General features: G+C 31.3%; 3 protein-coding genes and 1 pseudogene across 4 annotated transcripts; all 4 read left to right on the top strand.

The window, feature by feature from the left end:
• Positions 1-25,223: 25,223 nt before the first annotated feature.
• Positions 25,224-26,834, top strand: LOC124830651 (isoflavone 7-O-methyltransferase-like). Its single transcript, XM_047304425.2, has 2 exons — positions 25,224-26,197; positions 26,322-26,834. The coding sequence occupies exons 1-2, from the start codon at positions 25,424-25,426 to the stop codon at positions 26,622-26,624; spliced, it is 1,077 nt and encodes a 358-aa protein (XP_047160381.1). The 5' UTR covers positions 25,224-25,423; the 3' UTR covers positions 26,625-26,834.
• An 8,726-nt stretch (positions 26,835-35,560) lies between these two features.
• LOC124830650 (glycosyltransferase BC10-like) lies at positions 35,561-36,373 on the top strand (annotated as a pseudogene).
• Positions 36,374-40,173: 3,800 nt separating this feature from the next.
• Positions 40,174-41,373, top strand: LOC124830652 (isoflavone 7-O-methyltransferase-like). The gene is made up of 2 exons (XM_047304426.2): positions 40,174-40,947; positions 41,071-41,373. The coding sequence occupies exons 1-2, from the start codon at positions 40,174-40,176 to the stop codon at positions 41,371-41,373; spliced, it is 1,077 nt and encodes a 358-aa protein (XP_047160382.2).
• Positions 41,374-48,306: 6,933 nt separating this feature from the next.
• Positions 48,307-55,348, top strand: LOC124830642 (nuclear transport factor 2-like). 2 transcript variants are annotated; one of them, XM_047304415.1, is made up of 9 exons: positions 48,310-48,527; positions 49,974-50,159; positions 50,559-50,853; positions 50,935-51,167; positions 51,241-51,418; positions 51,594-51,715; positions 51,810-51,875; positions 54,583-54,646; positions 54,763-55,348. In XM_047304415.1, exons 2-9 carry the CDS (start codon positions 49,974-49,976, stop codon positions 55,005-55,007), a joined length of 1,389 nt encoding a protein of 462 aa, XP_047160371.1. In that variant the 5' UTR covers positions 48,310-48,527; the 3' UTR covers positions 55,008-55,348. The 2 variants fall into 2 exon arrangements, with proteins under 2 accessions (XP_087967463.1, XP_047160371.1); XM_088111337.1 differs by having other exon boundaries at positions 48,307-48,527; positions 50,559-51,167.
• The last annotated feature ends 312 nt before the right edge of the window (positions 55,349-55,660 follow it).

The raw sequence follows: 55,660 nt of genomic DNA, 5'->3' as shown, positions 1-55,660 counted from the left end.
GGATGCTTAACTGAGGAAGGGAGAAATTCACTTATGATTATTGGGGTTATCTCGTTCAGTGTAATATTCCTTAAGTATAAGCTTGTCTGTAGAGATTGCTAGCAAGAAAGTTCATTCAAACAACATGATGTATATGATTAATGATGTATGTGTTGAAATATATGAGTAATGAATTTTATCTATGTTATCTTTATCGTGTGTGTCGTATTTAAGTGACTCTTAGTTTATAATCATTTGTGGACATGTGAGAGGTAGATGAGGTGAGTTATATATAGGGTCAACTTAAGGCCTAAAACCCTTGTTTTAGACCTCTTAGAAAAAAAATCTTCAATTTTTTTAGGCTTAATCATTCAGATGATTTTTCTCAGATAGGTTTCTAACTTTTTTTTCTCAATTAGATTTTTATTTTTGAAAAATTAAAGTAATTAGATCATTACTTTTAATTTCATATTGACAACACTAAAGATGTCAATGTCAATTCGTGTTTTATTTAAAAAAAATTTAAATATTTTTTTTAATTATTATTTTTTATTTTTTAATTTTTTTAAATATTTTTTAAAAAAATTAAAAAAAATTGTCACGTGTTAAGCTAATTTTGTGCCACGTGGCAATGATAGTGTGACGTGATACTATGAGGCCACGTGTCATTGCATTTGTTTCAATTTAATTCCTGTATTTTTATTTTGTTTCAATTTGGTCCCTATATTTTTATTTTTTCTGAATTTGTTATGTGAAAATCCTAATTAATGTAGAATTTGTAAAGAAATAACTGATACTATTGTGTTTTATGATAAAATGGTCATAAATGTGATGCAACGATAATTTACTTTATTAAGTGTTATTTAAATGTTAACTTTTATAATTTGCTCATTAATATTAGGGTTAAATATGTTTTTAGTCCCTAAACTATTGGCCGTTTCTGGTTTTCGTCCCTCTTTTAAAGTAAGGTACAATTTGGTCCTCATTCTTTTCGAAACGTTCGTTTTAGTCCTCGGAATTTTGGTTTTAGTCCTCATTTGTTGCTAAAACGAACGTTTCGAAAAGAATGAGAACCAAATTGTACCTTACTTTGAAACAGGGACGAAAACCAGAAACGGCCAATAGTTTAGGGACTAAAAACATATTTAACCCTTCATATTATTTAGGTCAAATGACTTTATTTGTTCTTTAATTTTGTAGAAAATTTTTAAATGAGCTTCTTTACTTTTATTTGACTCAATTTAGTTTTTGTTTTGAAAACTTTAATGCAATTAAGTTATTTTCGAATTTTTTTTATTTTTTTAATAAAATCATATCAAATTGTATAAAATAATTTATAAAGATTTATATACAAAATAAATTTTGTTTGAATTTGGAGAGAAACAAAATTGTTTAATTTAAAAAAATAACTAAATTGAGACAAAATAAAAATACAAGGACTAAATTAAGATAAAATAAAAATATAGAGTCCAAATTGAGACAAATGAAATGACATGTTGCTTGACAGTGACATGTGGCACTGTCAGTGCCACTTCACACTGTCAGTGTCACTTCACATTGTCACTACCACATGGTACAATGTCACCTTAACATGTGAGATTTTTTTTTATTTTTCAAAAATAATAATAATTAAAAAATATTTAAAAAATTAAAAAAACCACAAGCTCACATGTGACACCCTCTTTAACGGTGTTATTACAAAATTAACGAAAAAGAACTAATTGCTTTAATTTTTAAAAAATAAGGATCCAATTGAGACAAACAAAAAGTGAGGGACTTATTTGAGAAAAGTCACCAAAATTAGGAACTATATGAATGCTTAAACTTTTTTTTAATATTAATATATCTTTATTAAATTAATTGTAAAATTATATTTGAAAATAAAATTTAATTAAAATTATTATGAGTAATTATTACTTTTTACAATGAATTATTGTTATTGGTAAAATGATTTATTCTTAAGTTTATTTTAGACCTCCAAAAATTATAATATATTTTAACAAAAATAGTTTAATTAGTAGATAAAAAAAATCCTTCTTAAGTTTGCTTAGGCCTCTAAAATTATTTACTTCCGCTTATTATATTCAATGTAATATCTTTACAATATGTGAGTCTTTATAAATGACCCATTGTGGTTGTTATCATTCTTTTAGGTGTATGTTGTATATAGGATACATATAATGACATCGGGCCTTATTTGATGAATTAAACATGATAGATAATTAGGTAAAAGAGATATTCTAACTTTACTAAATTTGATCTCATAGATTAATACATCAAATTATGAGAATTTGAAAGAGATTTGTGCATCAAGTTAGGTTAATAGGCACACAAAATACCCTTGCCAAAAACAAATGTTAGTCTCAGGTACGACATGCTTAATATGTGTAGATCTTCCATAAGTGTCAAGCGATGATTACATTGAACATTATTTATGTGATTGAGGGCTCTAACATCTTGTTGATAATGTTTCAACATTTTTTTTCGTTGAGGATGTTGTTGAGGAATCTCCATCTTAAAGACAATATGTATTAGTGTAACTTACATGTTGATTGTATGGTTAAATTATACACTAGTATAGGAAAAGAATTTGACTTCAATTATTTTTGGGTTCTACTTCAAATCTACAATATAAGCATACAAAGGTGAGGTAAAAAGGGAGACTTTAGGTTTTGGTTCTTAACCTAAGCATATTCTTCAAAGATAAGCTTCAATTCTTTCAGAAAAGAATCGAAACCTATGTGACCTAAAAAAAGATAAAATTATTTAAATGCAGAAATGAGAGCATGCATCAAATAATGGAATGCATAATGAGCAATGCTTAAAGCGAAAAGGCTTTTTTGCCCTCATAACATTTGATAATACCAAGTGCTAAAAACAATTATATTCGATATGTTAAGTCGATATTTGATTCCAGTGCAGTGATGGGTAATATATAGTAATGCATAAACACTGTGAGCATAAGGAGTATATACTGTGGCTGATCGGCTTTGGTGGGTTTTCCATTCACGAGTGCACATAGGCCTTCACTTGGACAACCCAAGTTTGTAAGTTTGGCAGCCTTCACTTTGACAGCCCAAGTGTGGCAGCCTAGCAATGCAGAGATTTGGTTCTCTGCTTCTTCTGTGCTTTGACACAACTAGACACAAAAGCATTCACATGAAACACAGGAAAGATTCCTGGCCATACAGTGTTTGGTTTGAATTTGAAACAGGATTCAAGAAGACCGTAGACCATTTAAATGCGTTGGTTGGTGCATGTTTGGTTTGTGTATTAAGTGCGAGTTCGATGGTTTGTTATCAAGGAGTGTGAAGTATATCTCTTTGTCCTTCATCCTTTATCCTTATTGAGGTTGTTTGTGCTTGAGATATGTCCCTTGTGTTGAGTGCATTGAAGAGCATAGCTTCATCAGATTCATGAGGTTAGTTGTCCTTCAAGTATCGGTTGGCAAGGTTTGTTTAATATTTGCAGGTTGGAGGCATGGTTGTGCAGAAGACATGATGAATGGAGAATGGTGTGTGCTGATGTTGGAACGTGGGTGCTTTCATTGTTGATAATGAAGATGCATTGAAGATGGGGAAGGAAAGGTTGAATGAGGAAGAGGCGTTGAAGATGGAGAAGTTCGGCGTGTGTGCTTGGTGCAGAAGTTGGGATGGCAAAGCTGTATTCGGTTACTGAGTTTGGCGTATTCGGTTACGCACAACAGTGAGAGGAAAGCATAATGGTGTATTCGGTTACCCACAAATGTAATCGGTTACTGGGATGATTTTTGCATTGTGTTTTCGTTTGCAATCGCGGTGCCAGCAACCTTCGTCGTTCTTCCATGGTTGCTCTCGTTGGTTGTGTGATTGCTTAAGTGGTTGATAGTGCATGTTGTGGGCATGAAAAAGGATGAGGACATGCAAAGGTTCATGGAGCAGCGGATGGATGATGGCGAGATGAGAAGGTCCACGAAGGAGTGGAGGGTGGAGACTGTAGAAGTAGTGTGTGAGGGAGTGTTTGATGTAGCAGTCGTTGAAGCAACAAGAGTATGGAACAACACCGTAACCGTTTCTTTTGTTTTTGTTGCAGGTGAAGGAGTTCTGAACTTTGTGGAAAGGCAGTGAAGGTGGTCGAGTTTGGTGAAGCCGCGAGGAGATAGTTGAAGCTGTTGTAGGAATCTGCTGCTGTTACTAGAGCTTTGTGCTACACTTGTGAAGGTACTGAAAGGTTGTGCAAGGGTGATAGTGTTTAGGTACCTCAGTTTCAGAGTGGTTGGAAGCTTGTTAACAATTTTGTATATTGTTACAGGCCTAAATAAAGAGCAGGGTGGGTGGTGCGTCGTGAAAGTGGTGAAAGTGTGTTCCAATAGGAGTTTATTTCTTTGCATTGTGATAATTTGGGGTTCATTTGCCATGTATGATTGAAAGGCATCCAAGTTAATTGATGACCCAGTTAGAAAAACGATTTACGATTTTTGAAGCTTTGTGTTCATTTGGTTGAAGTTGGTTGAAGGTATATGATGTTTAAAAAAGTAATGAATTGCCCTTCTTTACAATATATTTACTATAATCCTAAATTTGTTGGCATGTTTGGCATGTTAGGCTCACGGTTTGGAATTTGATATTTGAATTTGACAAAGATTGAACAAAATTTGAGTGGCATTGCATTAGAGGATCGGTATTGAAATTGTGTTTAGTGAAGCTTCAATAAAATTTGATTAGTCTTCAAGAGGTAATTCTTAAACCATCTTTGAACTAATTATAGTTTATGAATAAATGAATGTGTGTTTACTTTTTTTTTATAACTGATATTGTCAATGTAATTTTGTATTATGTTTATTTAATGTATAGTATATATTTAATGTATTAATGTATAATATTTATTTAATATATGAATATATGATATATGATTGTGTTAATATATGATTGATTTATGTTTAATTATTATATCAATGATTTTAATTACAGTATGTATATTTGGTTAAGTAAATATAGATGGAAGAATATATAGATTTATCATATTTGGACCGTGAAGATATAGATGACGATGTGGTTGGTGTAGACTTCAATATTATCGCAATGATACGTCAACAATTACAAATTACCACTTCATTGGGTGCACTAACAATTTTATGCATTGTTGCACACGTGTTGAATATCTTGAATATGTACTCGAGTGATTCGAGTAGTGTAAGCAATTACCTACCAGACAGAGACCGTCGTAGGGAGCAATTAATGTCATATCTTGTGCATACTAATCGGTGCCCCGACATTATTAGGATGGATCCAGAGGCATTTATTAATCTTTGTGAGAGAGTAAGATCAACTTGGTTAGTTAAGGACGCCATTCGGTCCATAGTGGAGCAACAAGTTGCTCAATTTCTTCATATAATTGGGCATAATGTTAAGAATTGAAGTGTCGCATTTTTTTTCATCGATCTGGTTCGACAGTTAGCAGACACTTTCACAATGTGTTGGATGCTATCTTAACTTTGGAATCTGAATTTCTAATTCAACCCTCAAGAAATGAGGTTCATCCATATGTCTTAAAACAATTATAACAATTATAACATTTATATAAAAGTTAAATTTGGTTTCAATTTAGAGAGGGATGAAATTTCTCCAATTTAAAAAAAAATTAAAATTGAATTGAACCAATAGCAAAATTGAGATTTTTCACCTAACATTTGACACGGTGACTGTCACATCATATTGGTAACGGATTGGGTTAGGCACAGATAGTGCCTACCCACATGCAAAAAATCGTACCGACAACTTGACCTGCTACCTGCTAGATACCCGCATAAAAAAAACTTACGGATATTAAATTGTTTTTCAATTGTATACCTATTTTCAACCCGCAAATATTTAAAAAATATACTTTATGAATTTTTAAATAAGGTCTAAATTAAATTGTAAATTAAGAAGAACAATTTAATATATTTGCTTCATATTAAAGAGAACAAATATTGAACAATTTTTGAAATATAGAGAGCATGGAGGAAACCAATCAATGTATGAAACAGAGAGATAAAGAACGTCCATGAGAACGCAAACAGGAACCATAAACCAAAATTCTAAAAACAGAATGCAATCACAGAAATCTCCAAACGGCGACAACCACCAGGGTCTTATGTGCAAAAATCCAATCTACATCAACGAACTAAAATCCAAAAAAACTCAAAACACACATTCGAATCCTAACTCCAAAATCTCGTGGGGGCACTACTGTTGAAGCACCTGTTGTCGCGAGGAGAGTACCGCACCTAAGCCATCGAAGCTCGCCCTTTCTCCTAGGGAAACCCAAATCAGAACTAAGAGAGTGGAAGAGGGAATGAATCCTACTCCCTACAATGTGAGCTGAACTAAAAGGAAGAAGAAAAGAGCCCTCCCTTAAGCGAGAAACTCGCTCGCGATAAAAGGGAAAATGACACTCCAAGCAGGTCCATCTACGAGAAAGGAAACATCGTGAGGAAAATTTTCTAATTGGATTCCATGTATGTGATTCAGCATCTTATACCTCTATTAAGGTTAGGTCAAAATTAATGTAACCCCTTTTTTTTCTTTTTTTTTATAAAAGGTAATTGAAAGGAATTCTAAACTACTGTTATTAAAATTTTCCTTTTTTTAAGAGTAAAAAAATTTGATTTTAAAAAATATAAATTAAATTATTATTATTATTTTTTACAAGTAACAGATATCTGTGAGTCGGATAGTATAATACACATACTCAACCCGTTTAGAAGTGGGTACTAAAATACCTGTTATCCGTGGGTAATAAATATACACGTATCCGTACGGATTTTATTCGTAGATATCTACGGGTGCATAACAATTTAAATAAAAAGAATAAATAAATAATTGAAAATAAATAAAACACATATTAACACGTGTCATATAAGTTAACATCATTAGTATACTAATGGAAAAAATCAAATTACATCACAATTAAAAAAATTAGAATTCAATTAAGATCAACATCATTAGTGTACTAATAGAAAAAATCAAATTACATCACAATTAAAAAATTAGAATTCAATTAAGATCAATTAGAATGTGAGGACTTAATTAGGATTTTTCAATAAACATCACCAACCGAAAATTTAAACATTTAATATATTATTATTAAATAAAATATTATAGTAATGAGACTTTACTTGCCAACGAAATTATATATTGTTTTCATATAAAAATAATCTATCGAATATTTTCTCCTCAATAATCACATGTTTTATACCTTAATTATTTTTACTATTTTATAATTTTAATTTTGTAGACATTTTTTCTGTAAAATATTAAAATTTTAGATAATGTATATAAGTCCTTAAAACTTCTGGAAATTAATTTAAGAATGGCCAATGGCAAGGAGGATATAGCGTCCAATCTAAGGCTTACGGAACCTAGAGCCAAGTCTTATAGAATTCACTATCAAGTGGACATCCAAAGGTTCAAGAGTGACATCCAACGTCTTAACCAATAAGCTCATGAACTTTATTATTATGACCAATGGTTTCAATAATTTCATGGAATTATTGGAGACGGCCAAGGTTGCGTCGACCATAATAAAAAACAAGTTTATCAAAGCATTGGAGAGGGCAAACAACACGGCTAATATAAAAAATGGAAGATGCAAAATGGCAGAGGTGTAGATCACTCTTTTGTCTTAGAGTTCACTTTATACAAGCCAATCAGATATCTAGATAACACTCCATAAGGTATAACTCTAACATTTAAATGCAAAGAAAAAGAGTAATAGAAATACTTGGACTAGCTTTTGCTGACCATTTTTAATGGTTTTGGATACCGTTTGGTGCGTTTAGGTAATTTTTAATTATTGAAGCTTGATGTTTTCTCTGCAACTCTTTATGCAGGAAAACAAATGATATAATATCACTCTCCACCTAAAGATCCAAAAACATTGGAATAGGAAAATGAAATACCACAACTCTAGTCAAAAGTAGTTCAGAACCACCGTATGGCAACGTCTGAATTACCGTATGACAAATATATAAACACAAAAAAGAATGAGTATAAAGGAAAGCGACAACACCAAAAACTCAATCTTTCTCAGTCCCTAGCACCTGCTCCCTCCCTCTCCAATTTCCGTGACAAGAACTTGGTCATAATCATGTTGTCTCCAAAATACTATGTTAGGATGGTTCTTTTGAAGAAGCCTCTCCTGCCGCTTCCTCCATTCTCTTTAGCAAAGCTTTCTCGTCTTCCTCCGGTTAGGATAAACTTAAATGGAATAGCCTTATATGGGCAGATAATAGGTAGTTAGTTTATGTAGGAGTTTTATGAGTTTTAAGAGTATAAGGGTTAGGAGTTCATTATGTTGTTAATAGGTAATAACTCTGTTTTGATAGCAGAGTTTAAGGCTTGGAAATAAAAAGTCAAATCTATAAATTGTAGTGTTTGATTGCATGAAATACATAAAATACTGTGAATCAGATTATTCACAAAATCTTAATTTGTTAATAAAATGATATCAAGAGCCAATTAACTTAAGCATATATGAGTTAAAAGAGAGAAAGAGTGATGACCAGTCTTATAATCAACGTGATTCTGTCCAAGTTGACAAAGATGATCAACTATGACAATTGGGAGGTGGTGAAAAATGATCATGTAGAACAAAAAAAGAAAACTACGAATTGGTCGAATGCCCATATAAATGTGTTGCGTACAAAGGACAAGACAACTTTGGATATCCTGTATCAAGTTGTGGACAAGTCTGACTTTAAAAAGATTACAAGTTCAAAATATTTAAAAGAAGTGTGATACATTATGGAGAAAGCTTATAAGAGGGATGTTCAATTGAAGTAGATGAGACTTGAAACACTTAGGGAAGAGGTGGAGAGCATGAAGATGAAGGAGACAAAAGGTAGCAGAGTACATAACTCGAGTACAAACCGTGGTGAACTATAACTTAGCAGAAATGGAGAAACGATGTCTGCTAGTCAAGTTGTGGAGAAATCTTGAGATTGTTAATTGAGGACTTTGACTAGAGCTGTCAAAATAATTGTATTTATGCGGGTCGGATTTCAACCCGACTCATTTAAATCCAGCTCATGCGGGTTGAACCCGTGGTGGGCCGGGTTGGCCCACCAACACACCTACCTAATTTTATTTTATTAAAATTTAATTTTAATTTTATACAAAAATATTTATTATTTTGTTTTTGCTTGAAAAAATTATTTAAGTTTCTTATTTTCAAAATTAATTAAACACCATGTTGGGAGTGAAATTTGAGACTGAAATTTGTTTAGATTTAAATTATAGAAAGTTAGTAATTTTTTTATTTAAAAAAGTTGTAATTAAGTAAGCCAGTGAGCCAACCCGTTTACCCACCAACCCGTGGTGGGTCGGACTGGATTCGAATTTTTTTGGCTCGCTAATAAATGAGTCAGGTTGGGTTGGTTCACTAAGTGACCAACCCGTGGTGGACCGGACCGGATTGGGCCGGGTGGCCCGTTTTGACAGCTCTAACTTTGAAAACGTGGTGTACATGATTAAGAAGTCCAACGACTTTTAGCACTCATAAAAGAAGGTGAAGAAGAAGTGATGTTGTTGATGGTGGCACGTAGTTCAAGAGCTAAGCATGAGTAACTGAAGAGCTCGACAAGACAACCAATTAATGTGAGAAAATCGACATTACAACAAAGTACCATCGATAGGTCCAAGATAACTTAGTAGATTAGAGAGGCTAGTAAGATATGTAGATAGCCTGGAAAGGGGGTATAAGAGCTCAAATAGTTTGAAGAGAGGGATTGAGAGCTTGGATAGCCTGGGAGGTGCTTAGACAGCTCATATAGCTTGGTAAAACATGTAGATAATTTGATGGGGAGCTTGAGTAGCACGATGGAGTAAGTCAACAACTTAGATAACTTAATGGAAAGTCATGATAGGGTAAGAAATCCAAATAGTCTGGATAGCTCAATAGATCAAGTGGACAACTCAAAAGGAGTTCAGTTTATTAATGTGATATGAGAGTGGTTTGATCTCTCAAGAACTCAACCTATTGACAATAACCCAATTAAGAACAAGTTTACCGTCGATAATGAAAAGAACAAATTGGCCACAAAGAAAGCAAAATACAAGTTAGCAAAAGGGAGGTACAAGTCAACCACATGCAAAGAGAGGAGTAAGTCGACTACAAAGATTGTAAAGAACTTGAATACTAATGAAAGGAGTGTACAATGGACATGGCAAAGTCAGGATGAAGGATAGAAGAACCGCGATGAAGGTGAACTTAAAATTTAGGTAGTTTTGTTAGGATAAATTTAAATGAATAATTAATAGATAATTAATTTGTTTAGAAGTTTTCTTTGTTTTAAGAATGCAAGAGTTAGGAGTTTATTATGTCATTAAATAAGTGTGTCATGATAACAAACTTAGAGATGAAAAACTAAAATAGAGTCTATTACAATGTGATATTTGATGGTATGGAATGAAAAAAAAAAATGAGTGAGATTATTTACAAAAATTTTGATTTGGTAACTCCTCCTTACGATGTCAACGGGGATATGGCATATTACTTCAAGAAGAGGGAAAATCTCACCTTGAAAATTACCTGAGCATTCTATCCTAGAAGAGAACACAGACAAGAGGCACAAGCACAAACAGGTTTGAAGGATATTCAAATTCTAGTAGAATCGAAATGAGAGTTTGGAATGTGAGTGAAATCGTTGGAAGGAATTTGATTGAAGCGAGAGACATCTAAAGTAGTTGAATCAGAGCAAAGAAAAGTGTCGGAAGGAAGAAGATTCATATGGAGAATAGCAGTTAAAAAAAGAAAGTAATATATAACTGTAACAAAACGTTAAAACAACAAAGACAATATACTAGTGCAAAAAACAGTGAAACTATCAAAGAAAATATACTAGTACAGAATATACTTTTTATAACATTTTTTATATTGATTATAATTGATTCCATGTAAAAAGTGATATAGTGACATAATCATTAATATTGTAAGTCTTTCTATATCATTTGAAACTAAAATTGATATAAAAAGTCTTGGCCATGGCAAAATAGTAATTAAATTTAATATTTTATATATTAGTTAGACCTAGAAATGACATAGAAAGTGATGTGACATTTTTATAACATTGAAGAAGTTTTTCCATGCCAATTAGTCATTATAATCAATACAGAATGTTTAATATTCTTCTTCTCAGTCCTTTCACGTCTCAGTTTCACTCTTTCCTAACCCTCTATTATGCACTTTGACTTTCCACTCCATGCTCACTACAGTACACTAGAGATCGTTAACCCTTCAATTTCACCTCACGATTGCATTCGTCACTAACACTACTCTCGTCATCGTTGCTCACATTCGTCAAAGGTTCTGTTGTGGCTTGCGTTCGTCATTGACCCTGCTTACGTTGTTGGTGGCGTTGGTCATGCTTTGGTCGTTGTTGGTGTTGTACTCCCTCCTTCCTCTTGCTCTTATTGTTGCAAATAGTGACTGCATTTTTTAGGCAAGCTTTATTCCAGGTAAGCTTTGTGGTTTTTTTTTTCATTGCTTGTGTTTTTATTTTGAATTTTTGGTGATTGTGTAATACTGATGGCTATATTTTTTTGGTGCAAATAGTCATTATAAATTGTAGTGATGTTAGAGAGATTAGCATTAAGCTTCTAATATTCACGTGAGTTTTCAAGAGAGGTTAAGTTGAAAGGTGGAAAAGTAATGAGCTTGTGACTCTAGTCCAATTGGATAATTCGAAACATGGAGAAAAGAATCACGAGTAATTTTTTATGTTATGGTTTGAACTAAATGTTTGTCACCTTCATTGTACTTGTGATATGCGAAACCTTTAACCTGGAAACAATGATTTAAAAAAACTTCATTTTGTCAATGTAACCAATGTAATATTTTGACATTGATTTTTTTTAATATTTTGATATAGAGTATATGACATTTTTTCAGTGGTTTATTGTATTGTTTATTTGTTATTGTGCTAATATATTCTAAATTTAATGAAAAAATGAAACATATAATGGATTAAAATATTGTCAAAATCTATGATATAATATATCATTACCCGTTATGTTTTTTTTTTCTTTTTACTTGTAGAAGTAAGATGGCATGACTGAAACATGATTAGTTTCAGAAATGAAAGTGAAGAAAATCAATTGACCAATAATTGATTCTTTAGGCAAAAATAAACTCTATATAGGCAAGAATCGATTCTCCAAGGGCGAGAATAAATTATTTGCTTTCACTTTACAATAGAATGTCATGCTTGGGTTTGCCACTGTTAGATTTCTTAGGATAATTGAAGATATAAGAAATATGTTGTACAGAGGAATGTGTTTTTTTTTAAACTAGGGGCTAAGTCAACATAACACCTTGACTTGAGAATTGATATCACAATTGAGTCATATAATAAAACTAGAATTAAAGCTTAAGAAAAATTAGATGGAAGATACAACCACACATATTAATTACACCACGACTGGGTCCTTCCCTATTTACAAATATAATGAAAAGCTCAACATCAAGTAGTATAAATAAGTAAATACACAAGATAAAAATATTATCCTTTTCTATATTGTATCTATTTTCCGAGAATAAACTTTAGATTAAAAAAACACATTAAAATGTCTTTATGGGTATCCAATCGACAAGATCAAATAAATATCAAGACTAGCTTGAAAGAAATAAATATCAAGATAGTATTTAATAAAATGTATTAGACCCTATAATAACATAAAACACAATTTTATTTTTTGAAATCAAATAACTTATATATCTCACGTTTTTTTACTTCTTCACTTTATTTCTTTCTCTCCATTTCTTCTTTTCCTCCGCTTAAGTTTTCCCAAGCATATTAATGACAGACCTAACCTTATTTATACTTCGCCAAAATATTATTAAAAAGGATGGAATTTAATATGTGAAAAATCAAATTTCCAAACATATTGATGAGGAACCTAACTTTATTTACTTTAAGAACACTTCGCCAAAAGTTTTCAAAGGGTTTAAAATTTAATATATGAAAATTCAAATTTCCAAACATATTATCGTAATCCAATTCATATAACTGAATATGATGATTCGAAATATATGATTTTTAGATTTAATACAATTCATATATCATTTTAATAAATTAATATTGTCTTTTTAAAATATTGTCATCAATTTAAAAATAGACTTAGTCAACATTCATGAAAACTAGGAATGAGAATGAAATGGGATAATGATGGATTTTATTATCTCGTCTCCGTTTCAAAAAAAAGTTTATATATATACATATATATTCATTTTCATTTTCATAATTAACGTGTATCAATTTTTATCTCATTCTCATCCTTTATGAGTAACGATTGTATTTGTACCTATATTGTTTGTACCTATATTCATTTTCTTACTATTTCAATATTAATTAACTATTTTTATGAAAATTCACGAAAAAAGAAATATAATATTGTCAAATAGTTATTAAAAGAATATATTTAATATTGAATATTTATAAATAAATCATAATTGTATAAATTTTAAGTCAAAATATCAAAATGTATATAACAACAAAATGTATATAATTTTTAGTTTTTGCTAGTTACCCCTTACTTGGCTTTTCAGCCTTTTTAACACTAGTCTAATTTGCCTTGAGAAACTGGTTGGAGCAGATGAAATAGCCAACATAATATTCTTTTTAAGTGTAATAATTATTTGTTTCTTCGGGTGTATCGATTGTGTGCTTAAAAATTCTAATTACAAAACTATTTACAATTCTAATTATAAATCTACAAAATCTTAATATTATGCATTTGCATATTCCCCTGCAATTCGAATTACAAAATTCAAACTTTTTTAAATGAAGCCATGCTGTGAGTATAATAAGGACTCAAAAACTGTAACATTGGGTGAGTGGATATTAAGTTGTTCACAATATCCTGATATGCGAGCAAATGTTTCTTGTTTATTTGGGTATCCAGATATTGTGATGCTTCATTAAATGTATCCACTTGTTTTCCTTCCAGATAGAACATCCAGTAGAGTAGTCTTGCCAGCACCACTTACACCCATCTGTTAGCACCCCTGGCCTAAAAGCACCATTAATACCTTTCAGAAGTTCAAGACGATTCTACATGATTTATTGCAAAACTTGAACTATTATCTATTGAGGAAGTTTCATTTTGAATTTTTTTTTGCAGATAAATTGACTTATAAAAGTGATGTATATGCTTTTGGAGTTGTTCTGCTGAGGCTTCTCTTGGAAAAGAAGCTTGTGGAAAAGCTAGCACCAATTCAATGCCATGTAGCTATTTATGAAATTTAACTGGGTTGGTTAGAAATAACATGTAGTTGTTTACTTGTAGGGATATAGATTCATGCATAATGTATTTATGTTCTGTAATGTTTTTTTGGTTGTGATCATTGTAAGGCCGTCATTTTTTGGCCTTTGTTTACGTTTGCTTCTTGATATTTTCTGGTTGTGATCATTGTAAGGTTGTGTCACTTGTAGGAATATAGCTTTACTCTTTTTTGTCATTGTCATTAATTTTCTACATTTTTGTGATTGTGTTTGTTAGTGATAAAACACCCCTCAAGTTAGGATTTTAACGATTTGATGTAAATTTACTATTAAAGGAAGATAGTTGATTCTCGTATTACTCTAATATTATTAAAAAACTTGATGACTTCAATATATAATTTCAGGCTGTTAATATGGCTGTAAGGAAGCTTACTATCAACCAGCAATGTGTAAGAAAACTTGAACCCAGCATTAAACAATTTTTTCTATCATTAATGTTTGGAGATAGCAAACTGTTGAACAATCAAGTGGAATACCTATATGATCTATATTATTGTGCTCCATAGATCTTGTCTAGAGTATTATCCTATGTGACTATGTGATTGGAGAGCTACTAGTAAATAGTAATTTAGTTTTCTTTCTTGGTTGAGGTTAAAGTGATAGAAACTGGTTCAAAGAATTGGGATTAACAAAAGACAATTAGATTTTTATTCAACAGACTTCTTCAACAAAAACCCAAAATACAAAGTAAACTTTTAGTTGAAAGTTATGTGGATTTTAGAGCCTAGTTTCTTCCCACAACAAGATAACCAACTAGCTCTCTTCCTCTTCTTTGTTATTTATCATAATCTCATTTTATTACAATAAAAAACAAAAAAAATTGTACACATCTCCGGCGATTTTAGCAAACCCCGGTTAGTTTCGACAGTTTCAGCAAAACCCCTGCTAATACCGGCGGTTTTCACAAAACCACCGCCAGTACCGGCGGTTTTCGCAAAACCCCCGCTAGTATCGACGGTTTTCGCAAAACCCCCGCTAGTATCGACGGTTTTCACAAAACCCCCACTAATACCGACGATTTTCTCAAAACCGCCGGTAATTACTTAGCGACGCAGGTTTTCCTGGCGGTTTTCCTATTCGCGGGTAACCTATTTTCCGGGGGTTAAAAATAACCCCCGATAAAAATGTAAATTTTTGTAGTGTGAGCAGCACAGAAATGGCGCTCAAGCGCCAATTTTGCAAACTGATGGTGCTCGGTGACACCGACATGTCAAAATGGGTTATTTAAGCATGTTTCTTGTGAGTTTTTGGGGATTCTTCTCCTCTTACATTTAATTCTTCAGGTACAGCGACTAAGAGAGGTCCTTGAAGTGGGATGCTAGGAAGCTCTCACACTCCTCCTTGGGTCTTCAAGCTTTCATCAATGGTGATTTTTCCTTTTTGAGTTGAGGAAGAAGATGGGTCACGAATTAGAGATGGAAATGCGAAGAGGAAGTGCAATTGGAGCATGAAGCACCTGTAAATAACCTTGAAGAAGGTTGTGCATCCCTCTATGGTTTAAATATCTTTCTTATCTATCTAATTTTGTAGAACCTTAAGTTTTCCATCATGGAGAACTTTTCCTATTTGTTGAGATTGGTTGTAAAACATGGAATTCTTATGTATTTTTTTATGTTAATGATATATGTTTTTCCAATTCATGTTAGTATTCAATTTCTATGCTTAATGCTTGTTTTTGTTTTGTCACTCATGCATGATTTTGTAGTTTTTTATGTATTGGGAAATATGATTTGAACCTAGAACTGAAATTGAACACTTAATGGATGGAATTAAGATGTTTGTGAATGCATAAGAATGAAATGGATGAATTTTAGTCTTAAATTGTAAATACTCTACGTTAAATTTTTTTTGTCCACTGTTTGATAAAAATACCAAAAAAAGTATAAGAGAAAGAATTTTCATGTATTGCTCAAGTCCCTTGAGAGAACGATATTTATCACTTGCTACACTGCAATCGGTAATTTGTAATTGTTTTTGCATCTATCAATAGCTAAAGGCAATATGTGAAACATTTGATGGTAATGTTAAATAAAATACCTTTAAATAGAAGGAGAAGTATATTATGATGAAAAAAAATCCTTTAATAAAAACTTGTTCATTTAGAAAAAAAACTTACAAAAACTAATATACTTTCTGAAAAAACTTGCAATGACTAATATACCATACTATTAAGAAATTTATATATAAATTAATTAAAATTGTGTTTCTTATATCTCTAGTATTGTTTTGTTTTTTAGTGATAATACTATTTGCTTTTAGTTATGACATTTATTATGTAATTTTTTTTTTAGATTATTGAAAGTTATATGGTTACAAATTGGATTTTTTATTCTAATGATACAATGTTTATTATTGGTTACATTTTTACTTTAGATGAAGGTGTAATATAAGGAAAATCTACTAAACAAACTTTTATTTTACTATCTACCATGAAAGCCAAGATTTTTGTTTTCGATATTGCCACTGCAGAGAGAAAATTTCTTAAAATTCTTGTATATGATTCACCTCTTATTTGATTGTTTTGTGACAATTAAATTGTTATTTCAATATATATATATATATATATATATATATATATATATATATATATATATATAATTTGCTTACATCAAATTAAACTTTAATTAAATTATATATTCAATATTTTTTTATAGACTGCAAATTTAATAGATCAAATATTTATTTTTTTATTTTTCATTAATAGATCGTGTATAAATAATTTCAAACTTATTTAGATGTTTAGTGTAACATCCCAAAATACAGTAATTACCATAAATCAGAATTAATTACAATTAACAGTAAAACCATGCAGTCTTTGTATTCAAAAAAAAAAAATTGAAGTTCAAGAGCCGAACGGCTTAAGTACAAAAGAACGCACATGAAGCGTATACAGGGAAAGTCTAGAACGAACGGTTTTACAAAATATTTAACCGAACGTCAAAATGGAAACTAACATTTACACTCCTAACATAAACGAGCGTTCTAAGGCTCGGCTTTGACTTCCACCTCGACCAGATTTTCTTCTACAATCACGTCCTCCAGTGTGGCCTCGCCTTCTGCTCACATCCACACGGATGATCATTGCAAGACATGACGAACGTACATAGACAAATGGACAACACAAGGAAAAACGAAAGGGTAAGCTTAAGTAATTTAATTTATACATCAACATATACTCTAACATTTCAATTCACATAAGCACATAACTTAACATATAACATCATCCAAAATATATATATATATATATATATATATATATATATATATATATACACTAGACCGACCGTCCAGACTGTATGAATCTATGTAGTTACAAGCGTCCTTGCACCCGAGTGATGTAGTAACTGAAACACACTCAACAGCTGCCACTCGAGGTTAGTCCGTTCTTACGTCGCCCATGTTAACTTATGGACTAAGGACCTCCTGCCGTTCCCACACATGACATACTCCCTCTACATGAGGATGAGCACTCACGGAACATCAGGATGGACAGCAAGTCTTAGCTTATCCACAGTCATACTTTACCAAATTTAATATTCAATATATGTAAGAGTCGTTCCTCCCTGGAACGCTCGTTCAAATTCCACAATCATAAATTCAATTCTTATAGTGTTCGCACATCATAATACTTCCTCTTAAATACATTTTCATTCTTTGTTCCACTTTCATAAAAAGACGAGCGTTCAACCCTCTGAAGGACGAGGACGAACGTGAACAGTGAGATCGAGTAGACTCGTTACTAATTAGAATAGAACGACACATGATTATTTGACGAACGACACAGCTACTCAATTCATTAGAATGCAATGACTCTAGAGTGATACAACCAATATCCAAAATATTCTAAGTACCAAGGTGTTAAGTCGAATCCAATAGGATGAAGATACAACAGACAAGAAATTGACTATACTGAGAATAATTAGTTTAAAGGAATTGATTGTCAGTCAATGACCGAACGCAACCATATACATTTACTAAGTAATTGGACGAACGCTAGTTACGTCCGTTAAGAATTCAAAGATAAGGACGAGCGTTCGGTATAAGACCGAACACTACATTAAGACGAACGCTGGGTAGATGACCGAGCACCAATCATGACGAACGCTTGGTACAAGACCGAGCGCTATTTAGGACGAACGCTTGGTATAAGACTGAGCGCTATTTATTTTAATATTATTTAATTTAATGTATACGACATCTCTATGCTGAGCCGAACGCTCAAACATAGTAATTCGAATGGGGACGCTCGTTCTAGATCAGAATTCTTTCCGAATGAAAGAATTCCATTCTAAGTCAAATTTCAGGGAAACCGAACGGTATAAGACCGTACGGTGACGAGCGTAATTTATCATAGAGAGAATTATTATATCCAGATTTTTCAACTATCTTAACTCACATTTCGCATACGATTCATAATCTTATGCTTTCATATACATCATTAATTCACATACTTTATAGAACTCATTATATTAACAAATCAACTATACAGAAAATCATCCAACGTTCAAACCATACGTATCAAAATCATAATGCAGTTCAACCAACAGATATCATATTCATCTCATGCATAACAACGATCGTTCACAACCAATCAATCAGCATACAGCTCAGGCATCCAGTTCATCTCATATTTTCATATAACATACAAGTATAAACTAAATTAATAAGCTTCCCTTACCCGGATTCGTACGCAACTTGTCCTAATGCAAAGGATTGGTTTGTTCTCTTACAGCGTTCTACTCCAAGGTTCACTTAACAACTTCCACTAAATCTAAACACCAAAAATCAAATATCTCAGATATAATCCATGCATGAACCCAAAACCTGGTTTCGCATGAACCCTAATGGGCGAGCGAATCAGAGATGAGAACTTACCAGCTTAGATTCTAATTCTGTTCGGTCCAAAATAACGCCCACGTCTCAGGGAACGTCCTCACGGTTCTGAAACGTGATCGGAGAAGAAAGTGATGAGTTTACAGTAGAGAGAAGGTGGACTGGTTCTAGAGAGAAGGTAGAGAAAATGAAGGTTTGAGTTCTGAGGAAGAAGATGAGTGCGTGCAGGTGAGAGAGAGATTTTCAAAAACTCAGTTTTGTTAAATCCACGTTCGTTTGGACGAACGTCTCCTCTGCCGACACCTGCACACCCACTCTGACTTTGGAAGCTTCTCTCGTGACACGTGGCACTCGTGCATGCAGTGCAAAGTGCGTTTTTAATGTTTCTGAACCGTGAACGTGGGTGCATTAACTTGATGTGACAGAGATTATCATTGCTAATTATCTAGGGTCTCACATTTATTATATCATTTTATATTGTTGTCTAATATGATATTTAAAAACATTTCAAAATTTATTATTATATAAAATTTCTATTAAAATTTAAATGATGTAAAATATCTTTTTATATAATTTGCATAAAAATTTAGGTACATAAAAATTACGTAAATATACTTTTAAAATACACAAAATACAATTTTTTAATTATATACAAAAATTTAATTTTAAAACATTCGATACGACCAATTAATTTATGTTTAATTATTTAATTAATAATTAAATAAAGTTAACATTTTATTAAATTTATTTGACAAGATATATAAAGAAAAACCTCTGTACAAAAATTTCTCTCTGTGGTCAGTTAAAAAAGAAAGTTCATCTCTATTTACAAAACAAAGTCAAAATAATATTAATGTCATTTGTTATAAACAAGACTTATTATACTTGAATTCATACTTTATTTAATTTCTTATTATATTCGTTATTCGAATTTTCTATTTTAGAGTAATCATGTTAGTCACAATAGAAATGTCAGTGAACTTAGTTAATAAACTATAATAAACTTAAGTCCCTCGTCAATATGTTTCGAAAATTTACTTTTTCATATATTAATTTTTATCCTTTTTGAAAACTTTTGGTGAAGTTTCCTTTAAGTAAATAAAGTTAGGTTTCTCGTCAATATGTTTGGAAATTTGAATTTTCATATATTAAATTGTAAACCGTTTGAAAACTTTGTGTGAAAAGTTCTTAAAGTAAATAAAGTTAGGTCCATCATTAATATGTCTAGAAATTTGACTTTTCACATTTGATAGGGTATCGTAACTATTCTCTCACGTTTTTGTTCTGCTTAATTTCATTAGTTTCTTTAGTTAGTTTTCTTTTTTTCAACCTTTATATATAGACTTTTTCTATTTCATTAGTTTCTTTAGTTAGTTTTCTTTTTTTCAATCTTTATATATATACTTTTTCTATGTACTTGTTAAAGGTGAATGATTTTTTTTATCACTTTTGTTGGAATTTCAGAGTATTAGAGACGGTTTTCAAATTCATGAAGAGTTACAATTATTCATGAAGAGTTACAACCATTCATGAAAACTTACAATCATTAATGAAGAAATGTAACTAATCAGAATATGGTATCTCTTTGATTTGAAAGATGCTTGATCAACATGTATATAAGGGGATCCTATGCTCTATTGATATACAAAAAAAAGTTTTTTCCTCTACATTTTGTTATTCACTTAACACACAAATTAATTCGTCAGAATTTTATTCTTGTTTGACGTTAATACTAAGAGTGAGTATTATCGTTGTATTTCTTCTTTGTATCTCAAAAGTGGATTTTGTGATCCCGTTTACTCTTATAAGGGACGAAATATTGTTTTTAGGAAAGTGTGTATTCACGCCTAGAAGATTATATCAAGTCTACATTGTTGTTCATCTTGTTTCCCTAAGTTCTTGGAAAATTGTTCCAACGGTCTAAAAGCAATATATTCTCTAAGACGACAACAATTCGTGAGATGTCTACAAACTTTCACAAATTAGATAAGTTTAAAGGCGTTGGTTTCCGACGATGGCAAAAGAAGATGCATTTCCTTCTCTCGGCTCTAAACGTGGCATATGTTCTAAGTTCTCCCCAACCCAGAGAAAGACAAACTGAGATATTGAAGGACAACAAAAAAGGAACAAATGGGAGAATGATGATTGTGTCTGTCGTGGTCATATTCTGAACGGTATGTCTGATCCTTTATTTGACATATATTAGTATGTGGATTCTGCAAAAGAAATTTGGGATTAACTTGAAAGCAAATACATTTCTAAGATGCATCAACCAAGAAATTATTGGTTAGTAATTTTAATAATTACAAAATGATTAATGCTAAACCAATAATGGAACAATTTCATGAAATCCAAAGAATCCTAGAAAGTTTCAAGCAACATAATATTGCAATGGATGAGACATTCATTGCTTTTTCTATAATTGACAAACTACCACCAAATTAAAAAGATGTTAGAAATTCTCTAAAACATAATAAAGAGGATATGAATGTTGAACAATTGGCTGCTCATCTTCGGGTAGAAGAAGGGATCCATCTGTAAGATGGTCAAAAGGATTCCAATAATCCTAATTCTTCTACTGTTAATATGGTGGAAGATGAAAAAAAAACAATATCAAATAACAAGAAAAGGCCTCGTAATTTCTATAAAGAAAGATGAACAAAAAGCAAAAATTTGGTAAAGAAAGTCAACAAGCCAAGAATGTGGCAAGCCTGGTCATTTAAAGAGGGATTGCACAATCTAGAAAAGGAAGATGGCCAAGAATGGCGGTAAACAAGGTCAAGGCGAGTCTAGCCAAGGCCAATCGAAAAAAGGTAACTGTACATAAATTGCACATGATTCTGTTTTGAATTTTATGGAGATGGTTTCTGAAATCTTCTATGTGCAGACTGATGATTCATGGTGGATTGATTCAGGGGTTTCAAGATATGTTTGTAAAGATTGTTGTCTATTCAAAACTTTTAAAGAAGATGACAATGGAGAAGTTCTTTACATGGGAAATGATTCTATGGTTAAAGTCATCAGTGTTGGACAAGTAGAATTATTACTTAATTCTGGAAAATCACTTGTTTTAAGATATGTACTATATGCTCTCAAATTAAGAAGAAATTTAGTGTCTAGAGTAATCTTGAATCGATTGGGATTTAAATTGGTATTTGAATCCGATAAATTCATACTATCTAAAGGTGGTGTATTTGTTGGACTAGGATATCTTTGTAATAATATGTTCACACTAAGTGTAATAAATGATGTGAAAGACTTTGTTTATATTATCAATCATGATTCTTCTTTATAATATTTTCGTCTTGAGCATGTTAATTATAGAAAATTATATTCAATGTCTAAATTTGATTTAATTCCTCATTTTGATTTGAACATAGAAAAATGCAGAACATGTATGTTGAAAAACTCATTATATACATGCAAAATTGATTGTCGGTGTATACTTTTCTTCATCAAACCAATGACTTTGAATTGTAATACATATGAAACCAAGTGGATGTTTTTATTCCGTGTACTTCTCCATTATTGTACATAAAATAATTGCTTATTTGATTTATGTTTTTCTTTTTCCATCTACAGATAGATCTTTGTAACTTATTATAACTATATTTACTAAGTTCATTGACATTTTCATTGTGACTAACGTGATTATTGTAAAATGGACCATTAAAAAAGCGAATGAAATAAGACATAAATAGTATAAATTCAAGTATATAATAAGTTTTCTTATTAACGAAAGACATTAAATATTATTTTTACTTTGTTTTTTCTTAAAGAGTTTTGTTGTATAACTTTCAAGAGTTATTCTTTTAAAACAATTGAAAAAGACTGAATTACCGGCTTTCTAATTATTTTAACAAAACAAAGTGGACGCGGAGAGGTACGTAACTCTAGAAAACTGTGTATATTTTATTTCTGAAAATGCATATATAGATATGTTACACCATTTAATGAAATAAACAATTACTTCGTAACTTCTAAAAATAATCATTCTTGATTCAAATCCAAATAGACTCTAAAAGCGAATATACAAATTTAGCATTTTGAATCTTTATATAAAGGACAACAAATAAAATACGAATTCCTGACATGTGTATTCTACTAAGTGAAAGTTCAAGTCTATGTACACTTTTATTTATGTGTAAGATTGCAATATGTTTGTGTTAAGTAATTATACAGTACTCTCAAATGGTGGAGGATTGTTGGAATTTAAGAGTACTAAAGACAGTTTTCAGATTCATGTAAAGTTACAATTATTCATTAAGAGTTACAACCATTCATGAAAAGTTACAATCATTTAAGAAGAAATATAACTAATCAAAATCAGGTATCTCTTGGATTTGAAAGCTAATCAACATCTATATAAAGGAATCCTATGCTCTATTGATGTACAAAAAAAAAAGACTTTTCCTCTACATTCTCTCATTCACTTAACACACAAATCACTTCACTCTTATAAGGGACAAAATATTGTTTTTAGAAAAATGTATATTCACGTCTAAAATATTATATCAAGTCTACATTGTTATTCATCTTGTTTTCCTATTTCCAACAACTTTTCTGCAAAGTTTTTCTATCATTAAAGCAAAAACAGACTCCTTTCCTTCCTTTTCTCTGCTACTATATTTCATATATTACATTTTGGAAAATAAAGTTAGGACCCTCATTTTTGGAAAACATTTGGTGAAATTTCCTCGTATTAAATAAAGTTGAGTCTTATGCGGAGGAGAAGAATTTTGATTGTATACATATATAATGTATACTTAACCATGAATATTTAAAACTAAGATTAAAAAGCACAAAGATATCTCACTCAAGAAAAATAATTATAAAATAAATAAATAAATGAGATTATGGGATACTTATTAAATAAATATAATTATAAAATAAATAAATAAGAAAGTGTGAGAGATAAATTGAAAATAATAGTTTTCCGTAAGATTAACAGTTATGATTATTACTATAAATATATTAAAATCAACAAAATCATTTTAAATATATTTAAATTAATTTCCTCGTCAATTCATTAAGCACATAATAATATTTTAATGAATAATTCAAAAGTTTAATTATTTAGATTAAATATGGTGAGAAAGTTATAAGAAATTAATAATAAAAAATAGTTTTTGGTATGATTTCTAGAAGAAAGGGTTAAGTTCTCATGAAAAAACAAAACAGGAAAAGAAGGGATAAAAGGAAATTACATATGGGAGATAAATTCAATTATTGAAAATCATTTACTTTTATTTATATTTTCTTGCTCTATTCTTTTTTTTGATTATTCACCTAACTTATATATCTCATCAGCACCCTTTTTCTTTCTTTCCGTTTCTTCTCTTCCTCACATAAGGCTCAACTTTATTTACTTTGAATATGCTTCACAAAAAGTTTTCAAATGCTACAAATTAATATATGAAAAGTGAAATCTCCAAAAACTTTACAATAAATATCACTTGACATAACTATTTTATTTAATAAAATAACAACTTATATGATTGTAAGTTAATTGTAGAGAAAGAAGATATCATTGAATAACAACTTATATGATTCCCACTTTATTTTATATCAAAATGACACTTTGGCCAAAAGTTTTCAAAGATAACGATATTTGAAAGTCAAACATATTATATATGAAAAGTCAAATTTGGAAGCACATTAATGGCTTTTGTTTGAACGATAGCTATAAAACATTGAAAATCTGACATCTCATAAACAGCATTATTAATTATTCAACTACGCAAAATGGTACGATACACAGATGCAATATTTTAAATCAGATTCCTAATATGTTGACGAAGTTATACATAGAGAAATCAGAAGTTGACGTAAACCAGCTACATTAGCTCATATCTTCCCTAATTTTGTTTTTATTGAGTTTCATAGTTATTTAAGCACTAAACTTTTTACACCCAATCAATCAATCAGAAAGTATCGAATATTATCAAATGAGACGTTCTTTTTTATATGCACAACAAACGAATATGATTAGTAGAATAATTTCTTGAATTTATAAAGATAAATTTTTTGAACAATAAAATTTTCTATTGTCCCTGTGTTAATTGTTTGAATGAGCGAAAACTACCAACTGAGTTACTCAAAGGTAGGTTCTATGTGATGGATTTCTAAAGAGGTGGTCTGAAGTAGAAATCTTCTAATGTTATTGTGTTAATTGTTTAAACGAGGGAAAACTACCAACTGAGTTACCAAATAGACTGAAAGGGCAAATACAAATTTAGGTTTTTGAATCTTTATATAAAGGGCGAGAAAGTATGAAACACCACACAAAATACAGATTCACGTTAAATTATGGCTTCAAATAATGTCCTAAACGCGAGTGAGATCTTTGAAGGTCAAGTTCACTTGTACAAACACTTGTATGCTCATGCAGTAGATTGTATGAGTATTAAATGGATGATTGAGCTTGGCATACCAGACATAATCCACAACCATGGTCAACCCATTTCATTTCCAAAGTTGGTTTCCATTCTACAAATTCCACCAAGTAAAGTTAGAGGCGTGAAGAGTCTGCTACGCTACCTGGCACACAATGGATTCCTTCAGATTCTAAGAGTCCATCACAGCACAGAAGAAAACGAAGCATATGGTCTAACACCTGCATCACACCTTCTTGTCAAAGGCACTGACTTTTGTCTTGCACCAATGGTAAAGGGTTTAACTGACCCAACTTTATCAGATATGTGGTCTCACTTGAAGAAGTGGACTTATGAGGATGATCTTACACTGGTTGATGTCTCCGTAGGATCAACTATGTGGGACTTTCTTGGTAAAAACCCAGCATTGAACGAGTCGTTCAATGAGGCAATGGCCAGTGATTCTCAGATGATGAACCTGGCATTAAGAGGTTGCAATTGGGTGTTCGAAGGAGTGGAGTCCATTGTGGATGTCGGAGGTGGAACCGGAACCGCAGCCAAGGCTATCTGCGATGCATTTCCTAACGTGAAGTGCACTGTATTGGATCGTCCACAGGTTGTGGAGAAGTTGTCGGGAACCAACAATTTGACATATGTTGGCGGTGACATGTTCGAATCTATTCCCAAGGCTGATGCAGTTCTACTCAAGGTACGCATGTCTGACCGAATGTTTCCTAAACTTCTTTCACTACTGCAACTTTTTTTTTAATAAATTAGAATACGAATATACGATTCGATTCATGTTATTAACAAATTTATAAATCTTTTTGTAGTGGATTCTGCATGATTGGAGTGACAAGGATTGTAAGAAGATATTAGAGAATTGTAGAGAAGCGATTTCAGGTAGAGGCAAAAGAGGAAAAGTAATTGTGATAGAAAATGTGATAAACGAAGGCCAAGATGAGCAGGGAGTTACTGGACTAAAGCTCGTCATTGATGTTCACATGACATGTCTTCTTAATGGAAAAGAAAGAAGAGAAGAAGAATGGAAGAAACTGTTCGTGGAAGCAGGGTTTCAAAGCTACAAAATATCTCCTTTCACAGGACATTCGTCTCTTATTCAGATCTATCCTTGATTACCCAAGTTATGTCGACGCATTTCTTCAAAGCATGTTGTTGAACAAACAAGGTCGCAATGCTTATTTTCCCTTATCGATTACTGATAGTAAGAAAATGCGACCAGAATAAAAAGAAGAATTGATAGGAACAAGAGTAGAAATATGAAATTTGATGGAATGTGTGAAAGTTTTGCTTTATTAATAAAGGACATGGAATACATTATTCAAAACCAGTCTAATCAAATCTAATCTAATATAATGTATTGAATTTATAATTTTAATCATTTCAAATATATTAATTAGATTTTAATTTTTTTTTAACCTTTGAATTGAATTAAATTCATATTAAATCATTTTGTCAATTAAATTAAATTCAAGGAAATCAATTTAATTTATTTGATTATTAGTTTTATTAGATATGGCACTACAAAAATCACAAATTTTATCAGAAGTTTTTTTTCTACATTATCGACAGTTTTAATTTCTGGTAAATATATTTTTCAGGTTGGCAAAACCACTATAAAACCACCGTCACAAAGATTTTCGGTAATTTATGAGGTTTTCTCAAAAATCACTTGGGGAGTTTTCACTGGTAGTTGCAGATTAATAGAAACCTTGAGACTTGAGTGGATTAGTCAAAAACTCTTAAATTCGTTTAATAATTTAATTTTTATTATTCAAATAATTTAATTATAATTTAATTTTTATTGTTCAAATAATTTAATTAACGTGATTAACATGAAATATGTTTAATATTAAACTACAATAATATAAAACCAAAAGTAATTATTATTATATAAAATAAAATGTAAAATTAAAAATACAATTAATTTGTCAAAAAATAACATATAGCCGTTTACATCCTTTTCTTCATAATCGTCAACAATCTTTTTCCTTTCCCGGATACCCTTTTGATTTTACCATCTATACATTCTACATTATCAACATCAAAAGTAGGGCTGAGTTTGTAAATATTTTCAAGCATAACAGCAGCTTCATTATAGTCCACATCCAAGGAAGATGAGTCATTTTGTTTATCCCCTTTAAATGCTATAATTAAAGGTCTCTTCAGACGATTACAGGAAAAGTTTGTATTCAATCCCCTTGGAGTCCTCGCAGCTAAGCTAGAAACAGTCACAACTCCCATACCAGGTTACCTAATAATCTGCGTTTAGCAAGAAATGGCAAGTTTTTAATGCTAAGATCTTACAACATAATCAACTTAGGTTCACAACTAATACTTACTGAGAATTATCAATCAGTTAGCAACATTATTAACTTAGGTTGATTACTTCTTTATTATTTTCATCATTTGGTACTTCTTCATTGTCTTAATCATTTAATACATTTCTTTTTTCAGATACCTACAATATAAAATAATAATTAGTTGATAATATATTAAAAAAAATTATTAGATAAATTTAAGAATTATTAATGGTTGAAAAATGTTAAGTGTGATATAATAGAAACTACGTAGCCAACTTAGAAAACTTGTCATAACACTTTCAATATTAATCCAAATTAAGATACATAAGCACTTTCAAGGATGAAATATTATAGCAAAACAGATTTTGGTATTTACACATTTTAGTTTTACTTTGATCAATATTGTTCGATTTCTTAATTAATTTCACGTTTCAAAAAAATTTAAATCTAAAACCAATTTTCAGATAGTTTCAAAATATTTTCAATACTTAAAATAAACAATGAAGAACATACAAACTTTTAGTTGTTAGGTTTTCTACTGAGCATTTTTATTTCTCGTATTCTTTCTTAAACACACTTCTTATCCCACTTCTATATATCTAAAATATTATTTTTAAAATCTGTTTTATAAAATAGTTCTTAAAAACTAAAAAAAAAATCTTAAATATAACTAAAAGTGTTTAAGATCTGATTTAAAAATTAATTTAACTACATTTTAATGTAACTTTTTTTTCCAGAGGTTTGTATTTGAACACAAAATTGAAAACTTACCAGCCGAAATATGTATTCATTTTTCCCCTTTCAATTATTTACACAATATAGATTTTAAATTATTATATATTATATCAAAATTTGTACATTTTATCACTTTTTTTATTAAAAATGGAAACTAATTATGAACGTATGAGAACTTTGTTTTATAACTGTGTCGTTATCATTTATGCAATCAAATATATTTAGGGTAAAATGAGGTTTTCTTCGTTGTTGTCAAAGACCTGCGTAGTTTATAAAAGCATAAAACTATAAATTATCTAACTAATATTAACCATAATAAATGCAATTGAACATTTGCAAAGTAGAGACCGTTGTGTAATCTACATGCCAAGTTTGGGAGATGCAATGAAACAATACAACAAAATCTATTTTAATGGTAGATGCTTACACTCAAATATACTTCACTGTTGAGACTTATGAAATTGTAAATTAAAGTCTGAGAAGTTGCTAAAACATAAGACTAAAGTGATACATGAAAGGATTGTCAGTGAAATTATGTTATACCATCTATTTATAGGTAAAAGAGACTTAAATTCTATAATAGATAAATTCTCAACCCTTACAATAACAGTTGGATATGAAACCTGAAGTACTTACCAATTTTTAACTTTACATAAACCATCCGATATAATTAAGATAAGTTGAATGATATCGAATCATTGATACAGTCAATTAAATTTTCAACCTTAACATCGCATTGAGATGTCAAGTTTTAGTGGCGGAGAATTATGGGAGCAGAGGATATCTTATCCTCTCATGTTTTTTTTTTTTTTTAATTTTGTGTTTATATAATGAAATCTATGAAAACTAAAATAGGAAGATTTTAATTTTTTTTATAAAACATCTGATTTAATATTAATAAATAGTAAAACATAAAATTATAAATTATAACAGAATAAATTTTTTATTGAATTTATGTTTTCTTTTTTCTCTTTCTTTCATGTTCTTTTTTGAAAAAGAAAAATTACATACATTAAACTCGTTATTTCTATTTTCATTACCATTTTTTTTTCATTTTTGAGAAAAAAAAATATAACTCTCTTGTCTCAATTAATAATAAAATATTAGTTGCATAATATATTATTTTTTTTTATCTTATAAGTCATGACTATATAGCTAAAAAGAGAAGGGGAAAAAAATACGTGTGTAATTGTTCAAAAAGTCATATAGTAGAATTGAAGATAATAAAAGGATCATAATATCACAGAGTGACTTCTATATCATTAATTATGTATAATGGTGATTTAACTTCTCTCATTATTCATTATGATTGCAAATTTTTATCTTATACTACCATCTCACTGATGACCAGGAAAAAACATATCAAGTAGACCCTTGTGTCTCTCTCCCTCTCTGTATATATATAGGTGTGTTTTTATAAACTAAAATCTAATTGATATTAATGAGATTGGTAAATAGGTCTATACAAAGAGGCTTAAAGCATATATAGTAAATTGGGTTCAATTCTAACCAAACACTCCTATGTCTTTTTTAATCTGTCTGTTTAAATTTTTACACTAATGTTACAAAACATAAACTTCTGTTAACTGTAAACTTCATATGATTAGGTAGTTATTACATGAGTTGTATTTTGTAGCTTGAGGTAGAACTGTTATCATTTGAATCAGAACGTCTTAAAAAAAGAATAAGAACGCAAAGAAAGACCTAACTGAAAGCTACAACAGTATCTGAATATTAACTTGGGAGAAAGGTTGCATATATGATTTTACTCTTATGCGTGGCTATTCTGCTATAATTCTTATGTTCATTCTCTTAAACACAGCTTCTTTAGCCGCTATCAACGGTTAATTATATAGACACAATCACACAAGTACAGCCCAATATGATAGAATATGTCGCTCTTTTGCTTGCTGAATTGTTCTACATTCCTGTTTGATACAATTTTGGCTACTTCACAGATAACCAATGCAAGATAACCAGTAAACAATTAAAAACAAATAATGTTTGAAATTTTGCCTCAGAATGAAAAAATGGTTGTAAGTTAGAATGATGAGTGTCAACCAATTAGAGATGGTGGAACATTGTTCAATTGGTTCTTAGAAAGTATTACTAGAAACGTCAAGACGTTTCTTATTTGCTATTCTACTTGGAAGAAGGTTCCTAAAGATTACAAAGAAGACATGATGCAGAATACCATTCAACTAAGTAATTGAAATTCAGTTATTGTGTATTTGTTTTTAATTTTGATTCAAATATTTTTTAAGGCAAAGTTGGAAGTTAATTTTGATGTTCAAATAAATTACATCTTGAGAAGACTTAATCATAAATGGAGAGATTGTCGGTAAGAATAATGGCAATAAAGAGATGATGACACGCATACTGGACATGAATTGATTACAATGGCTTCAGAAGGAATAGATAGAGATCATTAGACTTCTTTTGTTGACTATCTACGTAATGAAAGAAAAAAGGTAAAATCTATATTTCTTCTCTTAACATTGTGTTATAATTTAATAATTTTTTGTTGACAATGTTAGAAAATTGTCCTGAAAAATAAGTACAATAGAACAGAGCAAACTCTTACTCACATAAAGGGATCCAAAAACATTGTTAGGAATAAGAAAGAAATGGTGAAGCATTATTGTTCTTCACTTTTAAAATTTCATTATATTTATCACACTTAATATACATAATCATCTTTTTTTATAGGAAAGAGAGTGTGAACATAAATTGGTTAACATATAATAGTGATATGTTAATGGTTGTAAGCTTCCAAGAAACATTGGTCCCTGTTACGAATCGATATTTTGTTAAGTTTGGGTTCTGTTTGATGAAAGTCAAGAAAAAGGCATGAGCTTTCAGACATATTTGCATATGTATGCTAAGCCATCTTACAAAGTTTTTATCTAGATGTAGTAATAATAGTTCTTTTTGCATAGACATGCAAATTCGCATAAAGCACTGTTGAATACAAATACATTTTCATGGAGAGATTGAATTGCAATATTGAATACAAATACATTTTCATTTCATTTTTCACAAAAAAGAAGAGAAAAAAGAAAAAGGAATGATACAATTTTCTGTGGAAGAAATCTACACAATAAAGGGGTGGGGAAAAGAGAAAAAAGGGTTTTGTTAATGGTTATTACAGAAGACCAAGATTCTGACACCTGAATCCCAGTAACTTTGTTAATGGTCAGAGAGAAAAGGGATTGCACTATCTTTTAAGAGTTAAAGACATACTTCAAAGTAAATTGACTAAGAGTAGGAGAAATAGCATGAACAAAAACCATTAAAAAATGGATTCAATTTCTTAACTGTAGGTGTTGGTCACTTTAGTATTTGACTATACAAAATCCTCTCTTTAGTACCTGACTTAACGAAATGTCATTGGTTATGGACAAATCTAACTTTCAAGAAGCTAATGAAAAAGTTTCTACGGATTATCTAATACATAACTTTATTTTGGTTTTTCTTCCCCTTTTCTTATCAAACAAGCGTTTATTGAAAACCTCCTCGAGTCAGACCAATGCTTACTACTGTTCTACTGTTTTACATATTGGAATGAGGTTTGCTACTATAGATTAAAACTGTTTTCTTAAAATAATTTTGCATGCATTCGTAACAGAGTCCAATAAGCCCTTATAATATCAATTTAGGAGGATTTAGAATGGGTGGAGTTTCAATCATGTAGAAGTAAGAGCCACACTAGGGATGAGAAGAACAAAATATTACAACTAGGTAACAAAGGAGAGGATTTTTAAGGACAGAAAACAGGGCTATATATTGCTGTAGTAAATAATATTAAGACACCACAATTCATTTCCATGCATGCATTGAACATATATATTTTGTTCTGAGGTCATTTTCTATTCAGTACCTAAATTCATTTCCTTTTACTTCTTCTAGTATTTTCATCTTCATGAGATTAGTTGTAATGCTTGGTATCCATTTTGTTGTGCTTATGTTCCAATATCCTTTTATTAAATGTTGTATGTAGGAAAGAAATTAAAGCATATTAATAGAGCACAACACCATCATCTCAATCAAAAAAAATTTTAAATTCAGATTTATTGACTTTTGCTTTAGGAACCCACAAGTATTATGAACGTGTTCGCACTCTAGGTTTGGGTCTTTGTTCATCTAAAATATTTGAAATCAATGGTCATTGTGATAATGGATCATCTTCAACTTCTCTTTCGTATTTACAATTAGAATATCATATATTAATGAATGTTTTAGCAATATTTACTTCTTTTTGTTGCTTTTATTTGACTAAACTTTTTCTACTTTTCAAATAATTTTTTTCATTTCAGGTATTCACTAACATCACAAGTTAATGAAATAAAAACAATGATAACATTTATGATTCAAAATTATCATAGTAAATTGCTTTTACATTTAAACATTTTTCAACCATCATCAAAGATAATAACTCTTAAATTCGTCTAATTTTTTTAATATATTAGTTATTAATTATTATTTTTTATTGTAGGCATCTAATAATAAAGGATGAGGATAACGAAGGACAAAATTAATAAATGTTATTAAGAATATTTTTTTTTTAATTTTTAGGATTGAATATTGTTTATTACTTGTGTTGAAAAATTTTAAACTGTATTTCTAATGTTTACAGTTTACTTTATATAATAGTATTTATTTTTTATTTCAGATTATTTGATTCTCGTTTATTATTAAAGCATTGTTTATGATTCAATAGTAATTTCAGTAATAAAGAAATTAAAAGATTTCCAATCTCAGTGGTTTTGGAAACCCCTACTTTGTAACCCAAGCAATTAGTAACAGTTTTAGATAACCTCAATAAGTCCTTACAGTTTCGAGAACCTGACAAATAATGTTGATTTCAAGAATTTTAATTAGTAACTGTTTTTTAAATAATGTTAGTTTTTAAGTTTGTGGAGAATCTCAAGTGAGTCCTCTTATTTGAAACAGTCTTAATTGAGTTATATTATTTATAAAATTAAGTCAATTTTACTCTCTTTTTCGTTAAGTTTTTCGTGTTAAAATTTGTTGAGGTGTGATCTAAAATTATGTGGAATCTTTTATTTAAATTATTAGTATTTGACGTGGCATAAGACACTTCTGCTCTTACACTACCGACGCTTCCACTGTCTATGGCCTTGTTGTCGTCGCTCTCCTGCTTCTCAGTCAGGCCGTCCTCAACGTCGTCCTCTCCTTCATCATCTACTGGTAACTCTCAATTAGGTGTTGTGAATTGATTGAAGATTTTTCTGTTAAAAGATAAAAATTGGTAAAGATTGGAAATTGTTTGATTTGTTTTTGAATTGTAGGCTTAATACCTCTTTTTGTCCCTCTTTAGGGGGGCAATGCTCAAGTCCGTCCTACCTTTTTTAAAAAGTTCAATGTGGTCCCAAGTTGTGAAAAAACAATGTAATTTTCATTAAAGTTGACGTGGTAGTGGTAAAAAAATTGTGAGTTAGGGTTTGGATTGCAGAAATCGCGATTTGGGGTTAAGCATTTTGGAGGAGCTGTCTTCCAAATTGGGTGATCTTGAAGCTAAAAACGGTGATTCTGTTGGAGTAGATGGCGTTTTGAACGAAGGCGGAAACAGAATTAGAGGCTTGGACGTGTAGTGTTCCAAACCACAACACAAAAACAGTGAACGTCACCGTTACGACCATACTCCACCTTAACCCCATCATCATTCTCCTTCTCTTTCGCAAATACATTGTTCCTTTCCTTCCTCTTCTTTGATGGCCGCAGTGCCGCAGATTTCTCAAAACGCAATGCAAAACCGTCGTTTTGGTGCTGAGACTCAAGGAAAGCACCTGTTTCTTCTAACATACATAGGAGTTCTTCAATTAACTTAATTTAATTATTTTTGACAAACTTTAATTTTAACTTTTACCTTATTGTACAACTATGAAAAGGATTATTAAATATCCATATCATAGAAAATATCAAATTGTCTTTTTTTCACTTATATTTTTCCCTTCTTTTTCCTTTTTCATCTCATCATTCTTGTTTAAATATTTCAATCCAAATTTAATATTCTTACTTTTATTAGTTTATTTTCTTTATTCACAATATATTTGTGGATCCAAATAAAGAATTACAGAACCTATTTATATATAAAATTTAATAGTAAAATCATTTATATTATTTAAAAAGTTGCTTTTTAATTTGAAAAATAATTAAATTAACATTTTCAATTTGAATAAAATTTAAATAATAATGTTAAATTTTTATTAAAATATTAAATAAAATTTTTATTTAAATAACTTTTCAGCAATTAATATTATTTTTTTATTAAAATATTAAATTATTAGTTTATATTCAAATAAAATTTAATCACTAATATCAATAATGATTAACTTTATTAAATTTATAAATTTATTAAAAATAAAAATGTCTAATAATTATTAAATAATGTAATTAGTTCAGTTTAGTAATTTATATGGATACTTTATTCTGAAAAAGAGTTGAAGTTATTATAAAAGAAATTTCAGCCTATTTTTCATTTCACCAAAGTGAGGAATAAAAGTTGTTTCTTAATGAACGAATTTCTGAAAACAAGAACTGATCAATCTATCCCGTAAATTTTTGTGCTAATAACTTTGCTTGGAAAAAAATTTATTGTGGGGAAACAATACGTTAATAACAAGCTGCTGGAAATCAGGATTAGTTTTCTGAGTAACTATTCACCGTCATCTTCTTCATATACGGAAGAGTCTCTGCAAGAATCCAGAAACAATAACACCTTTATTCACCTTTCCCTTCTTTCTCTCTCCTCTCTCTGGAACAATAATACCTGTCATATTTCCCACCCCACCTGCCAAAACCATTTCTGTTCATCAAAATCTCAATATCGAATTCTCAAACCACACACACCAGATCCCTTAGAACCATTCCACTCATAAATGCAACCAAATAATATATTCTTTCAACTTTTAATCATGTCAGAAAATCAAGCTTCACGGAAAAAATAAATTGCATAAAGCTTAAATATTTTGTTTGAAAAATAAGTCTAAAATTCTCGCACCTCCACCGCCTCCGCCACTAACCCCTCCAAATTCTTCCACCTCTCATCCAAAAATAGCCTTCCTTTTCCTCACGAACACCAATCTCCACTTCTCCCCCCTCTGGGACCTTATCTTCCACGACACCCCCTCAAACCTCTTCAACATCTACATCCACACCGACCCCTCCTTCAACATCACGAGCACTCTCTCGCTGCTCTTCGCCAACAAATTCATCCCCTCCAAACGCACACCTTACGCGCCTCCCCCACCCTCATCTCTGCCACGTGCCGCCTCGCCACTGCCCTCCTCGACGACCCCACCAACACCTACTTCGCCCTCCTCTCCCAGCACTGCGTCCCTCTCCACTCCTTCTCCTACACCTACCACTCCCTCCTCGTCTCCCCCACCTTCGACTCCTCCAATCCTGAATCCTCCCGCATCGGCATCCGCCTCAAGTACAAATCTTTCATCGAAATCCTCTCCCACGCTCCCATCTCTGGAAATGCTACTCCTCCTGCGGCCCCTACGCCTTAATGCCCGAAGTCCCCTTCGAAAAGTTTCGATCCGTCTGGCTCCCAGTTATTCACCCTTGCGCGCAACCATGCTCTCCTCGTCGTCAAGACCGAATCCTCTGAAGGAAATTCAAGGCTTATTTTACTTTTTATGAAAAAAGGAAGAAAATTATAAAATAAGACGTAATGAAACCATACACGTCAACATGTTATATGTGCACCACGTCAATTGCTTTAAACGCAGTTAGTGACGAGGATTTACTTGAGATTTTCCAATAAACTTGAAGACCTGAGGATTTAACTCAGTGACGTTTTCTCATCCCACAATTATGTTATTTTTTGGTAAGAATTGAAAATTTAAGTACATTTTACTTTATTAGTATAATTTGTCTTCTTAACTTTTATTATTTCTATGGCTAATAAAAAAATCAATATTTACAATGAAAATTATTAAAACAAGATTACGAAATAAAATAAAAAATGAACTTTTTACTGATAATATAATTATTTATATTGAAAAAAATTAATTATGTTAACGAATTTAAGATCTTAAAAAAATGAAAAACAATAAATAAATAAATAAACATATATATAAATAATTTCTTTTATAATTATAGTTATAATTATATTAAATTATGTTCTTATTGTTATGTTATATTAGTGACGGTGTGAATATCCGAGAAAATAGGAGGTACTATATGAAAAGTCAAATTCACAAGCATATGGATGAGGTTTAGGAAAACGAATTTCAAAGTTAAAAAATTTAATTTATTAATGGTTTTTGTTTTGTGTGTTTATTTATTTAACGGCGGTTACAAAACATTGAAACGGTGACTTCCAATAAAATACTTCATTGCAGCATTATTAATTATTCTACTACGATGACGCAAATTTGTATGACACACATATGCGATATTTTAAATCAGATTCCTAATATGCTGATGAAGTTATATATTGAGAAATCAGAAGTTCACGTAAATCAATGTTGGAAAAATAACTTCTTATGACGATCTATCATAACGGATAAAAATTATCCTTATGATAAAAATTATCCATCATAATAGGTTGATTGTGACAGAATGGTAATAAAAATAAAACATATTCATATTATAAAGTAGTTTTGTATATCAGTTATAATATAAAATACGGTGTCAAACTTGTAAATAAATTCAAAACCTATTATTACATAGATGTGAGTACGTGTTGAAAATTTCTTAATATATTATAACGGAGTTTTAGAAATTAGTTATAATATTTCCTCCTTCCTAGTTTTTCAGATTTCCCTAATTTCATTTCAACGTTTCTTTTCATCTCGTTTCTTTCCTCCGTTCTTTGTCTCTAAACCTTCGAACACTCCTCTCATTCAAAACCTATTATCACGTTCCCTCTCGTTCCCTCTCATCTCTAATTTATCAAGTAGGTTTTATGATTCATAGTTCACATTCTATTATTTGTTTTTTTCTAATTTCTTATAATTTTCTTCTATTAATTTCACTAGTTTCTTATGATTTTCTTATGTGTTTGGATTGTTCATCATAAATTCCTTTAAATTAGGGATTATTGCGTTTTCAGAGTTAGCCGTAATGCACTGCTATGAGATCGATAACTTCGACGCATAATCAATTTATTCTGTTTTCAATATATTGTGGTTTTAGTTACTCTGGAGGGTACAATTTCTATGTTTTTCTCATTTTCTAGTGGCCTTTTTTACAGGCTTCTGTTGAGTCAGTGCATGTCTGTGTAGTGTTGTGAGAAACCACTCTAGCTTTAATTGTCCTGAGGAGATAAATTTGGGTTGATTGATTGAAAGTATGTGATAGAAACTTCTAAATATCATAAGACGTACTAAATAATGTATGTTAGCATCAGATATTATAATTTACAGAAATTTCTACGTCATAATATCTTCTGCTCTATTATAACGCACAAATGAAAAGTTGTCATAATAAATTCCGTATAAATATAAAATTTTTGCTACGTTATAAAATGCGCAGACTTACTATATCGTCCGTAACTATGTCTCCAGTAACTACATTATAATATATCATTTTTGTATGTTATAAAATATCATTTTTCCACTAATATTAACTCATATATGTTCTCTAATTTTGTTTTTATTGAGTTTAATAGTTATTTAAACACTTAACTTTTTACAAAGTAACTATTTTAAAATAATTCGTATGAAAGAATAAATACACATATAAAATGGTTAATTTCATTTTTACTCAATTCAATATTATTATAAAATAGATAAATTTTACCATAAAATTGAATCAAGTAAAATAAACATAAAACATTTTAAAAGAAAGTAGATTTTAAGTTTAACTTATTTTATTTAACTCTACAAAATTGGTATGCAAAATGATTTTTTTTATCTATTTATATCTTATAAATCTATCTATCCAATTTTCTCCATAAACTTATAAATTTTTAGATAACTTTTTATACAATCTCGTTTTTTTTCTTGTATATTTTTAGTGTATATTTTTTTTTCTTCAATCCAATGACTTTGAACTGTAATATATATGAAACCAAGTGGATTTTTTTATTCCTTATACTTCTGCACTATTGTACATAAAATAATATTGCTTATTTGATTTGTGTTTTTCATTTTTTATCTATTAAGATAGATCTTTATAACTTATTATACCTAATTGGCACAATGAAGTTGTTTGCTACAGTAAGAATGGTTTCCCCAATCAAGACAAAGGTTTCAAAATTGCAACGAACCCACCTATAAACTATGAATTGGCTATAATAGGCTCTAACTATGTCTCTGATATTATGTTAGAAGTGGATTTTAAATCTAATTCAATCTTACAAAATCGTCTTGTAAGATGAGATTTGCACCTACTTATAAACTATTAATTGACATTATCTATTGATATGGACTTCCAACATTTTTTACAAACATCATTATTATAGACAATTAAAAAAACGAATAAAATATAACATAAGTAAACTATAAATTCAAGTATACAACAAGCTTTTTTAGTAACGAAAAGACATTAATTACTATTTTTACTGTTTTTTGTTAAAGAGTTTTGTTATTTCAAGAGCAATGTAATTGAAAAAGATTGAATTGTCGGCTTTTTAATTAAAGTAATAATATTTTGATACATATATATATATATATATATATATATATATATATATATATATATATATATATATATATATATATATATATATATTATACTACCTTTAATGCTTTTATTATATTTTTCTTCTATAAATACAAAAATTTATTTTTTATAATTATTTTACTCTTTGTGAAATGAATGTTAACCAGTGTTATTTAATATTACTCTTTCTAAATAATTTGACAAAACAAGTGGACGGAGAGTGGCACGTAATACTAAAAAACTCGGGTATATTTTATTTCTGAAAATACATAGATATGTTACAATTTAATGAAACAAACAACGATTTCATAACTTCTGAAAATAATCAATTCAACTTACCATGTGCGAATATACTAAGCGCGGAAATACAAATTTAGGTTTTTGAATCTTTATAAATAGGGTGAGAAAGTCCGAAACACGAATATGTTATTTGATTTCTGTTTTTCTTTTTCCATCTACAGATACAGATAGATCTTTGTAACTTATTATAACTATATTTACTAAGTTCATTGAAATTTTTATTGTGACACTAACGTGATTAATGTAAAATGGACCATTGAAAAAGCGAATGAAATAAGACACAAATAGTATAAATTCAAGTATATAATAATTAAATATTATTTTTACTTTGTTTTTTCTTAAAGAGTTTTGTTGTATAACTTTCAAGAACTATTCTTTTAAAATAATTGAAAAAGACTGAATTGCCGGCTTTCCAATTATTTTAACGAAACAAGTGGACGCGGAGTGGTACGTAACTCTTGAAAACTGTGTATATTTTATTTCTGAAAATACATATATAAATATGTTACACCATTTAATGAAATAAACAATTACTTCATCACTTCTAAAAATAATCAATTCAACTTACCATTGATTCAAATCCAAATAGACTCTAAAAGCGAATATACAAATTTAGGTTTTTAATCTTTATATAAAGGGCGAGAAAGTATGAAACACCACACAGAATACAGATTCACATCAAATTATGGCTTCAAATAATATCCTAAACGCGAGTGAGATCTTTGAAGGTCAAGTTCACTTGTACAAACACTTGTATGCTCATGCAGTAGATTGTATGAGTATTAAATGGATGATTGAGCTTGGCATACCAGACATAATCCACAACCATGGTCAACCCATTTCACTTCCAAAGTTGGTGTCCATTCTACAAATTCCTCCAAGTAAAGTTAGAGGCGTGAAGAGTCTGCTACGCTACCTGGCACACAATGGATTCCTTCAGATTCTAAGAGTCCATCACAGCACAGAAGAAAACGAAGCATATGGTCTAACACCTGCATCACACCTTCTTGTCAAAGGCACTGACTTGTGTCTTGCACCAATGGTAAAGGGTTTAACTGACCCAACTTTTTCAGATATGTGGTCTCACTTGAAGAAGTGGACTTATGAGGATGATCTTACACTGGTTGATGTCTCCGTAGGATCAACTATGTGGGACTTTCTTGGTAAAAACCCAGCAATTAACGAGACGTTCAATGAGGCAATGGCCAGTGATTCTCAGATGATGAACCTGGCATTAAGAGGTTGCAATTGGGTGTTCGAAGGAGTGGAGTCCATTGTGGATGTCGGAGGTGGAACCGGAACCGCAGCCAAGGCTATCTGCGATGCATTTCCTAACGTGAAGTGCACTGTATTGGATCGTCCACAGGTTGTGGAGAAGTTGTCGGGAACCAACAATTTGACATATGTTGGCGGTGACATGTTCGAATCTATTCCCAAGGCTGATGCAGTTCTACTCAAGGTACGCATGTCTGACCGAATGTTTCCTAAACTTCTTTCACTACTGTAACTTTTTTTTTAATAAATAGAATACGAATATACGATTCGATTCATGTTATTAACAAATTTATAAATCTTTTTGTAGTTGATTCTGCATAATTGGAGTGACAAGGATTGTAAGAAGATATTAGAAAATTGCAGAGAAGCTATTTCTGGTAAAGGCAAAAGAGGAAAAGTAATTGTGATAGAAAATGTGATAAACGAAGGCCAAGATGAGCAGGGAGTTACTGGACTAAAGCTCGTCATGGATGTTCAAATGACATGTCTTTTTAATGGAAAAGAAAGAAGAGAAGAAGAATGGAAAAAACTGTTCGTGGAAGCAGGGTTTCAAAGCTACAAAATATCTCCTCTCACAGGACATTCGTCTCTTATTCAGATCTATCCTTGATTACCGAAGTTATGTCGACGCATTTCTTCAACGCATGTTGTTGAACAAACAAGGTCGCAATGCTTATTTTCCCTTATCGATTACTGATAGTAAGAAAATGCGACCAGAATAAAAAGATGAATTGATAAGAAACAAGACTCAGAAATATGAAATTTGATGGAATGTGTGAAAGTGTTTGCTTTATTAATAAAGGACATGGAATATATTTTTAAAAATCCATCTAATCCAATCTAATATAATAAAAAGTATTTAATTTATATTAAATCCATTTTAAATATATTAGTTAGATTTGAATTTTTTTTTAATCTAGATTGAATTCCCTTTGTTAATTAAATTAAATTTAGTGAGATCAATTTAATTTACTTTATTATTAAATTTAATAAATATGGGTTGCACCGTTTCTAGTTAACATTTAATTTAGATCAACTTAAATGAGTGATATTTTTGACTTAGATTGATTTAACTTGAAATTCAACTTAAACGTACTTAGTTTTAGATAGGTATATTTGAGTTGACTTTTATTTTACACCAACTCGGTTTAACGTTTATTCGAAATGAATTTTGTTCAATCTTAAATTTGGATTGAGTTAATTCGAACTAGTCCTTATGAGTTGAAACTCATGATCAATGTACTACAATTTTGTTTTAAGTGAGTTTGATAATCATGTTATTATCATTTATGTAATCAAATATATTTTCAAATATATTTAGGGTAAAATGAGGTTTTCTTGTTGATGTCAAAGGTCTGCGTAGCTTATAAAAGCAGAAAACTATAAATTATTTAACTAATATTAACCAAAATAATTGCACATATGTAGAGAACGTGTAATCTACATCCCAAGTTTGGGAGATGCAATGAAACGATACAACAAAATCTATTTTAATGGTAGATGCTTACACTCAAATATACTTCAATGTTGAGACTTATGAAATTGTAAATTAAAGTTTGAGAGATTGCTAAAACATAAGACTAAAGTTGTACATGAAAGGATTGTCAGTGAAATTATGTTATACTAATCTATTTATAGGTAAAAGAGACTTAAATTCTAAGATAAATTCTCAACCCTAGTAATAACAATTGGATAAGAAACCTGAAGTACTTGCCAATTTTTAACTTTACATAAAGCAACTTATATAATTAAGATAAGTTTAATGATATTGAATCATTGATCCAATCAAATAAATTTTCAACCTTAACATCACATTCAGATGGGGACCATTTCTCAAGTTTTAGTGGCGCCTCTCATTTTTATTTTTATTTTGTGTTCATATAATGTTCTATAAAAATTAAAATAGGAAGATTTTTAATTTCTTTTATAAAACATTATTTAATATTAATAAGGTTTAATGACTTAGTTTCTCTTTAATTTCACTTTTCATTGTCAATTTCATCCTCATTTTTAAAAAAGGGTCAATCTCGTTTCTACTTTATATAATTTCTACCGATCAAATCTATTCCATTAATTTTACAGAAACAGAATAAAATGTGTGATGATGTGATAAATAAATCTGCATTTTCTCTCTCTCTCTTATTTCACATGCACCCAAACTCATCTTTTTCTCTCTCTTTGAGTGAGAGATAAATGAATAATACATTAATTATTGCATGACATTAATAAACACACATTTTAACTCCTTTTCAATGATGTAACAAGTGTTAGAGAACTTTCTTTAAGTACATCCTTTTTCTATTATCATCTCAATTACCTTTTCTTAAATATCTATAACGTTCACTTTTTGTTTTTTCGCAAATCTCCTACTGAAAGAAATAACGATTACTATAATATTTTGTGATTTTTTTTATTTAATACTTTATATCTCTTTTAACGAGGTTTAAATCTATATAAGGTTTAAAATATTTTTGGATTGGTCAAGTATTGAGATGAACTAATGTGTTTATAAAAAATTTAGATTCCTTTGTTTATAATTACAAGAAATGCACTCTGTATCGTACTCTACAAGCCTGAGGCAACTTGGCCATAACATACAAGATTCTACCATCATTAATTCAATCATTTATCTGGAAGAAATTCAAATAATTCATTAATCTATTCAATCTTTATTTGTCTCTAATATAGAGGCAATACTATTTTTAACTTCAATTTTTTATATCATACTTTCATTTTAAACATCATTTAAAAAACTATTATTTGAATATTATATTTGAAAATTTTAGCTTTTTCATTGTTATCTTTTAATATGTTTTATGTTTAACTAGTCATAGTTAATGTAAATGTCTCATGTATACATATTTTTAACTTTGTAATGTTTTGTACTTAATTTTAAACTTAAGTATACATATTTTGAGATAAAAAAAATTAAATTAGTAATACGATATAAAGATATAATAATAGAAGTTAAAAATTGAATTAAAACAACTAATCTATAAATAAACAAATAAAAATAACATTTAAGCCTTTAAATTTGAAAATATTTAGATAAGCAACTCAAAATTGTAAAACTTGTGTAATTAAAATCAATTAAAAATAATTAATAACGACATTTATTTAATGAAATTCATACTGATTAAAAAAATTATAAAATACGTTTAATAATAAACATATTTAAAATTATTAATTACAGATAACAAAATTTAAATACAAGATCAATGATCATAAATATTTAAATAATTACATAATCATTTTCATTCATTCTTAATTTACATTTATTTGAAAAATATATATTAATAAACTTCGATAAATTTATTTCAATATTTTTCAATTTCAAATATAAATTTATTATTTATTTATAATTCATAAAAATTATAATTATAATTATACTTTTATTTATATAATTTAAATATAAATAGGGAGATGATTTAGTAGAAAAAATTTCAAAAATCTAATGTTATGTACTTAAACTACGTTACATTGTTTGGTAAAAAAAAGTCTTATCTTAATTATATTAAGTTTAAATCTCCATGCAGGAATTAATACATTATTTTTTTCTCTCTTATTCGAAGAGAGAGAAAGATGTGTCAAACAGGAGCAAAAGAGAAAGAAATGCACACTTCTTTATTATGTCACCACACAATTAACTTCCATTAAAATCCATTATTCTTTGTAATTACAATTATGAAAAAAAAACATTTTAATTCTTCTTAAAAGATTTCCTAACTCTTGATACCATTAAAATCCAAATTAAGACAAATTAGAGTATTTAAAAATGTCTATAAATATACTCATAAAAATGTCCATATAAAATTATCTATAAATATAAATTCATTTAATTTAATGTATGAATGTGAATTATTTATAGGATTGATTCAATTTGAATTTAAATTAGATTACAGTCTATTATAACCAAAATAATTTTTTTCGATTATTTTGTTGTGATTTTTAAACCATTTTAAAAGTAATGTTTTGAATTAGTTTAAATCTCTCATATTTTATGAAGTTTAAGTTACACATCTAGGTTGAGCCTTAAGTAAGTGATAATAGAGTATTTAAAGATGTTTGTCAAATAATATTTATCCTATTTATCATTATTATATTATGTCTGGATTATCCTATTTATCATGATTATATTGTGTCTAGAGTTATCCTCACTAGTGCAAAATTGATCTTTAACGTCACCTCATAGACGTCTGTCCACCAAAACCCCAACGTAAATAATTGACCGGTGGCATAAATGTAAATAATTGAGTGTGGAGACGTCCGTCCTAGACGGGGCCGGACGTCTATAATACAGTAGACGTCCGACCCCTCTAACGGACGTTCAAAAGCCTGACGGGAGAGTTGAAGATTCAGCCTTTTGAACGTCCGTCCTGGAGGGGGCCGGACGTCTACATATAGTAAACGTCCGACACCTCAAGGACGGACGTTCAAAAGGTTGACGGGTTAAACTACCCTGTCAGCATCTTGAACGTCCGTCCTAGAGGGGGACGGACGTCTACTATATGTAAACGTCCGTCCCCTTCCAGGACGGACGTTCAAGAGGCTGACAGGGTAGTTGAACCAATCAGTCTCTTGAACGTCCGTCCTGGAGGGGGACGGACGTCTATATATAGTAAACGTCCGTCCCCCTCCAGGACGGACGTTCAGGAGACTGACAGTAGTTCAACCCATCAATCTCTTGAACGTCCTTTCTGGAGGGGGACGGACGTTTAATATATATAGACGTTCGTCCCCCTCCAGGACGGACGTTAAAGAGACTGATGGATTGAACTACTGTCAGTCTGTTGAACGTCCGTCCTGGAGGGGGACGGACGTCTACTATATTATAGACGTCTGCCCCCGCCACAACGGACGTTCAAAAGACGTTTAAAATAAGGACTTATATTCATCATCATTATATTGTGTCTAGAGTTGTCCTATTTATCATCATTATATTGTGTCTAGGGTTATCTTTTTTATCATGTATTATTGTATCAATTTATTCTTATAAATAGAAGATTATGAGAGGGATCAATTAAGTCATCTAGAATTATTTTAGAGTTTAATTCTCAAGTTCGTATCAGAGGAGGTTCTCTGAGTCTCTTCCTACTTTATCTTTGTTGCCACCTGTGGCCCGTGGCCGCTGCCATCGACGACCTTAAAAATTTCATCTTTTCTAAAATACCTCAACGAGCAGTCTCATTCTGATTTCTGTCTAGTCTCCAAACCTTAGTTGTTGTCCGGAATTGTCTAACACTGTTTGTCGCTGTCCAGCGTCATTTGCAGCCGCTCGACGTCGTTTGTCGTTGTCTGGTGCCATTTGTAGTTGTTCATCTAGCACATTTTGCCACCATGATAGCTGTCCACAAAGTTTGTCACCATTAACGTCTATTCTCGACGTCGTTCGCCACTGTTTGTCGTTGTTCGTTGTTTCCACCGTTCACTGTTGTCCGCTGCTGACCATCGTGTGCCGCTGTCCGTTGTCGACCACTGTCTAATGTCATCCGTTGACATCTGCTACCACAATTTAGTCCGATGACTAGTGGATCTGGATCGCCTCCTTGAGCGAGAAGGCTAATTCTCATCCAGGCGCTGCCACGTGCGCCACATCTGTCTGACGTCCGCCTTCGCCATCGTCACATTTTCTCTGGCAAAGTTAGGGGTTTTGTGCACCTCGAGGAGCGCGACCCATCCCTAGTTATTGCCTCATTCTCATCCGCATGCGCTATCACGCACGACTTCTCTTTAATAAGCTTCCAACGCGTGTTTGTCACATCGTGTTACTATCGTTCGTTTCGCTTAACCAAATAAAAAAACCTCTTTGGTTTAACTTTTTACCTTTTTTCCTTAGCCTCCTTTCATAATATTTGTTTAGCTTTGCATATTGTAGCAGTTGTGATGTTCTTGATGACTTGTGTCATTTATTTAAAAGTCTCTAGGGAGAGTCAGTGTTATTAACTTGTTAACACCCAGGAATTTCAACACTAAAGTCATGGGTTGAAGGTTGCTCATGACATGAGGGGGAGTCTATTTCTGGCAAGATTAAGAATCTTAGTCAAATAATTTCACCTGCCCCTTGTTTTTGGATGCTTTGATGAATTATGGAGACCATTATGATCTTCCACCTTCACGATTTGTCATCGACACGTCATCATTTTCGTCGTTCACCGTGAGGGAAGTATGTTTCAGCCACTATAGGCCTCATCAATCAATTATGGCAACTTAGTCCCTGTAGTTTGTCACTTTCAACCACTGGAGGCCCCATTAGTCAATAATAGGAGTTTAGTCCTTGCCGTATGTTTCAACCATTGCAGACCCATCAATCAGTGATGGAAGTTTAGTCATTGCAATTTGTTTCAGCCACTACAGGCCCCATCAGTCAGTGATGACAATTTAGTCGTTTTAGTTTGTCGCTTTTAGCTACTGCAAGCCTCGTCCATACTTAATGGAATTCAATCTCTACAGTTTGTCGCTTTTAGACATGTAGGCCCCATCCTTACTTGATGGAAATCCAATCTCTGAAGTTTGTCGCTGTCTACCACTCGACATCCACTTTTGATGGAAATCAACTTTGTCAAAGTCTACTTGAAGGTTCATGGTGGTAGTTGAAGTTTGTGATTGTCCAATATTATTCTCCATAAGTTTATGAGGATTCTCTTTGGTTACACTAGTTTATGAGTCCAATTTGGTTTGTCGACATTCTCTCTTGATGGTCTAAAGTATATGTGCATGTTGTTCGAAGCTAAAGTTACCATGTTTATTGTCTTGACATTCAAGACAAGTTGATTTTGTTGGAGTGAGTTTATTTATTTTATTTATCAAGATTATATTGTGTCTAGAGTTACCTATTTATCATTATTATATTATGTCTAAAGTTATCCTATTTATCATGATTATATTGTGTCTAGAGTTGCTCTATTTATCATGATTATAGTGTGTCTAGAGTTACCTTATTTATCATGTATTCTTATATCTATTTATTTTCATAAATAGAAGATTATGAGGGATCAATTAAGTTATCTAGAATTATTTTACAATTTCAATCTCAAGTGTTTGTTTTATAATATAGAAAAATTAATTTCTAAAAATATTTAAGTTTAGAATATGATATCTTGATCTTTGTTATTAAATTTGAAAAACGATTTTTTTTAGGTATTTATGATAGGAATTGTATCTTTTATCCTGTTTTTATTTTTGTGGAATAAAAGTTTTATATTGTTTTTAATTTTATAGAATAAAAATTAATTTGATGGTTTCAAATTATTATGGGTTAAATATGTTTTTAGTCCCTAAACTATTGGTCGTTTCTGGTTTTCGTCAAAATAAGGTACAATTTGGTCCTCATTTTTTTCGAAACGTTCGTTTTAGACCCTTAACCTTAAAACTTAGAATAATGATATATAAGGATATTGTTGTCTACTAAATTTCGGTACACTAAAATATAACAACTGAAAATAGCAACTGAAAACCCGATATATATATATATATATATATATATATATATATATATATATATTTCATTCGATTCTGGTAGTTAACCGAATTATAATGGTGAACCTCACGAACCGTATGGAAAGTAACCTGACCCAAATGAGAACTTTGCAGTGAGTTAAGAGTTTAGTTTGTTTCACTCATCACAGTCACAGGTAGCTTTCGCTTACTCCCTGTTTTTCGTGCGCAAACTCTTCTGTTGTTCCCTTTCTTCTCCATTTCCATCTTACTCTCGCTGTGCCATCATCTTCAAAATCACGACCTTCTCCGCCACCACCACATTCACAGGTACTCTACATTCTCTCTTTTCATTCTCCTCGCAATTGGGTCTCCATCGTTTTTCACACTTTTGTTTTTCTCATTCCCTTTTACGGATTCCTAATATAGGCAAATGGGTGATTCTTACGTTAGCGTTCCAACAATGACATCTTTTTTTTTCTCTCTCTTAGTATTGATCAGACATTGTTGCCGGCTTAGTGATTATGGGATGTTGGCTGAAGTGAAATGTGTTCCTTTGTGAAGTTTTGTTCTTTTCGTCCAAGTTTGGATTTTTCGTCGTGGGTAATGATTGATTCATTTGGCAGTTCAAATGGGTGTTGTTTGTTTCGTGCTGTGAGTTCGGTTTAGGGTTTAGATTTGAGGTTTTTGTTTCTCGTTGGATCTGGGGTAATCTGCTGAGGCAAGTACGGTAATACAACTAGGTTCTTTGATTATTGTTTTTCGTTGGAATGTATGTATTTGGTTGCATGATAAATTAAGGCGATCTCACTGCATTTCGAGAATGTGGGTGTTTTGTTGTCGTTTTATATGGTGCCTTTTCTCTTAGTTATATTGTTTTTCTTAGTTTCTCACAATTATCTCTTGTGAGGGAGTGGACTCTAGCTAGTTTATTTTATCTTTGAACCTTTTTTGTTCTCGATTGATTAGTCAACACCAATTTCCTCAATTTTTATGCGTCTGCATTAACTGTGTTCCTTTTCATGCATTCAGTCTTGTAGGGAAGACTGCTTATAGATATGTACACTGCTTGCTACTTACTACTATAAGTATTTTAAGTGGTCATAAAATTGAAGGTTAATAATCAGAGTCAGTTATTGAAGCATAGCGAGTCTTGGATTAGCGGCTAGTTTAACAAAGTGGAATTGTTGATGCCTCCAACTTAGTAAAATCAAGAAGCTAAACTCAAGGAGTGCTTCTATTATTCAAATCCCCTCAACTTTAATCTAGCTAACCGGGGTCTTATAAACCAGGCTTCATCTTCTAATAGTTACCCCTGCCTTTCATTTTGTCTCAATTTGCCTCATCTGCTTGCTCCTACATGGCATGCAAAAACAATGTATGAATATTATATGCAAGTACACAGCAATTTTACGGTTCATATTTCTGTTATACCTCTCTTTGTGGTATTGAATTTATTGACATGTTGATCTTAGAGATATTATGCCTAGCTGAGATTTGTTGGTTTATTTCATCATTAATACATATTAAACTTTGAACATATGGATCCTGTTTCTCTAAAACAACTCGTATATGTTCTATACAATAACAATGAATGCCCTTTCTCTCTAGGTGAGATCAATTACTTGGATCAAATGATACCACTTTGTTCTGTCCAAAAATTATTATTTTGGAGAGACCAATTAGATCTAAATAGAATTACATTCCTTGTTTTACCAATTTTTGTGTATCTAGATTTTCTTGAGTTTCAAATACTGAACAACTGGTTTTGGACAGATGGCCTTGCAAACAGCTACTCCTCCAACTGCTCCCAGTGCCCAAGATGTGGGTAATGCATTTGTTGAACAATATTACCACATTCTTCACCATTCACCAGATTTGGTCTATCGGTTTTACCAGGACTCTAGTGTGATTAGCCGTCCTGATTCCAATGGTGTGATGACATCAGTTACAACCATGAAAGTAAGTTTTTTGATACAAAACTGGTGCCTCTATTACTTCTTTTAGTTCCTAAAAATGTTTCCTCTGATGCCTTGTTGAAAAATAAGAGACATTGTAAATATAATGTAATTCTACCTTTTGATATCCATTACCATTCATTGCTCTAATGAATTGCTAGTTGAATAAACTGCTGTATGTTCATACTATCTACTAATGTATAGCTAATTCATTTTTTAGCCCCTTCATTTTGATATTATTTTTTTCGAGAATCTGATGGGTTATACTTCTATTTTCCTGTGTTTTACAATGTTTAGAAGGATGAAACATCGTTCATTTAAATTTTATGTTGCTTCTGTAAATGTTTAGTGGATATATCGCAGGCTTTCTGCCAATCCCTAAGTGTGTGGGTTTGTGGTGCAGGGCATTAATGAGAAGATTCTTTCACTAAATTTCAAGGAATTTAAAGCAGAAATAAAAACTGCAGATGCTCAAAAGTCATACAAGGAGGGAGTGACTGTGCTGGTGACTGGATGCTTGACTGGCAAGGATAACATGAGAAGAAAATTTGCACAGTCATTCTTTCTTGCTCCGCAAGACAATGGCTATTTTGTTCTTAATGATGTTTTTAGGTATGTAGAAGATGATGAACCATCTGAACTACCTCCAGTTAATGGAGATGATGATGCAGCTGCTGTTAAAATAACCCCAGAACCAGGCAAGATTATAATTAAAAAAATTGTATTTTCTAGTAGAGTTTATTCTATAGTTGTATTCATGCTTTCTTATTTCTTTACAGAATCCATTTATGTTGCTGATTCTCCTGCCCCAGACCCCACAAATTCTATTGTGAACAAAGGTCAAATTGTTGCAGAGAATGCTCCACCCAATCACCACGAGAGACAGATACCTGCTGAAAATGAAGACAATGTAGAATCCCATTTTCAGTCAAATGGGAATGATGATTCTCAGGCCACAGAAGTGGCTTCTTTAGCTCAGGAGGATGCTCCAAAGCAGTCTTATGCATCAATTGTAAGTATTGCTCCAAGTATTTCATTTACAACCTCTGTTATTATTCTTTGGAAGCTTATTGATTTGTTGTTAGGTGAAAGTCCAAAAAGGGAGTTCAGGACCAACTAAAATTTATGTGCCTACTAATAAGCTAAAGTCAGGGCCTAACAAAACTGAGAACCTGGTAGTTGAGTCAGTAGAATCCGATGAAGTGCCTGAAGCAACTTTGGATATTGTTAACGACCCTGAAAGTAGTGATGCTCATGAAGAAGGTACATGTTATTTGTTTCAATTTTCACATACGTCATGCTATGTTTTGTCTTTCAATGTTTTGGAGAAAATGAATTTTAAACACATCATTTATTTTTGTCATCAAGTTCACTGATTGCAACTCAGCCATATATTTTTCTTAAACACATTCTGATAAACAAATTCTGCCGACAACAGCTGAAGGGCACTCCATTTACATTCGAAATTTACCTTTAAATGTGACGGTTGGTCAGTTGGAAGCGGAGTTTAAGAAATTTGGCCCCATCAAGCCGGAAGGCATCCAAGTCAGAAATAACAAGGTGATTATCGCGTTAGGAGGCTTTCAAATTTCCTTTTTGCATTTTCTTCAGCCCTAATGTAGTTTTGTGGGAAACACTTTATTTGTCTTTACAGCAGCAGGGATACTGTTTTGGCTTTGTTGAGTTCCTATCTCTAAATTCGATGGATAGTGCAATTCAGGTATTGTCCTCATTACATCACTGGGTAGCTTAGATTTATATAGTTTTGGCTTTTAATAATGCTAGCTAATTATATTTATTATGTTGAAGCTGTTTGAAAATGGGACTAATTTCAAGTTGGAACTTGGATGCAGTTGTATATATAATATGTAAATATCACTGCTCCATTAGATGGTAACAATTTGGCATAATATAACTCATGTAGAAAATTATAAAAAGAATTCTTACTTCAAACTTAAGATTATTCTCTTGTTTACTTAAGTCTTCTATTCTCACAAACCTCAACCATCTCTGCATCAAGCTGAAAGCCTACAATTGATCTCCTTTTAGCTAACTCATTCTTGGAAGCACATTAGCTCTACATTTAGCTGGTGGTAGTTTCTGCAACGCACTTGTTTGAGTCTGAGGCAATCTTGGATAGCAGCCGGCTCAGAAAAACGCTGTCTGGAGATAGCATATAGAGAGATAGCCGGTATTTTGAATACACACACATATAAATTCTCAAAACTGATAAATTACTCTAAAATAACAACTTTCATAATTAACAATAAAAAGTCATAGGTGTCTTCAACAAAACATACATGTAAACAGCACCTACAACAGAGTATGGCCTTATATCCCACTATTTGTTCTATGGCCACTGCACTAAATTGCTCCGCTATAGCAGCCACTGTATTGGACAAGGGCAGCTTCCGGCTGGCTTGCTGCTCTATTGAACATATTCTTTAAAACAATGACAGCTCTTTAATCTGTGCTATGCTAGTATTGTTCAGTAATATCCTGATTTAGTGTCCTTGGGTTTCTTTCCATCTTCCTGTGTTTTGATTTGGCATCGAATTTATTGTCTTCTATTGTACTTTTGGATTTAGTATCTGCATAAAACATCTTGAACGATTGTTTAACTAAATATCATGGTAGATGAATAATTGTATTAAGAACCATATGTGCACATTAAATAAAACCTGAAACAAATTTTATATTTTGTTGAAGAGTCACACATTTGCAAAAAATGTATCATATAGCTTAGACAGTTGTTGGACTGTGCATGTCTGTAGTATACTCAATTTGTGGATCCACCAAATTAGAAATTAAAACAAAATCGATCATACTCTTAAAATAAAATTTTTGAAGTCTTAAATGTTTTAGTTTATTTCCTAAACTGTACGAGCATGCTGCTGTTTGTTGAAATTCATCACAGTTCAAATTGAATTTTTCATTCACCTTGTTATTCTGGAGAAGGGGTTAAAATGTTGTCCAAACTGAAGGTCTCCCAAGTTAAAGCTAAACAGTTCATCTTATTTCCTTCCCCCCGTCTGCTATTTTAATTCATTTCATGTTTTTTATCCTTAAACCCGTTCACTCAATGGCTGCACTTGACTTTAGTGCATCGTAGAAGGATATCAATCCTATAGACAGACAACCTTGTTAGCCTTGCTGATATACTTTAAAGTGGGTACAGCAGAAAGCAAGATTATTGACCTCATCCTGTCTGGGCATTACAGAAAGTCACTTGAAGATTATAGGTTGTGGGTTTGGAAAGAAGTAAAAGAGAGACAGCAAAAATAATGCAGAGTGTACGATTGATTGAATGTAATGTGTTCAACAAAACTCCTATTTATATTACTGATTAGGTCAAGTACAAGAACAAGTACTACCACACAAACCCAGACCCACTAACAATAAAACTGTAACCTGTTACAATAAGGAAATACACCAAGAAAGAATGATACAGAAACTAAATATATCTTTAATATTTTCTACCACTCCTTCAAACAAATGTTTTCTAAGCTTTAACTAGTAAGAAGTAGTAAACTTTTAATCTGAAGACCAAGGACACTAACCCCCATGCCAAGTGACGAGCTACTAGCGTGCTTCCCAAATGACATGCTTTAATTCAGCACTGAACTTGGCATTCTTCTTCAGAAACCTACGACATATCCATACAGCCAAACAAAAGGTAGAAGAAGAAATAGCAACTTGTTGAAACTATTTTCAAAAAAGAAAAAAGAAAAAGACCTGACACTAGCAGATACTGAGCCATCCAAACACGGCATTTTGAAAAGGAGATTAGCAGTAGACAACTCATATGTCCAAAAGAAAGGAAACTGGGTAACTCCTGCCCCCAAACTTTGAGCGTCCCTTTTCTGGCTGGTTGAGACCACTAGGAACTTCGGACATGACGTGATCCCACCATGCAACACCAATGGTTGCACCTTATTGTATTGGCTAAAACCAATGTAAGGTGGCTCCAATTCGTTGATAGACCTTTCCTTCCCAAAATAGACCAACATAGAATTTTTACTTTTTCTCATAATGTACCCATTCCTTGTGTGTGCGTTTTTATTTCCGTATTGTTAAATCTGGGCAGCTGCTGGTCATCGAAACTGGAGAAGCAGGTTGAAACATTGACCTGCCCTGTTGGTCACATATTACCTGCAAATCTGTGGTTTCGCGTTCTCTCCTTCATCTTTTCCTCAAAGGGGAAAGAGTATTATATCAGGCAAATGGTCGATGCAATATAGTGCAGAATGATTTTCCAGACTAGAAAATCAGTTGTTTCTATTGGCACATTACAATATACATAATTTTAAATAATGTTTGAAGTTATCTGTGTTTTCTAAATGATTTATCCATTTGTTACTCCAAATTTAATGCAAAAAACTGAAGATCTTTGAGCATTATTTAAGAGAGTCAGTTCATTTTGTCAGGCTTCACCTATTCCTATTGGGGGGCGTCAAGCTGTAGTTGAGATAAAGAGAACCACTACTCGAGGTAATTTGAATCTTAACTATCATGAATAAAATTGTTGCCATTCATTCGACAAAGAAGAGAAAGAATTAATGATTTCATCATTGTTTACAATACTAATTGTGTTTGTTCTCTTTCAGTTGGCAGTGGCATTAACAATACTGGAAGACCTAGGATCCCACCCGGTAGGGGTGGGTTAAGAAATGAGTCTTTCAGGGGTCGTGGGAACTACGGTGGTGGTGGTCGCGGATACGGTCGAAATGATTACGGAAGCCGTGGTGGTGAGTTTTCTGGTAGAGGTCGTGGTCATGGTGAAGGGTATCACCAAGGGAGAGGGAGAGGTGGGCGGTCAAGCGGACCAAAACAGAATGCTGTTTTGAACTGAAGTACTGAATGATTTTTGGGAGATTGTTCTGTGACCCCTTTTTTTGGTCAGTTACAAGCTGCAAATTCTTGGAATTATCTTCCCATCCTCAACCTTCCAAAGTTTCTCATCTTTCTTTCACTGCATTTGCACAGTTGTAGTATCTCTAATTGTTATTGCTTTCATCATAGTGAGTCAGTAGTCATTAGAAATAGGTATACTCTTTTCTTTTTTAAAATTTAACAGATGCTATGACTGGAATTCACATTAGGTTAACCATCACTGCTTCTTTATTCGTTGCTACCATGCAACAATTTTACATCCAATTTCACATTTTAATTTAAAAAGCCTTCTTATTATTATTGTCGTTGTTTTAGATTACGCGTAAAATTTAAAATTGTTTTACATGTGCTGTCTGTTTGGAAGATTCTATGGAGGAAGAATTAAATGGAAGCTGGATGAATGAGGAAGAAGTAAGAACAATTAAATATTATACTTTAATAACTATTTTACATATTTAGAAACTAAAATTGATATTTCATTCTTTAAGGACTAAATTGATAATATCTTCCCCTTTTGCTTTCAAAACCAGTTATTTACAGGACGCGACCACACAAAAAATATAAAACATTTAGTAGTGTTCTTGAATGAACAAGATTGCTGGATAAGCTTTA

Source organism: Vigna umbellata, chromosome 4 (genome assembly GCF_029865625.1).
Source record: "Vigna umbellata cultivar VRB3 chromosome 4, Vumbellata_1.0, whole genome shotgun sequence".
NCBI lineage: Eukaryota > Viridiplantae > Streptophyta > Magnoliopsida > Fabales > Fabaceae > Vigna > Vigna umbellata.
The sequence above is the reverse complement of the archived record's forward strand: the minus strand, read 5'-3'. Positions and strand labels throughout refer to the sequence as shown.

Excerpts from the sequence above, each read along its gene's own strand:
- LOC124830651 (XM_047304425.2), top strand. The coding sequence starts at position 25,424 with ATGGCTTCAAATAATGTCCTAAACGCGAGTGAGATCTTTGAAGGTCAA. Across the intron at positions 26,198-26,321 it reads CTGATGCAGTTCTACTCAAG|TGGATTCTGCATGATTGGAG; the intron begins GTACGCATGTCT and ends ATCTTTTTGTAG.
- LOC124830652 (XM_047304426.2), top strand. The coding sequence starts at position 40,174 with ATGGCTTCAAATAATATCCTAAACGCGAGTGAGATCTTTGAAGGTCAA. Across the intron at positions 40,948-41,070 it reads CTGATGCAGTTCTACTCAAG|TTGATTCTGCATAATTGGAG; the intron begins GTACGCATGTCT and ends ATCTTTTTGTAG.
- LOC124830642 (XM_088111337.1), top strand. The coding sequence starts at position 49,974 with ATGGCCTTGCAAACAGCTACTCCTCCAACTGCTCCCAGTGCCCAAGAT. Across the intron at positions 51,168-51,240 it reads AGCAGTCTTATGCATCAATT|GTGAAAGTCCAAAAAGGGAG; the intron begins GTAAGTATTGCT and ends ATTTGTTGTTAG. Across the intron at positions 54,647-54,762 it reads AAAGAGAACCACTACTCGAG|TTGGCAGTGGCATTAACAAT; the intron begins GTAATTTGAATC and ends GTTCTCTTTCAG.